This window comes from Enoplosus armatus, chromosome 9, assembly GCF_043641665.1.
Source record: "Enoplosus armatus isolate fEnoArm2 chromosome 9, fEnoArm2.hap1, whole genome shotgun sequence".
NCBI classification, from domain to species: domain Eukaryota; kingdom Metazoa; phylum Chordata; class Actinopteri; order Centrarchiformes; family Enoplosidae; genus Enoplosus; species Enoplosus armatus.
Window position 1 is genome coordinate 11,897,138 of NC_092188.1, and position 55,182 is coordinate 11,952,319.

Here is a 55,182-nt window from a genome sequence, read left to right on the forward strand (position 1 = left end):
CTTTTCAACACTGTAAAGTGGTAATTCTTACATCAACCATCAATTTTAATTTATTTCCAAGAAAGGAAAAAAAAAACATCCTCCAAAGATTAAAAAAAAACAAAGGCATTTAAACACATCGATGAAGTTACAGCTGGAGATTCTCTATAAAGAGTCAGAGGTTGTTTCAGCTGAGTGATACATTAATAAGACATTATTCTGTCAGATGGAGCTGCACACAATTCAAAGAACATGCTACACCAGATTCTCAACCTGACTTCCATCTGTTAAAGCTCTGAGCTCCACATACAGAACATAAACATCTACAAACAGCAAATCAATATCACCTACATTTAGAAAGTTCCTGGATTGTCTGGCCCTGTGGGTATCTGCTTGTTTAACTCTCCCTCCCCTACGAGGGAGTGTTGCCCGGGCTGCTGATCTCTGTTGCAGGACTGGCCAAACACTCGCTGGACTTGAGGCTGGCCAGAGACTTGTAGCTGGCGACTGAGGTCAGGGAGCCACACAGACCTCTCAGAGACGGGGTTTCCTCTTTACCTGAAAGACGTGGCACACATGATTAATGCCCATGTGCTTCCTGGACAACAGCGCTGCTTACATGCAGAAGGAGACGTACCTTGGTGGGGCCAGTGTGTGCTGGCCGACCTGGCCTCAAGACTCAGCGTGTGTGACGGCTCGAGAGAAGTCTGGGAGAGGCTCATGTCTGCAGACAGCTGCTCCAGACTCTGGAAACTCTTCCTGCAAAGGGAGGACAGAGGATCAGTCAAGATCACACACAGCTAGTGCTGAAACAAGTAGTCAATCAACAGAAAGCGAGTTAACAACCATTTCTATAACTGATTAATTGGTTTAAGAAATTAAGCAAGTACAAATATAAAATATTTACTGGTCCCAGATTCACAAAAAAAGATTTTTCTTGATTTAGACTGTGTCAGACAAAAGCAATTTCATCTTGGGTCTTGGAGCATTGTCCCCTATTTTTTGCAACATTTTATAAACTAAACAATTATTTGAATAATCTCTCATTTCTGTCTTTTTGTACCATTTTGTGGAGGTACGTCGTCTTTGTGGTTTAAAATTTCATTAAATGACAAAAAAAAAGATACACAGAGATAAATACACAGCAAATACAGCTTGGAATCTTGGAGTTGTTATGAAAGCCAATATTTTGCGAGTGCTCCCTCTCAGCTCATGTTTGAGTCCACTGATCTCAGCACAGATAATCCACTGTCAATATATCTACTGACTTCCATCTAGTTACTAACAACCTCTTTGCTGAGTGATGTTTAGGTTCAAGTTAGAATCATTACTTCATGACATTACTTGTGGGGAAGCCAATCACTTTAGAAATCAACTAAGAATTGTAGTGCAACTAATCATTAACTATATGAGTTAATGATTAGTTGCAGCCCTAGACAGAACCAAACTAAACCTGGAGGCTACATACTCCTCCCACTGTCCCGTGCTCTTCCTGTACAGCAGCGTGTCCAAGGCAACAGCGTTGGCATCCAAGGCGACAGGAGACGGCCACTGATTGGTCAGGTGGGCTGTCAGCTCTTGTCTGGACCGCAAATCATTGTTCTTCATCACTGTCCTAGAGACGGTAGACAGAGTTAGAGACAATTTATTGACTAAATAAACTCTGCAATGCAGTGAGAAATAGAATCTGCACAAATGCATAAAAAGCCTTCGACTGGCAGCTTCTTCAAACCTTTTTTTCTGTTTTTCTATTCATTCTTCTCAAATACAACATGTAAAAAGCTTATCACAGATATATCAGTGTCGGCACATATGTGTAACAATAAAATGTGTCACCATTGTATACAGTATATAGTTTGTCTATAAGAGCACTGACATGTTTATTTTATTTTGGTCACAATTATTTAATAACCAAATTTAAGGGATCGTTGGTATTTTGTAAAGTGTTGGGGGGGGGGGGGGGGGGGGATTATATCAGCCAATGTTTCGTTGTCACAAACATCGGTATCAGTATCAGCTACCTCAGATCTCTACTCCCTTACAAAATCCTAAACCTGCCTTATGTTGTTCAGACACAGAGACCTCCCACATCTGTCACTATTTCTTAAAAAAAATCAAATTAAATGCTTTGATTTGATATATTTTTCTTCATTCATCTCTGATTACACTTTAACCTGTATCTTTTACTCTCTGACACACACTGTCATTCTGACTGTAGTCATTGTCACAGCATCTCTCCCTCTCTGTCACTTTGCTTTTCACTCGATTTGCATTTCAAAACATCCGCTGACTCATCACAGCGGCTTGAGACTGCAGCTTCACTTCCAGAGATCGTGACACAAATCCTCTTGACAGACTTTGTACCCTACATTGAATTAGTGATCAAACAAAGAAAGGGTTTTCTCACTGATTGGAACTTTAACGGACTGACGCAGCTTCTCCTCTCAGCTAAAGGCAGCACCGACTGCGATTGATTCAACAACACACAAATAACAAACCACCTGCAAACCTCCAGGCGTCTTGCTGAGTCCTGAATGTCAAATTCACAGCTGGATCTGCTGCAAAGTCCTCTCCACCTTATCATCAGCAACCTCACATGCACTCGCTCACACACACAGTTGGTCCTGGACTCACAGTTGGTCTTGTAGTTCCAGTACGATGTACTCAAGCTGCTCTTTCTCCAGTGTGTGTGAGAGGTGTGTGTCTGCTAGGCTCTGCTGAAGAGCTTTGTTATGAGACACTGCCTCTGACAGCTGGGCTTCTCGTAGACGGACCAGCTCTTCCAGGTAACCCTGAGACAAAAACACAAGCACACACACTCTGATTTTCATTTGTTTGTTTACACATCTGTATTCTTTGTTTTGGCTCAAAGCAAATGGAATAACCGGAGAGCAGAGACTGTGGCAGCTTCATCATCTTGAGCAACAGCTGAGAGGGAAGAAACACTACAGATGATGTATATTCAAGAAATAACATCAAGCTGAATGTGTGTTTGTTTGTGTCAAAAGATATTTCTTCACAGAAGATTTTTGCTCCTGGCATTTCAGTTCGAGTCACTAATTATCATGCAGACATCAAGGAAAATGTCACATTGGCATATATTACCATCCGATTTGTTTATCCAAAAATAACGGTAACACACACACACACACACACACACACACACACAGGTGCTACCTTCTGCTCAAGCGCCATGCGATACTTCTGCTCAAAGCGTTTGCACTTGCTGACCAAGTTGCTCTGCTCAGTGAAGATGGAGGCGGCGGTGGCCATTTTGTCGGGGGTGCTGCTTTCACTGCCGCTGCTCCCCAGAGTCCTCATCTCCTCCTCATCACTGCTGATGCTGTCCGCACTGCACAGGGAACCAGCGCCGGCCTCATATTACTACACATCCTATACAGCAGTGGTAGGCAAACAGCAGCACGTGGGCCCAATCTGACCCTCCGACAAACATGTTTGAACTTTTACATTATATATTCATACACTTTTCACATCAATTACACCTCCAGTATCTTCGTAGTGCAACACAGAACATTTGTTCATGTTTACGAAATGAGGATTAACATAAAGTTAGTTAAAACAAATACATGTTATTAAATTAATAAAAAGAAATAAACAAACAAAACATATAGAAAACATAGTGGGAATGTCGTTCCAACCCAATTGCTGACTCTTGCCATACAGTACACTGATGATGAACTGTGTGATGGAAATATTTGACCTCATGTACCTCTGGGTGAACTTCAGGTAAGGCGTGTAGTCGATCACGGCGGGGCAGCTGCCGTCCACACCCTCTCCTTTCAGACAGAAGCTAGAGAGAAGACAGGAGGGGAAATAAAAGCAGCGTCCCTTCTACCAGATTTACAGCTGTGTCATACCCTTTCCTAACATTGAAAAGGCAAATGTTTCTTTTGCAAACTAAAGATCCCATCTACTAATCTCATCTAAGGCAGTATCAACACCCTGCAGTAAATACAGATTTGTACCAATATGGTGGGGATTGATTTGTTTTTGTAGAGACAGATTCTATTTGATGGTTATTTCTGAGGGCATTGTTTTTGTTCAGCAAACATCCCATTAAGTGTGTTTAATTTATCACTGAGGATCACAGTTCCTCTTTGCTAATGCAGTTTGCTTGTGTTAAGTATACAATTTATTATTTGAAGCTTTCTTTCTTGCCACATCACATAATTCAGCAACGTTTGCAAGTGATGCAGTTTGGGCAGCAACTATCTGGCCTCTTTATATCTCCGGTAGTTGACTTCTATTGCTCTAAAAACTCATGAAAATGGTGATCGCCAGCACGCTGTGCCGTAATTTAGAGGGCTATGTGCTTAATGTAGTGACAAACTAAATGTTGTTTGTCTAAATTCAAACATCTGAATGTCAGCTACTCTGAAAACCTCAAGAAAAGCTGAACATTGTGAAATTCACAAAAGCAGCTTTTGTATTGTATTGTATTTCTCGTACTTTGTCCAGGTCCTATCTATTATATAGTATTTAATCTATAATATATTTATATTTAAGTCACGAGGAGCAGTTTCTTATTCCACCCACATTCTCCTTTTTAACTCTATTAAGATGAAAGCCTCTTGGATCACGCTCAAAGCAGGTGAAGGGATTGTTACTCTTCCAATGACACTTTGCCAAAAGTGTATTTCATGCAGAGAAAGCTAAACACAGAGGGAGAGAAAGCAGGACGAAGAGTTACTGTAAGAAAAAGCAGAACATGATTCGTACCTGAAGTCGATGGTGTTGAGTCCGATGAGTGTGTCTGCTAACAGCCCCGCCTCCTCTCCCAGCATGATCGCTCCGTCCTCGTAAAACCTCCTACAGTGAACACGTGCACACATTATTGGCATTAATTCAACTCACGCTCCTCTACATCAAGTCAACTGACTGGGAATTAAAGAAAAAGCAGAGCAGACCGGTGCAGCTGTAAGATGTTAGATAATTGACTGCTTGAGGTCAAGAAGTGTAAGGAGATCTAAATGATCCTGCAGCACACTGATGTTGGAGAGCGACCCCCCCTAAATACACTTGATTTGATAAACCGTCTATAATTGGGTTGAAGCGGAAACTGAGCAGTATATGAGCTCCACATTAAGACCTGGTCGTTTTGAAGTCCCTCAGTGCAGATGAGATGTATTCTGATAATCTTTTCTCCATCAGGACCACTCTGATCCACGCCCTTCCCTGTAGAGAAAGACACAAGTAACATTGAGCTGTCAGTGGAAGCTTATATCACCTGTAATACTCTATACAGGATAACAAGAGTAAGAGTCTATAGCCATGCTAGCTGCTCTGTGAGGCTGTACTTAGGCACAGTGGTGCTTTGTGCTAAATGCTACCGCCAACATGCTAACATGCTCATAGTGACAAAGTTAAAATGTTAAAGTTTAGCAGGTTTATCATGTTAACCATCATAGTTTAGCGCATTAGCATGCTAACATTTGCTACTTAGCACAAAACACAGTGCAGCTGAGACTGATGGGAATGTCATTAGTTCTGCAGGTATTTGGACATAAACCAAAGAGGACAAGAATGTTTGTACTAGTTTCAATGGCAGTTGCTGAGACATTTCACTCAAAACCACAAATTTATCTAATCTAATCTAATGTGTAGGTGCATGAAAATGTATGTATGTAGATTTGTATGGGTATGTGTACATTTACTGTATGTATTTCTTTGGCATGCTGGTGGCACCAGAGGAAAACTCAAAGGATCACCCCCTGGTCACCATGAATAACTGGACCAAAGTTCATGACGATCCATTTAACAGTTGTTCAGATATTTCACTGAACCTCACTAGCATGGCTAAAAATGAGCTGCTGTGTGGTCATAAAGCAGATACAAGGCCTTGGTGAAATGGCTGTCATTTAGAAACCACGTAAATCCTTTCCTGTTATTTTTAATGCTTTACCTTAATTAAAAGTTCAGAAAGTCAATTGTACGCTCGGCAGGTCTCACGACAGAAAATGCTACAAAATGTGTTGAAAAGCCAGTGGCATGATTTCAAAATGTCCTGTTGGTGCTTTTCCTGCCTCTCTCTGAGAGAGAGTGTGTGCGTGTGTGTATATGTGTGTGTGTGTGTGTGTGTGTGTGTGAGTGCGTGCGTGTGTGTGTGTCTTGCTCTCACCTCCAGCCTGATACAATTTGCTCCAGTTGTTTGCTCTCTTACCCGCAGGGTAAGACTGAGTCACGTTTTAATGCGCATGTGTGTTCTTAACATTTTTTTTGTTTTTTGTTCCCTTTGTTCTTTTTCTAAGAGGATAATGCAACGTAAGCTAAAATGACAAAAGCCTGATTGTGCATTATGTGTGAGCTGTAGGTCAGGATACACTACTCAAGGTGTAGAGCTGTGTATACAAAACTGATATTGCTTGTATCTTATATACATGTATTTTGTTTTTTAATAAAATACTCTGTTTGCATTTGACTTTCTGATGTTTTGAAGATTCAAGTTATTTTCTTCCCTGCTGCCTCAGGTAATTACATCTGATCCCAAGACAGTTTAATCCTCACTTTAGCTCTCGATGATCGCACATTCTCCATGCTCTCGATGCTCCGGATGCAATTATGAGGGACTTTACTGCAGGCAGCTTTTATGTAATCCCAGAAGCTCCGAGGACTTTCATAGCCAAACCAAGTTGTCTGACCTGAGGGAAAAACAGGCAGAAACAGAGATTCCACACTGCTCTGAATTTTAAAGACGCACAAAGCTTCGCACTTGTTAAACAAATGGCAGTGGAGCACAGCTGAAGGGCTTTGTTACCCAGAAATTACATTACAAGTGGCATACATTGTGCACTAATTGGACTTGTATGTCTTTAAGTGGCTGTTAAGGGCGGGAAAATGTAAAGAAAAGAGTCCAACTTTCTGGAAGTGGAGACTTCAAATACAGGTCTGGTTTTCAGTTTATAGTTTAAGAATAATAAGAATATACTGTTTATGTTATTACGAATATTGCTTACGTTTTTACCTTTGAGTCGATGACTGAGGATGTGCTCCAGGATGGAGACAAAGTTAACGAACTCTGGAGACGAGTCATCTATTGTCTCAAAACAGGAGCGGTCCAGCAGAGTCTTCACTGAAAACCTGAACACAAAAGAAGGTGGTCCACACTGGTATTAAAATCAGTTACTGGACCTGCAGCTTAAAGGGCAACATCACCAACAGTAATGGAGGATGTCACCAGGGGCTATCTCAGCGTTGAGAATTTAAAACAAAAAGACTGCACGGAGCTTCACAGGCATTATGGGAATTATATGATCCAGCGTTTTTGGAGCTTCACACATAATAAGTCAGGATATCGCGGCTTCTGCTGCTTCGATTTTTACTATTCCAACTTTTGCATTCAACATGTGCATGCATACAGTGTGCAAACTGCTGTGAGGTGTACAAAATGAGTTGTATGCCTTTAAATGTTTCAGGGATCTATCCCCCATCTAAGTAAACACAATGAGAAACTACTTTTGATGATGTCAAAGACGAAGACACACTCAGCCTGGTCATGCACATTTTACCAAATGCACATGAGAACAAACAAACAAGAAGAAGAAGAGTCATAACACAAACACTGTGGAATTAATGTTCTTACTCTGAACTTAACGTTTCTGTCATTAATTACAAGGCACGAAACTAAACACATGTGGCCTCCACAGTTTTAATGATGCTTTGATTAATCTCCTGTGATGACACCAGTCATAATGTGCTGCCCACCATGACAGTCATGTGCACCGACCCACTCTGCCTAATATGGTTTCATTTAATTAGACAGGAAGGAGAGTTAATGGGCAAGGCTGCAATGTGTGTTGGTGTGTGTGTGTGTGTTCTGAAAGTTCTGCCAAATTGTGTGTAGCCCGCAACGGCAGCTAAATAATCTGACTTCAGATCACTCAATCTTGTTGCTTAGCAGCAGGGTGATCACACAGTGTGTGCTTCCTGTGAAAGACGGCGAATACTGATAGATTTCAGCTCATGTCCGCGGATAAGGGCAGAGTTTTTAATCACATATGATGTATGTTAACTTTCAGAAAAACAACCTGCTCTTCACAGCAATTTAGACAGACCTAATCTCTGTAGAGCATATTGCACTTATCCTCTCGGTTATCACTTCTTTCAGCATTCACACAGTAAAAATCTAGACACAGACTTCCAGTCAATGTGAGAAAACCTAAAATCCTGAAATAAACTGGGACAGAAAAAAAACACATGTAGAATATTCTGCTGTTAATAACCACTAATTACTAAAGCCAGTTCAAAGTGTAGGAGCACCTGCAGCAGACAACGTACTGCACATTGTATTTGTCTAAGAAATTATAATCACTGTGAAGATGGTTTTAACATATATAGTCAAGTCAAAGTAATTTATAAAGCAAGACAAAAGACAAAATAGAGCAATTTTACTGTTATATTAATCAGCTGTTTTAACCAGTCCTGCATTCAAGTGTAACTCCTGAGGTTGTTTTTTTCGACATGAGAGGTCGAGTACACAATATTGGCGTTGAAGTGGTTGAAGTCGTAAGAACCCTGTTGCTAGGCGACCGACAACAATAATCATCATCAGCTTTATTCCCTTTCTGTTTTCTGCATTTCGACGTCATGCTTACGAATGAGAGAAGTTACTAACATACTAACATGACAACTCGTGAACTTGGAGGCATCAGGAGGAAAATGTACATTTTAAACTCCACAATAAATGGTTATGAGACAGTAAACAGGACACCACTTGTAGGCACCGTCATTTTGGCTGATTAGATGTCTTCTCAGGACAGGCCTTTATCACAGAGGACATTTTGACATGTGGCAGCAGGAAAAGCACAGGTGTAAATAATAAAATAAAATGAATGATGGCTGAATTCCATTTAGGCTTACTGGGACAGCAAGAATTGAACGGAGAGGGAAGCTGGTGTCTTCAGCTGCTCGGTGTTTAATGTGGACAATAAAGTTACTTTTCTTAGTTCCTTTTAACTCATCGACACACAAACAGACAAACTATCTAACTCAAGTTGTCGAACAGAATGTTATTTATTACCACAGCCAAGACAGAAAAGAGCATCTAGAGAACATGAGATTAGATAACAACACCTTTTCAGTGGCAGGTGTGCAGTTGTTTGGAAGGCGACTGCTGCCGCTACAGCAGAGTCTCAGCTTTCCTCTCACACTCACTTCCAGCAGCAATCCACACTTTACTCAAAGCATAAAGCCCTTAACAAGCAGCAGCAGCATCCTGCTAGAGAGCCAGTCACTTCGAACTCACACTGTGCAGACAAGTTCTAGCGAACATCCTCAAGTTTCCACAGGTACCAAATAATGTAGACCAGGCTGAATTTGGGAGAAATGTGTGTGAAATGATGCACAAGACATACAGAATTTGCAGCCATAAAAAACATGGAAAATATCACATACACATCATGCATAGTTTAAATAAAGAGCTGCATGAAGCCAATACGGAATATATACGTCTCTAGGGCTGCAAACTAAGTATGAATTAGTCTGCTTGATTCATCATTTTGTCTATAAAACGTCAGAAAAATTTTATAAAATAACAATTAAAGTTAAGTTGCTTGTTCAAAAGATATTATATTTACTATTATATATCACAAAGAAAAGCATAAAATCTTATATATATATATATATATATAATATATTATCAAAGTAGCTGCTCACAGTGTGGAAGAAGATGATTTTGACAACCTTAAAGCTGCCTGAGAGGACACAAAAGGGGGAGAATGTATGTAAGAAGTTTATCTCCTCAGTCTTTCTTTAACTGCAGTAATATCTCATGTACTCCTCATTGTTTTTGCCAATTTGCCATCACTTTTCTCACTCTTCTGCCTCCTCCGCTTGTGCCAGTCAGCGAGTTGATGGCTGGTGCGGAGGCAGAGCAAGGCGGGAAAGGACCAGACTGGTCAGGAAGGAGGCACCTGCGTCTAATTACTCTCCCTTTACATCTGTTTCAAGCGGCGTTAATGGAGAAAGGCACACCGAGCTCAGTCACATCTGAACCATCCTGAAGCCTGGAAATTATATTTGTCCTTTTGTAAAAAAAAGAAATTGCTGAGCAGACACCAGCTGGAGCGGGTGGTGCATTATCAGTTTGTTGTCTGAACTGTTACACTCTCTCCAAAATAATTCCTTTTTCTCTGACTTCTTCTACTCTTCTGCCTCAAACGCACCACAGGGACTGTCAGTCGGGAACTGACATCTGCCAGCAGCACCGAGAGAACCACAGATCAATACTCAGAGCAGAGAGCTTTTCACTTCAGCTGACAAAGAAAGGAGGAGAAACAGGCAGGTGACACATGTGTGCACACCTCAGCGTCTACACATGCTGCTGCCACGCTCCATATTACTCAACTTATCATTTATAGATGCACTGAGGAATGAACTGAGGACAGCAACGTCATGTCCTCTGTATTGTTTTCAGGAATGTGCATCTATAAATGTGAGTTTGAGGCAAAAAAAAAAAAGAGAAGCGCTTAGTATTTATCTACTTGAATTACATTCCTGGCAATGTGGAGGGGGATCTGAAACTGTCATTAGACCAACACTGAGGGAAATTAAAGATTACATGAACACAATCATGTGAACAAATATAAAAACACAGATTATTGTTTTTGTTTTGGCTAATCCAAAATTTCTTGTGATGGAGGAATTTGGTATTTCTTAAATCCTGCCTTTAATCCTGCACTGAACTGATTATGGGGGTAATTAAAACTGAAATATAACTGCATGAATGTTTAATGGAGGCTGCTGTTGGTGGGCGTCAATGTATATTTGTGTGTGTTTGAGTCAATGAAAGAGATGATTATAATGTATAAAATACACATGATAGAGGCATTTATCTGAGGCCAGCCATCTGATATTCTCACATTTTTTCAATAATATTTTAACGCAACTCATCCAACAGACACAGAATGACTTTGTTCTGTGTGCACATGAAGTCTGCTCTCCAAGCTAACCCCAAACAAACGCGACATGACATCATTAATTAACAAATCTGCCGTCAGAGATTCGGCTGCAGACGCTGTTTCATCCTCCCTGTCATTAGAAGAAAGAGCAGTGTGAGGAATTCCCACCTGCACACCGTGAGCAGGTTCCTCCTCTCCACCGCGGCGCTCCTGCCTGCTCCCCGCTTGCGGATGAGATTCAGCCCCACGCCGAGCGACGCCATCCCCGGACCGTGTCCGTGGCTGCTGCCGGAGGCGGTGCCGTACTCCCCCGCTCCGCTCCCTCTGCTGCAGGGCGGGCAGGACCAGCTGGCTCCGTCACCCCGGAGAAACACTCGCCGCTCCGCTGAAGGAGAGGTTCAACAGAAACCTGTGTCAAGGCTAATGTTAGGGGACTTCCGGTTGGAACTTTCAGAATAAAAGCTCATGCAGCAGCCCGGCAGCCTAAACATAGTATTGTTTACTTATGCATTAAAGCCACTTCCAAAGTATTAGATTTACCTTTAATTTAAATAAGAGACTACAGTTGTTATGTAAGTAACCAGTTAGCAAACACTTTCTATTATATAACAATATAACTTAGCATAATATATGCTAATGCTATGCTATGTGGACCCCCCCCATTCAATAAAGTATTTCTGAATCTGATAGGAAAATGTAATATAACATGATACTAAGTCAGAATGGAGGCAACTTAAAAACGCTAGCATAACTGAAAACTGATATAAGTTTATATTACACTAGTTTTTCAGGAAGGTCTAACAATAAATGTGTGCCAACACACACTGATCCAATGCTGGTGGATGTCACAAGTATCCTGGTATGGTTTGGTGTTACATAAACAGGGCTGAGGACAAGATCACTGAGATCATGTCCTCTGGATTTTTTCTAATCTAACCCTAACCTGGGGGTGTATTTATTTATCAACAGTTTTTTTTTATTATTATTATTATTATTATTATTACTACTATTACTATTATTATTATTATTGTTATTATTATTATTGAATACTTCCCTACCAGAATTTCTTGCTGTGTGAAAAACACTTTGCAACAGCATTCAGATCTTTATGTAAAAAAAATAATAAGACTTATAAGACTCTCTATTTCAGGCCTGGTTATATTTTTCGCATTTAAATAGTACATATTAGTTGGCTTTATATGGAGTCTACCTGTCAATATCACATGTTTTTCAGGTTGTGTCCTGCGGCATGTTTCTTTCTCTCTATATTTCATGCTGTTTCATGCTCCACTAAATACTGACTTTGATTTAAATGTGAGCCTACTTTTATTTTGAAGGTAAATTTGTCCATCCAGTAGTATGATGCTGTAAATAAAGACAGTTGTTACTGACAGTGGAGAGTCCTGAAAGAAAAGCCAGACGATTTCAGCTCGTCATCAGTGTGAGGACTTAAATAAAGGTGGTAGAGGCTGCCCGACATCCATACACAGAAGATCTCATGTGTGAATGGCATGGCTGTTTTAGCCTGTTTTGCCTGCAGTCTGATTCATGCAACAAAATAAATGAAAATATTCTGTATCCTTTATTTTCCTCTTTGACCATCACATTCATGAACGTGTGTTAGCAGGCAGCTCAATCACTGGGCTATTTCTGACCATGTTAATTACGGGTACATTTAAACATATTAAATTTAATTTCTCAGTTAGTCATAATTTAAATACATGGAACTTTTTTACTCCTGTGTCAACAAAACTTAGGCCAAAAATTAGGCTATTGATGTAAACAAACCTTTCACAGCATCAGAAAACATTATGACTCACAATTTGCTGTGTTCAAGAGTTCATGTCAGTTTTAAAGGAGCTTTCAGTGAAAGTGTTACCATGTTCCAGTCCTGTGTTTTGATTTTGGTCTGGTTGGTCTGGTTTTGAACATGTTTGCATTTAGCTCACTGATTGCGTCTTCTTGAAGGAGGAGAGCGCCATCCAGTGGTCTCAAAGAAAACAACATATTGTGTCTGGCTTCCCTCCAATATTATATTTATGCTCCCTTGCCTCCTTCACTTGTATCTGGGAGGAAATGGGTCGTGAAGAGGAGGAGGAGAAGGAGGAGGAGGAGGAGTCGGCGCTTAATGTGTCCTTTGAGAAAGAATACATTCCACCGTACACTTACTTTGTTGTGAAACAATTATTAATTGTTGTTGACAATGTACTACAGGGGCATTGATTTAACTCATGGTCATTTTTGAGCAAGGCTGGATTACCAACTGGACAATCTGGGGCTCCCAGACCCCCAGGGGCCCCAAAAGATCTGGGGTTGGGGTGGATTGTCAGTCAGGGACCAACAGCTAATTATTTGCCCTGGGGGTCTCCTAACATGTTACTGCAGGTCTGTTTTTGAGGCTGTAGTTTCTAGTGTTGTTGTGTTTGATTACATTATATCCAGTGGTGCAAGAAGTACTCAGATCATTTACTTAAGTAACATTAAGTAAAATACTCTGTTACAAGTAAAAGTCCTGCATTTAAAGCATTATAAGTATCAAAAGTACTCATTATGCAGAAAATACAGTATGTGATGTATGTGTTTTGATGTATATAAATATGTTGCAATTAAATATTCCAAATATGTTGAATATTAGAAGCACAACACAAAAAACTCTAGGAGAAGTCAAACTGAAAGTTGTATGTATGGAAGTATTTATTGCAGTGTTCTTATATTGCATTACATTATATCATGAAGGCTTTTTTATATTAGATTTGAAAGAAACACAAAGATTTTGGTGAAACCCTTCAGACTTCCTCTCATGTTTTGACACATAAAAAGATCTCTGGACCGGCAGCGTCTTTGCGCCTTCAGGTGTTCTGACTAATCTGCTGTGTGTGGTTTTTGGTTTCAGACTCTTTTAACCTCCTGGCCGCCAAAATGTGCACTTTAGGAGACGTGAATCAAACAAACCACATGTTTCCCATGATGTTGGTGACCGTGTTAAAAACACGCTTTAAAGGAAACTCATGACACGGTTGTAAATATGATGACCTTTACTCAGTTCCTCATGACAGAGATAAGAAATGTGACTTGCCTCTGCTTTGCTTTGACTCAGTATAAGAACAAATATGAGGGAAGGATTTAAAACTAAACACCAGCACTACAGCAGCCCTTCATCTACAATATACTATAGTCTGCGTCCACATTTTGTACTTCTCATAATCACTTACTCTCAACAACATATGACAAGATATGATATGACGACAAAGGGTGAAGTCTGTCTTTATGGTACTTTATCTGTGCACAATGTCAGAGTTCAACAGGAGATTCAGTCATGGCTATTATATGACTATTAAACATTTTAAACCTTTTAAGTTAAGCCCTTGTAAGGGTTTACAAAAGGATGACTTTAATCACTCATTCACTAACGTCTGTGTTGCCTGTGTGGTTGGAGTCGTGCTGTCGATTGATGTCTGCATTGATGACTCGTCTTACTGTACCACACCGCAACATTATGACCTCGTATCATTTGACCATTTGACACCACACACACACGCACACACTAAAGATTCAGCAGTAATGTTAACTGTTAACAAGCACATGCTCTTCTGTTACCCCCTTTTTACTCTCTCTTCATTATTTCTCTTCCTTTCAGACAAAGCAAGTGGGGATTCTTGTGAGATTTCTGCAATTTACATACATTAAATAGATATTAAGAATCTGATTTTATAATATTATGATCCTAAAACCACATTACGATAGTGCTAATAATATACCGTAGGGGGATTACTGAAGAAGCAAGTATTATTTTCAATGTTTTTCACCGTCCCTGTCATCATACCTGGTATCATCATTAGCACTAAAACTACTAGAAAGAGAGAAATAAAATGAATTTCAAATGGATCAGAAGAAAAAGCAAAGAAAGCAACAAACACATTTAATTGTAAGGCAAATTGAGACTTCCCTGCCCGTGTGCCTAGTGCCTACTTGGCTGTCTTGGTCATTGGTGGAAGAAGTATTCCCATCCTTTACATTAATGTAAAAATACAAGTAAAAGTACAGTAAGTCACAATGTAAATATAAATCTGAGGGGCTGTGAGAGAATTAAAGGGGCAGGAAAGAAGAAAAAACAATGTTCTTCTATACAAATTTGTATTTATTTTTTTTAACTAAAGACAATCGGATGACAAAGTCAACTTCTCCTTCTTCAGCGGACATCCATCCTGCATCATGTCCTTTTTTCACCATTCAACACCTCCACAACATAGTCCTCACGCCAGCATTTTGCTGATTTCCATATCCTATTGTTTGTTTTGGAGGAGTTTAGTTTGAATTCATTTGTTTATTTTGTTTGTTACATATATCTCTTGTGGGGATTCTGTTCTTATCACGTTCCTGGAACCAGTTTGTGAAAATATACGGAGATGAAATGTATAAAAGGAAGAAAGTAAAGTAAATATTACTTTTATATCGTTAGTGATATTCATGGACCCAAACTGGCAATAAGTAAACTTTGCAGATTGTATTTCCTGTTCTTAATTTGCCTCAAGCAATGTAGCACCCATGCACTAAACGGGTCAAACCTGTAGATAACTACACCAGAAGAAACATTTACTCTATCAACAGGAAAGAAGAGACAGTGGGCATAACTAAAAATACAAAATAAAAATACATAAACTCTACTTGTTGATGACCTCTATGAAAGACTTGTTCAAGGTGAGGAGAGGGGGCAAGTGAGGCAGAACCAGCACTGTTGTATCACTATATCTGTAGTTGTCCTGTACAAGTATGTACAGTAAAGATATATAGTTTTGTATTTCATTACTGGAATTTTACTTTAGTTTCATTTTGTGCACTTGAATAACTCTTCGAAAATGGAAAAACTATTATTGTGGCCGAAATGAGTATTACAACAACAAACACTGTACATTTAGAAAAATGATGATGGAAAACTCCTTTAAATATTATATACATGCTACCAGTTGTGGGACTAGCCTGATATACCATACATGAGAGGCCTGTTCACTGCTCCTCACCTTTTAACATGCAAACAAACTTTGTATTTCTCTAAACTTACAACTAATACTAATAAATGCAGTTTTCAGTGGGTCCTCTGTGTTCATTTCCGCAACAGGATGAGATGTTGATGAGAACATGATACTCTGATCGGCGCCTGAACCCAGAGCAGCCTCAGCCACGCCCCTGTCTGCTGCTGATTGACAGTTATTGATTGTTTCCTATGAAGACTCGTTAGGCTGACATGATCCGGAGACAGCCCAGCTGACAACCCAGGGAAGGGGGAAAAAAGCCCCGGATGAGCCACCAATAAGTCAAATCTGCAGGTGATTTCCCTGAGGACGGAAGCGGACGAGAGTCAGCGCTCACGTTTTCCACCGAGGCTCATCCTGCGATTTATAACGACGCGTGAGGAAGAGGAGGAGGAGGAGGAGGCAGGACGGGGCAGCGTTCGGTCCTGACGTGCGTGTGATCACCACCTCTGTCATACATAGACCGGAGTGCTGAGAGGGGTCTGGGGCGACAACGGTGAAGAAATGGTGGGTCAATACATCTTCTAAGCTTTAAGTCTATTTTACTCTATATTCTGATAATACAGTTTACAGTCAATCTCACGCTGCTCTTTGGTGGTTTGATTCGTTTTAGTTTACAAAGGATGATATAAACTGTTTGGCTTGAGCTGTGAAATGTAAACAGGTTGTTCCTCTGACAGGACCCCGACATGGACGTGAAGGACGAGACGGAAATGTTGGCTACAGCCAAAAACCAACAAAATGGAGATTTAAGGTGTTAAATTCTCTCTTTCTCTAACCGAGTTCAGTACGGGTGTCAAGAGTGATGATTTTAAGTTCCTGTAAACCTTAACAGGTATCTGTGTTATTCTCTTCTTGATGCAATTAGACTTTATATTTGACATCATGCCTTTTCTATATGACTCCTCCAGTGAGAGCAAGACGAATGATAAAAGGAATGGAAAGAAGAAGAAAGAAAAACAGCCAAAGTTGCCCAGGGTCGGCCCCATTACTCTGGTAAGCTCAGTTATGATCTCTTCCAGTCGGAACCAAGAGTTTTTGAGCTGTAATTATGCGTTTGAAGCAGGTAAAATAACTTTATTTTTAACTTTCTACAATCTAATTCTGTCTGTTGTTTTTATATTGCTATGAAATGCAGTTGAAATGTTATGTGGGTGGGTGTGTGTGTGTGTTAGCAGTAAACAGGAAAAGCGGTATTGATTTTTTTAAAGTGTTTTTGAGATTAGCCTGAGGTTAAGGGGTAAAAAGACATTGTAAGACTGTATGTTCTGTCAAGCATAAGACCAAGGTGTGTGTGTGTGTGTGTGTGTGTGTGTGTGTGTCAAGGTTTGCGTTAGTGTGTGAGGTAAGAGGGGAAGTGGGGAGAGAGGATGGGAGTGTGGCACATCCTCCTGTTGTTTGGGTGGACCCCACCAGTCCCCTGCTGTTAGAATATAATAGCTCCATAGAGTTTAAAGGTTCCTGGCTGCGTAATTCAAAATTCTTACATCCAGCAAATTATCATAAGTATCCACAACACACAGATACTGATACTGCTGTCTCCTGTCTTTGGTCTTTCCACACTCTCTCTTTTATGTGAGCGTAGTTCAGGTTTGCAAATGGCTGGGACATTGTGCTTATCGTTATTGGGACAGTGATGGCCATCGTCAACGGGGTTGTGCTTCCTCTCATGTGTATTGTGTTTGGGGACATGACGGACAGCTTTATAGAGGACTCCATGGCGTCCCACATCAACATGACCGCCCCCAGTGAGTTTTCAGTTACAGGCATCCAAATAAATAAATAATTAAGCAACAATAGGCTATATACATGTAACACCGTTTAACAATGTCCTTTGTTATCTTGTGTCTTCAGATTTCACCAACACCATGAGAAACAACTCCTTAGAAGCGGACATGACGGTGTAAGATTTCATATGATAAAAGTTAACAGTTGTAATATCTCCAAAATGTTGAATTTAATGTTGATGGTTTTGTTTTTTATGTTTGTAAAGAGTTTCAGAAGTGACACTCAGGGAACAAAAAATCTGAGATGCAGAAGTTTTTCTAGACACAAAATTGCATCAATTATTAATTTCTTGTTACTTGAATTATCTATTGCCACCAACTTCCACTTTATTAAACACATTAGAGAATTTACAGTTCTCTTCTTAGCAGTCATATGTGTTTAAAGTCATATGTGTCACAATACTTCTCCTCTTCCAGCTATGCCAGCTACTACTCCATCATGGGGGCCGTCGTGCTGGTGGCAGCCTACGTGCAGGTGTCCTTCTGGACCCTGGCAGCCGGGCGGCAGGTGAAGCGCATCCGGAAGTTGTTTTTCCACAGCATCATGCAGCAGGAAATCGGCTGGTTCGATGTCAATGAGACAGGAGAGCTCAACACGCGTCTCACAGAGTGGGTAACAGAGAAATCTCACACACTCTTGTAATACTGACGTGTAGATGATGCTGTGCAATGATTATATGCCAGCAAAAAGTGAAAAATGCCCAGCATAATATAAGTTGACATATTTAAATTGCTTGTTTTGTCCAACCAACAGTTTAAAACCAAAAGATATTCAATTTACTATCATAGAAGACTATGAAAAACAGCAAATATTCACATTTGAGAGGCTGAAACAGTGAATTTTTGGCATTTTTGCCTTAAAAAATTAATTAAATGATTATCCTGATTATTGCTGAATAATTTTCTGTTGATCGACTAATCTCTTTTGTAAAGTAGCTTGCATCTCTGACATAGTAAAAGAAAAAAATATTTTATTTTATTGTCTAATAATGTAATCCTTCATCTGAAATTAAAAATCATATAAAATCAGGATTAATAAAGTTTTCGTCCCATAATACATAAATGTTGCAGTACTCTGAAGATCATTGGTGGACATGTTGTTTACATTTGCATGCGCAGTGATATCTATAAGATCCAAGAGGGGATAGGCGACAAGGCGGGGAGGCTGATCCAGGCCTACACCACCTTCATCACAGCCTTCGTCATCGGCTTCTCCAAAGGCTGGAAACTCACTCTTGTCATCCTGGCTGTGAGCCCTGCGCTCGGCATTTCAGCTGCAGTTTTCAGTCGGGTAAGCTCCTTTTAAAGTTTGCGTTCTCTTTGTCCATCTTCCTGCCTTTCCTCACAGCCCTCTGCAGGTATCCTTAATAACATTATGCCCTTCTCCTTGTCTGAATAGGTGCTGGCGACTTTCACTAGTAAAGAGCAGGCTGCATATGCCAAAGCTGGAGCTGTGGCAGAAGAGGTGCTCTCTGCTGTCAGGACAGTGTTTGCCTTCAGTGGTCAGGACAGAGAGATCAAGAGGTGTGTGTACAGTATGTTAAACATGTGTGCAGGTGTACATGCAGCTGCATCTGTAACATCACATATTCATGGGTGAAAACGGGTCTCACTTTATTTGGGTTGTCCCACTGATCCTCAACATATTATCAAGTGGATATAACATCTGTGGTCATTATTATAATGATAAAAAAACTTTATTTGTACAGCACATTTCATACAAAAAGATGGAATACATTGTGCTTCACAAAAGCTGAAAATACATATAAAAAGGCAGATGGTAAAAGTAGGTACATGAAAAACAAAGAGAAAATTATTTTAAAAGATAAATTGTAAATAAATAACAATTAATACTCTGGGTGGGGTAAAACGCTGTATCAGTAGTTTCTAGGCACTACACTATCAGGTAGTCACCTACCTGATAGGTGAATATCAGAGCTGGAATATCCAAATCCAAGGTGTTGCCCTAAAATTACACTATTGTACTAATCTTATGGAAAGTTATGAGAACAAATGGTTAGCCTCTATTCAACAAAGCAAAACACGTACAGGTCAAATAAATATTGTTCTATGAAGTGATCAAAGTCCAAGGAAAAAGCCCCCGTGAAGGCTGTAACTGGATAAAACCCATAAAAAAACCCATAGAATGGGATTAGTGTTTTCTACTGCCCTGTTGTCATTGCAATCACTCGTGTGTGTGTGTGTGTGTGTGTGTGTGTGTGTGTGTGTGTGTGTGTGTGTGTGTGTGTGTGTGTGTGTGTGTGTGTGTGTTTGTGTGTTGCACCACAGATATAATAAGAATTTGGAGGATGCTAAGAACATGGGAATAAAGAAGGCGATCTCTACTAACATTGCCATGGGCTTCACCTTCATGATGATCTACCTGTCCTATGCTCTGGCCTTCTGGTACGGTAGTACACTGATCCTGAGTAAGGAATACACCATTGGAACTGTACTCATCGTGAGTAGACCCATTGTGACAGAATTTGTAATTATAGTGATATATTTTTGATATTTTTTTCCCTTTAAACACAAGGGACTAAAAAAAACGAAGGTACAACACTGATGTGTGTGTGTGTGTGTGTGTGTGTGTGTGTGTGTGTGTGTGTGTGTGTGTTTAGGTGTTCTTCTCTGTGCTTATTGGAGCGTTCACCTTGGGACAAACCACTCCCAACATCCAGAGCTTTGCCAGCGCCCAGGGAGCTGCATATAAAGTCTACAGCATTATTGATCATGTAAGGAATGCAACATTTTTTCCCCCCCAAAGCACACATGTCAAAAGATTGTTATTAATCTCTTTGCGGCTGGACACCTGTCAGTTTGTGTTACTGAACATGCACTGCTGTACTCTGGCTCCCGGGGGGGAAGCCGCTTTGATGCAGCCGACAACTTGGAGTCAGTAATGAGATGTTGGATTTTACTCTAATTGGAGTGCCTGCTGTTTGAATGAAGATTGCAGGTCATTTGGTTGATATTGCACAGCTGTGGTTCTCCCTTTCCTGAACTCACTGTGAGTGTACTGTGAGGTTAAAAGAGGTATCAGTTTTGGAAATATTGCACCACTATCACACATGTACTTCCTTGTCATGGTGGAATGTGAAGAGGTCCTTATAGCTTCAGAAACATGCAGCATAACCAGTTTGTTTAACTGAATGTCTTATAGGGTGAGTCTTGTCTCTAGCTACTCTGGGATGTGCCTGTGTTTAGTTTACAGTTTATTGTTAGTCTTTCACTGGGACAACACACTCAAATTACAAGATGCAGGATGCTGCATTCTACAAACTACTGGTTGAGTGGTACATCTGTTTGTATAAATTAGCATACACACAGCCTCAAGCAAAACTGAAAAAGTATGAAATCTCCACTCAGAGCGTTTTAGTTATCCCAAGCTCTGTCCTCAAACCTGATGGAGACTGGCTTTGAAGTCATGGCTCCTAAATTATGTTCATTTATTTTTATCTGTATTTTATTACTTTTGTTTATCACTATTTTGTCTTTTACTGTGAAGCACTTTGTGATGTCTGATCTAGAAAGATACTTTATAGATAAACTTTATTGTGTAGTCTGAAATTCAGAAGGGTGAGGCCTCCAAGAGGGACATAAAACAGTCTCATATCCTCTGTCAACACAGAACCTTTGTCAGCAGCAAAGCAAGAGAGTAATAGCGATGTTTGTGTTCAACAGCACAGAGAGAGGCAGTGAAAACACAAAGAGCTGTGGAAATAAACATTGCCTTGTTAAATATGCTCTCCCTAACCTGGAGGGCTAACGGCCTTCCTCCCATTGTCTGTTTGAGAATCTGGGTCTTTATCCAACTGTGGCCAAACTACAAACCAGAGCGAAGCTGAGTTTTAGAAGTAGAAATATTGTTCACGCTTGTCCCAACAGAAACCGAGCATCGACAGCTTTTCAGAGGGTGGTTTCAAGCCTGACTCCATCAGGGGAGACATAGAGTTCAAGAACATCGACTTCAGCTACCCTTCGAGGCCGGAAATCAGAGTACGCTCCCCATCGACAGAAAACAATCTACAGACATTATATTACTTCAAACTGTATCTCATAACTGACATTCTTATTATTTGCAGATATTAAATAACTTGTCTCTGAGCGTGATGAGTGGACAGACCATTGCCTTGGTGGGTAGCAGCGGCTGTGGTAAAAGCACCACGATCCAGCTGCTGCAGAGGTTCTACGATCCTCAGGAAGGATCAGTAAGTGATATTTCTAAACCACTTCATTCAAAGGATTGATTGTCATCATATCCATATCTTTTAACAAGAGAAGAGATGATGTTTCAAATATCCATGGCTGTTTTTAGATTTAAATTAAGTGCTGTGTCTGTTTGGTTCTTGCTTTTTAGGTAACTATTGACGGTCACGACATCCGTTCTCTTAACATCCGCTACCTGAGAGAAATGATCGGAGTGGTGAGTCAGGAGCCCATCCTCTTTGCCACCACCATCTCTGAGAACATCAGATACGGCCGACCTGACGTGACGCAGTGGGAGATCGAACAAGCTACTAAGGAGGCTAACGCTTACGACTTCATTATGAACCTTCCCGATGTATGACTGTATTTATGACTCCCTGTCCTCTGTGCTTATCAAGGACTCTGTTCACCACTTGCTAATATTGAGACTTTTATGTTTGAGCAGAAGTTTGAGACACTGGTCGGAGACCGGGGAACTCAGATGAGTGGAGGACAGAAGCAGAGGATTGCGATTGCTCGAGCTCTAGTCCGCAACCCCAAAATCCTTCTGTTGGACGAAGCCACATCCGCTCTTGATGCTGAGAGTGAGACTATTGTGCAATCTGCACTCGACAAGGTACAAACACACCCAGACACATGCTCTGCCTCATTCAGAGCACAGCTTTAATGCTTACTTTGCACTTTGACATTGATGGACATTGTGCTGTCAGTTTAAAGAAATGCAATGAAAATACACTAATGCCGTGGCTCTGTGGGTGGCAATGTTGATCTGTCCATTGGTTGGTCCAGCACTTTGGTCCAAATATCTATAAATAAAATAAATTTTGTACAAACATTCATGGTCCCCAGAGGATGAATCCTATTGACTTTGGTCGCACCACTATGTCTCAACCATGGACATATAAAGAAAAACTAGATACAGAGTTTCAAGATGGTGGCCCAGTCATTCCTCCATTCTGTGGGCTTCTTCATGCTGTTGCATTTTTCGGCCCGTAGAACATGCGCGTCATAGACTTCCTCTGGCCGACACACATGAATGATATAAAATAATGCAATCATACAGCTCCTCTAGACTTTCCAAATTCTATTGGACCTTATGGACCAAAGTTTTTTGCCAGTGTGGGTCACGTGTTGCTGCAGTACGACTGTGTGTGGCAATTACAGCAAAACCGCCTCACTGCCCACAGCTGTTCCTGGAGGCTTGGTCCTACAGATATCCATGGTACCCAGAGGATGTTTGGACTTTTGTGATCCTCTGACCTTTTCACTAGCGCCACCAGCAAGTCAAATTTGACTTTGTCCAATATTTTGGTTTTTGACCAAATAACTAATGTCATTCCCATCAGCCTCAGCTGTACTTTGTATTTAGTGCTAATTAGCAAATCTGAGCATGCTAACTTGCTAAAATAAGATGGTGAACATGGTAAACATTATACTTATGTAAATGTAAGCAAAACCAAAAAAACTCTCACACATATCTTTGTGTGCAGGTCCGACTGGGTCGTACCACCATAATTGTGGCCCACCGCCTCTCAACCATCAGAAACGCTGACGTCATCGCTGGCTTCCAGAAAGGTGAAGTTGTAGAGCTGGGAACTCACAGCAAACTAATGGAAACACAGGGAGTCTACCATACGCTGGTCACCATGCAGGTAACAACAAACATTTTGACACACCATTGGGTTGGACTGGAACTCGAGGGGAAGTTTGTTGTTTCAGAATGTTCCATGCTTGATATTGTTTGTGTCTGTGGTTTCCTCCCGTCTCTTCCTCCCGCAGACATTTCAGAAAGCCGAGGAGGGGGAGGAGGCAGACTGTGAGTCTCTGGATGAGAAGAGCCCGTTAGTCAAGTCCTTCTCTCAGTCCTCTCTGCACAGGAGGAAGTCCAGAAGAGGCTCCTCCTTCGCTGCCTCAGAGGGAGAGAAAGAAGAGAAGGAAAAGTTTCACCAGGACAAGACAGAGGAGGTGAGCTGTGGTGCAATGGGATTTACAGAGGGGAAAGGGAGCACAAGTTCTCATTATATGGTGACGATATATTATTATATGTAAAAAATCCTGCCAAATCAATACCAAATATTATGTCTGTTCTGAGGGAGTATGGCAGGGTCTTTTTCCACTAAACAGTGGCGCGAAGGCTGTCTCATAGCTACTATGATAGGTGGTCTCGTCTCCCCATTTCTCTGATGGGTGGAATAAATGCAGTTAAAATTAATATCCTTCCAAAACTTTTGTTTTTCCCAAAGAAAAAACAGTAGAGAGACTGAGAGAAAGGAGACGTGACTCGTGTCTTTCTCCCTCTTTCTGCAGGATGAACATGTTCCCCCCGTGTCGTTCTTTAAAGTCATGCGTCTCAACCTTCCTGAGTGGCCGTACATATTGCTGGGGACCTTCTGTGCCATCATCAACGGAGCAATGCAGCCACTGTTCGCTGTCATCTTCTCCAAGATCATCACTGTAGGTTATTCTTAGTTTTTTTTAATGTTTCATGTTAATTGCAGCATTTGTCAGATGCTGTAGAAAGCTACAAATTTGTTTTGTTTTTTCCTCCTCTCAAGGTGTTTGCAGATCCCGATCAGGAGGCTATCAGGCGAAAATCCTTATTCTTTTCCCTGATGTTTGCTGCTATTGGAGTTATGTCCTTTGTCACCATGTTTCTACAGGTATGCATGTATATACACACACACACACACACACACACACACACACACACACACACACACACACACGTATGTTGACTTACATTAATTTCCCAGGTGTGTTCATTGCCTTCAAAGCAACAGTTTGACATCTTGGGAAATACAATTTCTTGCTGAGAGTTAGATGAGAGATTTGATACCACTTTAATGTCTGTACAATAAATTTGAAGCTATACAACCAGCAGTTGATTAGCTTAGCTGGGAACATGGGGCTCTGTCCAAAGGTAACAAAATCTGCCTACCAGCACCTCTAAATCTCCCTAATAAACAAGTTGTATCTCGTTTACTTCTAACCTTATACCTAAAACCAATGATGGTTCAAATGTGGAAACTTGATACCTATCACACAGGCCTACAGTGTGATATTACCTGCCTCTACAAGTGCTTTATCCAGGTGATAGTGTTGCAGTATAACATGTGCAGGTGACAAATTATATGCCAATGCCCAGGTTTATTTATTTATTTATTTGGATCCCCTTTAGCCACTACAAAGGTAACAACTACTCTTCCTGGGGTCCACACAAGTAAACATAAAACAATAACAAACCAGAAACAAATACGTAAACTACAAAACCAAAAAAAACCTACTAATGACAACGATAAATACCCACACTATATCTGAAGTCAGTAAAACATTTAATACAGCTCCATAATGATAGTAGTATCACTAAAAACAGTGTTTGTGCTCATGTGCTGATGTCTTCTATCTGTAAACTTTTAACAGGGTTTCTGTTTTGGTAAATCGGGAGAGATTCTGACCCTGAAACTGAGACTCGGGGCCTTTAAGTCCATGATGAGACAGGTGAGTGTAATGAAGTGAAAGAAGAGACCTACACAGGGTTCTATAAGAGAACTGATTCTGAATTAGTTATAAACCCGAGGATATCTAAGGTCGCTGCTTCAATCAGTACTTGAAGAAACCAGGGAGTGTTTCTATGTATGGTTTTGATGTTGCATGTACAGTCTTGCCTCTCTTTCTCTCTCTTCTCCACAACTTTGTTTAGTTCATATAAGGATTTCTGCCTATTTGTTTTTGTTTATTTAGCTTTTTTCACTGGTTTGAAATGGGTGGGTCTCAGTTGGAAAAGGGTGATGTCATGTATTTCTCCTCACCAATCAGATTTTAGCAACATTTCAAACTGTGATGACAGTTGTTGTGTTGTTTGCGTATGTTGCCAGCAGTGTCAGTAAAACCTGACCAGACCACACCCACACAGTTTTTTAAGTGTTACATTTTTAATAAACTAAGCATGTTTTTTTCCAAACTTTGACTTTGATTATTTAGTAATTGATATTTAATGTTATAGATAAATTAGGTTTTCAGGAGCTTTAAAGTTAAATGGTTTTAATACAACAGATGTTAGAACAATGTGGCACTCAAGCTCAAAATGTTAACATATTTCTGATTGCTTTTGTGTATTAAAAATCTATTTATTTTAATGGGCAATGGAAAATGTTTATCCCTGTTTTCTTGCAGGACCTCGGCTGGTTTGACGATCCCAAAAACAGTGTCGGAGCGCTTACTACGAGACTGGCCACAGACGCTGCTCAAGTACAAGGGGTAAGTCCCAACAGCGATCACACACACACAAAACAAACAAAGCAAAACAAAGACTACCACTATGAATCATCTCATGATGTAGTGATCTTTTCATCTGCTTTGTTCCCATCTGTCACACTTGCTCAGGCTACGGGAGTACGTTTGGCCACGCTGGCCCAGAACCTGGCCAACCTGGGCACCGGTGTGATCATCTCCTTTGTATATGGCTGGGAGCTGACCCTGCTCATCCTGGCTGTGGTGCCCATCATGGCGGTGGCTGGAGCTGTGGAGATGCAGGTGCTCACTGGACACGCTGGTGAAGACAAGAAGGAGCTGGAGAGGGCTGGAAAAGTAGGGATTCTGTGTTTTTTATGGATGAGCATTATTTGTTAAAACACTGACCTTGTGATGTATAGTAGATATAATGTTTGTATGGTTTGTCTCTACAGATTGCTACGGAGGCCATCGACAACATCCGTACTGTAGTCTCTCTCAACAGAGAACCCAAGTTTGAGTCTTTGTATCAGGAAAACCTCGAAGTGCCATTCAAGTATGAGAATTGACATTATTTAATTTGTTGGGATATATGAACACAAATGATAAAAGTATTTTAATCAAATTTAATTAATTTAAGGAGTGCTCTCTCTGATGCCACCTTTCTCTCACTCTCTGCACAGGAACTCCCAGAAGAAGGCCCACGTGCATGGTCTCACCTTCTCCTTCTCCCAGGCCATGATCTACTTCGCTTATGCCGGCTGTTTCCGCTTTGGAGCTTGGCTCATTAAGGCAGGAAGGATGGATGTTGAGGGGGTATTCCTGTGAGTAAACAGACAGCATGAATTTGTCTTAATCTCTTAGATTAACATCCAGGAGTTTTAGTTTATGATAGAGAATATGTCCAGTTACAGCAGGTAACATCAGATGAAAGCATTCCTGCTGAGAGGTTGTTTATATGGCTTTTAATCATTACCCCGGCCTGAAGCATGTGACGGGCCGTTGTGAATGGGTGAGCACACAGCCACACAAGACACCTCTACCTGTGGTGATCCAACAGACACACACACGCGTGTTTTAGGATGCTAACGTCACTAGGTGTGTCATTGTTGGGAGGAGCCATGGTCATTTTTAATTCGGCCTGTTACAAAGGAGAAGAAGGTGCAATGGCACCTTGAGCTTTGGAAGGGACATAAAACTATAAAACACAGAAATATTAACTCCTCAGCCCCATGGAGTGTTTTATGCAAACACATGCATTGTAAATTTTTATTGTTTTCCTACGATCCCAATGTTTCCAAAGACACCCAGTGTCAGGCTGAAGTATAGGAAGTGTATTTTACATGATGCACAAGACATCTAGAATTGTCTATTTGGTGTGCAATCATAAAAAAAATGCATTTGGATGTGAGATATTCACTCAATATCAGAATGCTAGAAATAGAGAAACACGTAGATACAGAATACATTATATGGTATGAAATGTTATCAGTGTGGAACAGTCTACAGCGATGTTACCGTCTGTGCCAGACTGTACTGAGGCACAGCGATGCTTTGAGCTAAATGCTAATGTCAGCGTGCTAACATGCTCACATTGATAGGTATAATGTCCGACACCCCTAGAGCCACAAACATGTAATATACAAAAAAGGGTTAGGATGTCATTGGTTCATGTTAGCTTTATATAATCCCATTCAACACTCCATTGACTCTTAAATGTGAAAGGTAAAACTAATGTGCATTTGACTTCCTCTCCCAGTGTGATTTCGGCTGTGCTGTACGGTGCCATGGCTCTTGGAGAGGCCAACGCCTTCGCTCCGAACTACGCTAAGGCCAAAATGTCAGCTTCCCACCTCATGATGCTGATAAACAGAGAGTCTGCCATTGATAATCTGTCACAGGAGGGAGAGTCACCGGTACATAACAACAAAGCCCCACACACCAAACACAATACTTATAATACAGCTCTTTACACACATGCTAACATATCACTCTTCTGTGTCATCTCTTCAAACTCCAGGACAAATTTGAGGGTAACGTGTACTTTGACGGTGTTAAGTTTAACTACCCTTCGCGCCCTGATGTGCCCATCCTCCAAGGGCTGAATCTGAAGGTGAGAAAGGGAGAGACTCTGGCCTTGGTGGGGAGCAGCGGCTGTGGAAAGAGCACCACCATCCAGCTGCTGGAGAGGTTCTATGACCCCAGAGAAGGGAGAGTGGTGAGTAGACAGATACACACCCGTGCTCTGTGTCCAGTGGGCTGACTCTTCACCTACTGTCAGTTCGCTAATAATTAGCTGGCCAGTGTGTTTATGGCTGCTTTACAGCACTGTACTGATGACACAGGGAACTGAAGACTGTGTAGCAGTGTGTGTTTATCTTTACTGCACTTACCATTGCATTTTATCTTGATCTAATGTTGCCAAAAAAAAAATGTTATCTCCAGGTCACTATTTTAAAGTCTCCCTTCAACTGCTCTTCTGGTAGCTTTTGAAATATTTGTTATAAAACTGTGATTTATTGACTTTTAAAATGGCTATGATCTAATATTTATGTGTTAACAATGGGTCTGTGGTGCTTTATACAGTATTTTAGCTCATTGTTTTGATTTTCCGGCCCACAACTGGACTGTTTTGGTTCACGTTCAGAGATCTCGAAACGACCCACTGCACGCAACCTGCTCAGCACTGAATAGTACCCGGACAAATTTAGCAGCTAGCTGTTGAACATAGTGGAGTATTTAGTCGCGAAAGAGCCTCAGGAGTTGGTGGAGACCAAACAATCAGTTTTTGCAGGTTTAATACATCGATCACACCTCCTTCTGCAATCATTTCTGCAACCATTTTCTCCTTCAGGCACTGGACGATATAAATGTAAAAAAGCTGAACATCCACTGGTTGAGATCCCAGATAGGCATCGTATCCCAGGAGCCCGTGCTGTTCGACTGCACTTTGGCAGAAAACATCGCCTACGGAGACAACAGCCGCACTGCAAGCATGGAGGAGATAGAAGCCGCTGCTAAAGTGGCCAACATTCACAGCTTCATAGAAGATCTGCCAAAGGTAACTTATCTGTATAATGCTCTATTCTCAGTCGTGACAAAGCTGAAAATAAAACGGCAGTGCGATTTCTTTATTTACTAATTTCTTTCTTATATCGTTATTATCTTTACATGTCAAGGCCCTCTAAGTAACAAAGGTAAAATGCCATAATTGGGATATGGTGTCTGTCAGCGTGCCAGTGATTATAACGGCAACAAATGCAACTCTACAGAGTCATGGTGTCTGTTACCTCTAGTGGTATCTAGTTCTGGCTATACTTGCCCAGGTTTAGAGATACCTGTCCGTCTATATCTGATTTCTTCCTCCTCCTCTTTATAAATGGCAGTGAATGGAATTTGGTTTGTGGTGCTCACATCATTGAAAAATTAAATTTGAAAATTATTATATTCACAGAACACGCCAAACATTGGTAACACTTTACGGGTCCGTAATTTCGTAAACTTCCTAGGACGTTTCCAGGAGTGAATATGTAGTTTGGTACTAATGATAGGTAAAATAATGTAGACACAGTCTTCACATTGGTAGATTTCTTATCAGTGAATTTAAATGAATTGCTTGTGTAACCCAGAGAGAGTATTTTTTTCATTTCAGGACACTTCTTAGGATATTAGCAGGAAATTACTGACGCGTAAAATAAAGTGTTACCAGACCATTTCTTCAGTAGAAAGTATTTACAATAATGATATGGATTCTATGATGCTTCTTTCATTGTTTTGGCTATATAACAGTATTATTATGTGCCCTCTCTCTCTCTCTCTGTGTGAGCAGAGGTACAACACTCAGGCAGGTGATAAGGGAACGCAGCTGTCAGGTGGTCAGAAGCAGCGTATCGCCATAGCTCGAGCCATCCTCCGCAACCCCAAATTGTTGCTCCTGGACGAGGCCACGTCCGCACTCGACACCGAGAGTGAGAAGGTGAGTGTCTTTTCATGCTGTTGACCTAAATGAATCCTTCGCACAAGTGAGATTATTTGAGTTATATTGTTATATTACTCTTCCCAGGTAGTGCAGGAGGCGTTGGACCAGGCCAGTATGGGCAGGACGTGTATCATCGTGGCCCACCGTTTGTCCACCATCCAAAACGCAGACCGCATAGCCGTCTTCCAGGGAGGAGTGGTGGTCGAACAGGGGACACATCAGCAGCTGCTGGCCACGAAGGGAGTCTACTACATGCTGGTCACCACACAGATGGGCCCCAAGACGGAATAAGAGGAGAGGGAGAGGACACAGGGAGGGATACTACACCAAATGTTTCTGATCTTGATGTTTCCAGAGGGCTGGGTGAAGCACTTGTGCCTGCTTCAGTGGAACAGTCAGGGTCTGAATGTGCCGACTGAGGCCTGGTCTGTTTGAAGATTTGTCTGTCTTGAGGTTGTAGCTCATTGGGTCACATAGTTGGGTCATGATCAAAAGAGTCTAACTTCTGTTCTACAGTTAATTAGTCGTCACTTTTATGGGCCTTTTTTTTATACAGAAGATATTTTGACATGTGACAGCAGGAAAAGCACAGGAGTAAATAATAAAATGAATGACTAAATGTCACTGAGCTGCTTTCAGTTTCAGGGTCCTGTTGTTGTGCATGCTGGTTCACTGTCACAGCTTACTTGGACACTTAAATCTTATTAGTAACACCTGTGCTTTTCCCACCATGACAAGTCAAAATATCTGCTGTGGAAAAGGCCTATTGTGTTGTACCCTCTCATGTTTTCTTTCTTCTTCTTGTTTGAAAAGATACATTTATGTTTGTACACCGGGAGACATTTATGGCCAGTCCTTTTTTTTTCTCTCTTAAGGTGGAGCTACTTCATGCAAACAAGCCTTAGCTGTTGTTGATTTCTGGTGCCACCTTCTGTTAACTGCAACATGCGTAGGACAAATGTACAGTGATTAAAGCTAACAATACACTGGATATATGTTTTATAGTGCATCAAGTATACCTCTGACACAGATAAGCTGAGTTCTACAGTATACGTATTTGGGCAAATTGTTTGATAATTACTTCATTGATTTTCATGATGCAGCTTCTCTTTTTCTACAGTCTGTGTTAATGATGTAGCAGAAGTGCCTGAACAGTTTGAACCAGGAAAATATTGTATACACACGGCTGTGCAGATTTGAATTTATATTCACGCATTAGGAGTCCTATTTAGTTTTTTACAAATACTGTAATTAACCTTTTTGGAGAGTGTGCTTGTATGTAACTATTAAAGTTTTATATTCAATTATTGAAAACATCACCTCATTTAATATGATTTACTCATTTAACTGGACAAAACTAAAAATCAAACAGATGGAAATCAGATCAACAGCTTTTTTATTAGGATATTTAAAAGGAAGTACAATCTTATTCACATTTTGCCATTTACCAAAGTTTAGTAAACAATCAGAGATTACAGATTAGTGTAAGGCTTTGAGTCACAGTTTTTAAGGTTCACTTGTGTTTTATAGCAGTCATTCATATATAAAATCATGTGAACATTCAGGCATCTTTAACTTGACAGACTTGATAACACAAATAAAAGGAAAGCTGCATAGCGTGCAGAAATCATAAGGTGCAGTGACCGAGTCAGTCAGGTTTTAGTTCAAAGAACCAACAGTTTCACTGATGTACTGAAGTAGTGCAAAACAATGTGCAGGACCTCAGTGGACTGGAAGGCAACCCTTTAGTTTTCAAAAAGCTTTTAGTCGAACTTAAATTTGAATTATTTTCACTTCTTCAGTAAGGAAAACACAATAAATACACTGTAGTTATTGTGCATACTGCTTTTTTTGGCTTTTGTTAGCCGTCTTTCTTTCATGGGTCTAGATATGGTTATAGGAAATGACCAGACTGTCAAAACTCACAGCAACAGGTATGTTTATCCTGTGACCTCAACACTACGTACGCTACCCTGTAATGTGAATAAATGAACATACAGAGTAACGTAGGGAGTGCTTACCAGCCGATTAAAGGATAGGGTCACACTTTTTCAACTGTGTCAGAATAATATAGGTGCCCATTTCAACACTGAAACATTTTGTGCTTACAGCATTCCTCCTGTTCATACTGGCCATTAAGAGATTCCTTCCTAATGCACTTCCAATCTAAGTGACAGACTAAATCTACGGTCCTTGTTCTGTGCAAGTTGTTATAAGACAGACTTGAAAATGTGAACCTGTCCTTTAATTGCATGTGTGGCTTTTGGAACTGAAGCTATATTAAACGATTTTTTCCTATTTTTAGTGCCCGCCCACACAAATAATGCACCAATCAAATCACACCCCTTGGAGAACACTAAACACCACTAGGGGGCACTGCAGAAAATCAAAATCAAATAAAAATTTCTTCTTTTTGTTGTGTACAATTTTGACTGTGTAAGTCCCAAGTCCCAAGAATAGATTTACTGATTTCTTAGAAGAAAATTAAATTGTAGATTTTCATTCAGAGACCGATCCAAAACAAGGCAGATCAGTTTTATCTAACTTATATCAGAGGGTTTTTTTTAAGGGTTTAATTGGAATGCCTTTTATTATCACAGTAAAATCTTTAAAATCTCTAAAAAGTTATTTTCTACAATTCTCCGCCTTTGAACAGTCAGTTTCCACTGAATCTGGAGACAAACATCATAAAAAAAAGGTCTTGAGCTTCAGCATCAACCTAACTTAAATGTGGATTAATACTGTCAGGATTCAAAATTTAACATTCTCAATAAAATGTATACTAGAATCAGGAAAATCATGAAAAATATATACACCAAAAGAACAATTTACATTACTGATTCTGTACCTTTGCATTGATCTGTGCTGAGAACAAACATGACTATCGCTAGCTGTCGGCTGTTGACTGAGAGTTTGTGAGCATTAATGTTCAAACATGTGCTAAGAGGTAAAAGGTAAATTAAACAGTGTTTAGCTTCTCTGTTGGTGTGGGCACTTATAGCTGAGATGTGGTGGCCAGGTGGAGCATCTCGTGCATGGAGCTGCAGAAGCTGTTAAATAGTGACGCAGCATCTGTCTGACGGCAAGATTTCCATGCTGAGATGGAGACCACAATCCTGGAGGGAAAAAAGACGGCGTGGTGTGGATATGATTGTAGTAAAGGTACACACAATTTCAAACTTTTAACTACTTAATGAATTTTAACTCTACTGTGGAATACAGCCTAAATACTACAAGTACAAATTGGTCAAATAAAAAATTAAATATTAAATTAACTTCCTGTATTGAAATTAACTTGTTGTTGACACTGATGAACATCATTACTATTTCTGAAAATCTTTTCATGAACTAAGAAAAGCAGCCTTGATCTTGGCTTGACTAGAGGACATTTTTAGATTCACTGCGTTTTTTAGGGGTTTGATGGGCCCAAATTGTAGAACTTTTACGTAATTATTCAACTTAAGTTTTAACATCTCACGCAGAAATCATGACAGTTGGAGCAAAAGATTTTCAGAAGAAGAACCAGCCTTATAAAAACATCCTTGTATCTTGTTTGCCCACCTGTCATCTCTGATGCGGTAGAAAAAGCCATAGCCATGGTGCACCATGGGAGCCACGGCCCCCAGAACTGTGGTGTAGCCCACCAGACTGGACGACAGCACGAAGTTACCACCGCCGCCACTGGAGACACAAACACAAGTCAGTTACAGGCAGACAGAAGACCTCCCTGGCACTTTTCAATCTAATGCAATGTCTGTGTAACATTGTGTAACATATTTGTGCAGTAGTTTATTTTAGCATACACGCCTCTACGGACATACTGTAGCTGTGATGAGGCAATATCAGTTGACAAGATGAACATTTAAATGTACGCTGCGAAAAAAGTTCTACTGCACATCTTGATGAAAATGGATTTTGGGTTATTTAAATCTGTAAGTCATTGGGACATCAGTTGTGGACAGGAACGCAGTTTTATAAAACATAGTATGTGATTATATTATTGGATAAACACCTAGAGTTACACAATGATATAACCAGTACAGACGCACTGTTTCACAGAAATAAATTCACTTTACAGACAGTACCTCTTTGCATAGAGGGGATCCATGAAGAGTTCTGGAGTGGGACGTCCCTCCTCTTTGGCAATAAGATACAGCCCAAGAAGATGCCTGTCAAAACCTGGAAACAATGTCACAAAATAATATTAATTAATATCACAGACACACCTCCATTAACATCTCAACAACATGTAACACTGTTTTATTCTTTAAATGTACATGTTTACTAAATATATGAATGTGTTGTACTTCCGATGGTGACTTGAACTTACCAACCAAACAAAAACCATGTCAACATTCAGTCTTTCTCACCAAAACCTGTTTTTATAGTGTTTATCATAGCTGTGCACCTGAACACATAGTGTGGGTAGAGGAAAAAGAATTTTCATTAATGGAATAATGAGAGCTGCTTAGAAAGGGTGGTCTAACTATTGAACAGCGATATGTAGAAATATCGATCACATGTACAGTACATAAAGCACACTAACCTTTTCCTTCCTGGGCTTCAGCCATCAGTTTGTTGTGTTTACTGAAGGCCAGCAGCATGGCTTTCCTCTTGGCATTAACCTGACAGAAAAATGTTTACATAGTGTGTCAAATGAGCAAAGACTGCCTCCACCACCTTCGTTTGTGTGATTTTGCCACAGTGCAGGGTTTCAGACATAGACACACTCACATCGCATGCGGGGTCCATCATGGCTTCACACCACTTCACAGCCTCCTGGGTGCAGGGTCGCATTGTCTCCGTCCTGCCGTGGTAGAACTTGCGAGTCATTGCTGTCTCATAGCAACTTCCTGGCCTGAGAGGGATAAGAAGAGACATTCAGGGTCATTCACTTCTTAGACTTCAAACATCAGTAAAGTACATTTTTAACCAGCGCGTACTTTTGGTGTATTCTGTAGTAGGCCAACTGCATTGCTAGTTGAATAAAGGTGTCTGGATGAAGCTTCTTCTGTTTGATGGCTGCTTTTCCAAACGCTGTGAAGGCGTAACACACAACCTGCAGGTCCTGTGTCTGTAAACGCAGCAACAGAGAAGGCAGTTACACAGCTGTGACTGTGGACAAGTCATTTAGCCTCAGGCTTTTTTTCTAGCATAGTTTGGTGTTTAATATTCGCTCACCGACTCCAGGTATTGCTGTTTGGCGTGATTGATGTCACTCCGGACTTTTTCGTCCACAGTAAACACCAGCTCCTCAGGAAGAGGTGTGGGTCTGACTGTGTCTGAGCCCTAAAAAGCATTAGACATCAATGTGTGAAAAATGGACGCATACATTTAAAGTGAACTACCAGTAACAAGAACTATTGATGTAGGGAGTCAATTAATAGTCAATGTTTACCTTCCATTTTCCTTCTGTGGCTTTAATTTGCTGGTCCAGATACCAACACATAGACACCAGTACCATGGCATCATATGGTGCATGCTGAAAAACAATTTCAGTGTTTTATTATATGGCAGATTGATTGCTTTCGGATGAGAACTATCCAAGACACCAAGATGAGCAGCATTAAAAACTAACACATACAAACTCACATCACAAGTGGATCCAAAAGTGCCATCGGAGAACACGATTGAATTGTACGATTTGTCACCCCAGCGGACGGTGGGGTTGCCTGTAAGGGCCTCCAGGGTCATCTGTGTTCAGAATTGCAAAATCACATAATCAGACACACAACTCTTTTCTTTTACAAACAGCCAGTGAAGCGTAAGTCATGAAATCATAAATAATTCAAGATTGTGCAGCCCCTACATTTGTGTAGTTCTCTGGAGTGGAGTAGGGTTTCGTTTCATCCAGAGATATGATGAACAGGCTGCTCTGGATGGTCTCCAGGATGGTCTTATTGTGTGGATCAATGCTTATTAGATGCTCCCTGGCCTGCAGAGACAGTGAGCAGTTAGATGCTGACAGCACTGATCCTCACGTATGCTTTTATAATATGAGAACTTTTTCACAAATGTAGTCCATAAATCCAAGCGTGGTCACCCCTACCTTTGCCCAGCGAGTCCTCTCCTCTGAGGTGAGAGCAGACACTCCGTCTCCCTCTGGCTCTCCGTCACAGCGCTCTTTCACATACCTCAGCTGCCTAAACAGGTTAGCACACACACAAAATAAAACAAGGTGCTTTCCATTCAGCTAATTATACGTCCTCGTCCTATCATTGCAGGGTTTCTGCAGGGTTCACCAACTTTTTAAGACCTTTATAACACCACATACAATGCAATTTAATACCTGCTTTACAGCCCCTGTCATGTATAACATTTACTCCCAATGATAAAATCAATTAAATTAACACAGCCCGCAATCACACACAAAAACATTTTACAACTAAAATGACTGCTTACAGAAAGAGGTTCTGTAAAGAGTGTAGAGTTCTGTAAATTAAATTAATTTAATACCTTCTAAAGCCTTTTTGAGGAAACTGATTTAGATGCTTTTTAAGACTTTTCAAGACCTGCAGTTTCAGACCATACATTATTGCAGAACTGTAAATTTGGCAAACTTCCTGTGGAAACATGAATAACAGCACTAATGTTAATAATATGTGTGTAATCCAAATCATGAATAAATCATAAAAACAAAACTTTGTCTACTTTGTCTTCAAAAGACAAACGTTTGGCTCATTCAGGAAAAATGAGGTCCAAATATTTGTCTTATACAGCTGCACAGTCACAGTTATTATCATTCCTATGAGTTTGGTTAGTTCAAGGCTCAGACCCCTCAACAGGATGTCTGTTCTCTTGGGTACTAGGTTTCATATTTGTGTTTTATTCTTGAGTGGTGTGTGCGTGTACTTGTAATCACTACCTGAGTAGTTCTGGAGGAGTGAGGATTTGTCCATCACAGAGTGCGTCAAATGTGAAGATCCTTCCACGACAACTCACCACCAAATGTGAAGGGCACGGACCCTCACGCTCTGTGACACAGCACAAAATGCACTTACACAACGGTGATATGTAAGCTGAGAAAGTGGGCAAAAGTGTATGCAGGTGTGTCTGAAGATATGAGATAAGAAGCAAGTTTATTCTACCTGTCTTGAAGTAGTTACGAATGGTGTCCTTCTTTATTCCAGGTACTTTGCAGGTGCAGAAGAGCATTCTGAACTGGTCCATATCTAATGCTGTTTTGCCTGCTTTCTGAGGAGCCAGCCTCTCACTAAAACATGCAAGAGGAAGAAGAAAAACAAATTACATATATAAGTGACTTAATGTAAAAAGGAGGGCAACTTAAGCTTAACGCACAACAAAAACACAGCTTGTTAAAATGTGGGTGATCATGTCTTACGTGCGGATCAGGTTCCAGTACTGTAGTGTGTGCCATGTGCTGATACTGGCCCTCTGCAGATGAGTTCCCTCTGCAGGAGGCCAGCAGTGCTCCAGGTAGGGTCCCGGTCCGCCAAAGTTCACATTCAGCTGAGAGGGGATACGGACCTCCAGATACGCAGCGTCTAACCACCATTCTTCCAGCTGGGGAATAAATAAAAAAAAACAAAAAACAGTTAGCCAAGTAAAACATACATGACTAAAGAGCATATCTGTAACATTTACAGCTCCATTACACACCCAGTTTTTCTTTGTCCTGGCTCTCTGCAGTAGTTTCAGGTGCAGCTCTTTGCCAACACCCTCTTGAAATTTCTTCACGATGTCCGCTGTAGCCTTAAACTCTTTCTTAGATGCAAATGGATGAACTGATGGAAAACATGGCAATGAAAAATTTGTCAGTCTGTCAAGCAAGAGCACTAGCTTCTGGTCATTGAATCTTCTGTTGTGCAAACTGTGGATTTAATTCAGCCGTGCAGGTATACAAAATACCTACATATACAATTACTGTTCTGCACACAATCACACATTCATACTTACACACAATACATATTGACACATTCATGTGTCCTGTTATAATATTAATTCATTTTCCAACACTTACAAGACCTTATTTTGCCCTAATCAACCAATTTTCAACAGTATTCAAGGTTAGTGGGAACAAGATTATTGTCTCCACTGGCTAAATAAACCAGTTCAAAACCAAAGATAAGGACTTTGCAGGTTAAAGGGCAAAATTACACTTCTCACACTGTTAAATATTTACATTAAGACAAACAGAAGTAGCAGATGTGAGCAGTTAAGGCCATGTCAAAGTTTCTTAATTATCTAAAGCATAAGTTTGTGTGAATATTTGACGTTTGCATGGTAAATATCTACAAAACCTGAAACAGAGTAACTTGTGACACAGCAGGTTGTACAAAGCTACTATCCTACCTGCATCCAGGTACTTGGCAAGGCTAATCTCTAGTAACGGGACAGGCAGGGGTGGCAGGCTGCTTTGGTACTGGAAGGTCCGCTCTGGCAGAGACTGTGACAAATGATTAGCCATTTCGTCCTCCTGTAATACAAACAAATTTTACTAAACTACATGAAGCTGAGGCTGACATTGCCTTGTATCACTCGTCTGCAGCTCGTAGCATCTGAAGAAAATATACATATATAAAACAAACAGTAATAAAACTGTAATAGTTCTAAATCAAATGTTTCAGATTTTGTCATAAATATACAGAAAATTCTAGGACCCCAAATCAGCCGATCCAGTTTGTATATAACAATGAGACTAACATCCCTTTGAATAAAATCTATTACTAATTACTGTATAAGAACAATATACCAATATTTGCTGTGTACATCAACAGACAGTCTTTGTGTATTTGGTTTTGCTTTATTATGACCATTTTCATACAGATTTCAGATATTTGTCCAATATCCATTTAGTATGTTTTAAACCCACATAATTTACATACATCGTATACAAAGCACAATAACTTTTGGTACTTTAAGTAGATTTTGATGTAGATATTTCTTCACTGTGGTATTACTTTACTTAAGTATAAGCTCTGAGTACTTCTTCCATCCCAGGGTACCATACATGATCCCCTAGTAAGTATACACAGTAGACAAAATAAATATGCCTTTTCCTGTCAGTTTTAATATCCCAGTTCTATTGTGGAATATTAAGTAGCACTAAAAAGTTCCTAAGCTGTGTTACTATCTGTATCAAAGCATTTATAAACTCGTCATAAAACACCTTTATGACCACAAGACTCGATAAATGTTCTTAGTGTAAGTTAACTTGGCTTTTGGTGCTCAACTCAAAAACCCTAGAGTACTAACCTGCCTATTGAAAGCACTCGTTTATTATTATTATTATTATTATTATTATTATTAATTCAAACGGACCTAGGTTAACGGTTTCCAGTCGCTAAGGTAGCTAACGTTACAACTCAGAAAAATAAGAGTTTTAACGCGTTTAACGTTATTATTAATTCAAACGGACCTAACGGTTTCTAATAATGTTAAGCTAGCTAACTAGCTAACGTTTGTAACATTAAGCTGCTACCGCATTAGCCCCTCTCGCCTGCGGTTATTGGCTAAGTTAACGCTGTATCAACAACATGTTTGACATGTTAGCGTTTGGTTAAACTTGATTTAAAAACTTCATTAGCTTAGCTTTCAAACACCTCTGTCAGCTCACCTTCTCCAGGATGTGTTGCGTCTAGCTTACAGCATCAACGCACAGCACAAATGTCTTTAATCAGCTGGGTGGTGAAGTGGTTCACTATGTTGTTGTCTGCAGCAGCAGCCTCGCTCCTCACCTTTACCCCACTGAGCAACTGTCCCAGTGCCAGTCCGGAAAGCCTTACTGCGCGTGCGCGGACGATTGCACTTGACCTACATTTTATCATTGAAATAATGAGGCATTGATAGCGGGTTTCTATGCTGCAAAGAGGCGAGAGGTGGGTTCATTTAGAGGCTGTGGTAACGACCAAACAACCAGAATAGAGACAGTGAAAGTCGGAACAAGACACACAATATTTAATCACTGCACACAGAGGGGATTTATGAAATACTAATGAAAATAATCAAGGTAGACAAACAGATCCACAGGTCAATGACACTGTAAACCTTTCTCAACAGCAAAGCCAAACAATTCATGCAAATACACAATATAGCCAAAAGTATGTGGACATCCCTGGTTATACACGTTTTTCATGGTTTGGATTACACCCATTAGTTCCAATCACAAGGAATCCTAAAGGATTGGTTCACATTTTTTTCAAGTCGGCTCTAAAACAATACTCATATGCACATATGTGCATTGAAACACGTTTTGCTCGCTGTAATCATTTCTCCTGTTCATACTGGCCACTCATATCTCCCTTAATGTGGCGGGGAACAAAACCTACTGTCATTGTTCTGAGCAAAAACACACTCAGTTGCCAGTTTAATAGGTACACAGTTTTTGTTTAAACTGTCACAGAAGAGCTGATTCAGCTGTATAGTCATTGTGGAGGTTACAGTTTGTGGTGCTGTTGAATTATATTGCCTTATACTGACAGGTGTTTCTCTTATTTTGTCCATCCCATTTATATCAATGAGGGTAGGCTAAATAACAACAAAACAAAACAAAACAAAAAGTTCAGAAAGAGGTTTTATTTTAAAAATGTGTGCAGTGTGTTCACATTTGACAGCATTTAGTTAGTCCTGTTTTCAAAGTGCACAGGTATGCAGTATATTGCTGTTCACATGTGGATTACAACAATTAACTACATAAATAAAATAAAATAGCACATAGAAAATTTTATATCTTTAACCTTAGATGCTGCATAGAAGTTGTTCGATTGTATAAATTAATGAGAAAAATCTATGTTAAAAAAGACAAATCATGAAAAGAAATCACAACAGATATTAAATCACACTTCATCCTGCATAATGATGGCATCTGAAAGCAGAAGGCTACTTGTTATATAGACAGCAGCATCGTTTTAGTAATCAATTTAGTAGTTGTCATTTTTTGCATTAATTCAGCCTCTTCAGTTTATTGCAAGCCTCACAGGCCATATTTGCTGATGACTTCCTTTGCAAGTGTAATGTAGGCCGACATGGCATCATCCTGGGACATTCCTGAAAGAGTGTGTAAATACAAAGTATTTGGATTCAAAATACAAAGTATCAATGTGTTGCTATTTTTAGCCATGCTAGCTAGGGGTGGCAAAGTCGGCTCTTAGACTCTTAGTATTGTTTAAACTCTTACCGATGCATATACGATCATTAGAATGACGCATTAAACTGCAGCTGATCCCAGCTAACAAGCCTTGTCTTTCAATTTTACACCTACAAGCATTTTTAACTTGTTACCTTTCCTGGAGTTCCAGGCGTCCCACTTGGCTTTTCCTTTTAAGTCCAGCATTCCCGGTCTATCTACAATTGTGATAACACACAGAGAAGAGGAAAATTTCAGAATTTAGGAAGCATTGCATGGAAGTGATTCTGTTTTATTGCAGCAAGTCATACCGGTGTTAATGTCTCCAACGACTGCCTGCTTATAAAGGCCATACAGGTCCAGCAGCTCCTGGTCCGTAGGCCTCGTCTTCACCTTTTTCACATCCTCTGCCATCTTGTCAAACTCTGCCTGCAGATCAGAAAAGAACCAGTCAAGCCACTCTTTCTATTTCTGATAAATCATTCAAAACTTAGCTATTATGTTTGCACAATGTAAGCAATGATTAGATGTAGTTTTTCTGCTGCAGCAGTTTTGGTGCAGCAGGGGGTGTAAGGTAATCACAGAATATGAGAATGTGCATAATAATCAGTTACAGACAACACTGAATAAGAAATCTGAGCATAGTATTCTAGTCATGGAGCAGAGCCTGGGAAACCTATTGTTTCACAAGATGGAGACAAACAATGGGCTTTTATTCAAGACTCCAGTGCTTCTGTGCCTACATGAATAGTCTACTTTACAAAAGATCTGGGACATTGCTGAACAGATAATTATAAACCAAAGGAAACCCTAAACTCTCAGTGTAGATTTAAAACGCTACAAAGATTAATCTCAATACCTCAATTATTAGTCAAAAGGGTTGTTAAAGGTCAGTCAAATATTTTCCACCTTCTCATTTCACTTACAGCCAGATCCTGTGTGTTATTCATAATCCTGCATAATAATATTTTCTTGTTTGTCTCCTTTCTTTAAAAGCAACCTGCTTGTAATATGTTAACTGTCGTTGCAGCATCAGAAGGATCACAAAGCAAAATGATAAATATGTTTAGACTCGCTTTTCTTACATTAACACATCTCACACTGTCAAAGATGGATGACGCCACATACAGTAAATGGTGTGAACACCCCACCGCTACAACCGTTATTCATTTCATAGCGGCAATCCATGCATCTCCTGTGTACTGCGGAATAACATGAAAACAAAAGCAGTAAACATTTTACCTGATGAGACATTTTCGCAGCTGCAGCCCGGTAGTTTAGATAAATGTATTCTCCTTGTCGGCTGGACGTCTTTGCGCAGCTGTAATTGCGGCACAGCTGATCGATGCACTATCGTCGGCCAAGGAGAGGCCTGCAGAGGAGGGAGCAGGGAGCTGCTGAGGAGCTGATTGGCTGCCAGTCACCCTCACAGACACACACACACACACACACACACACACACATCTGAGCTGTAGTTACTTTGCAGATCACTAGGTAATTATCCAACAATATAATGTATTCAATGAATACATTTTCTGCTTAATGAGTAGCCTACTTGTACTTTTGATACTATAAGTGAATTTTTCTATCAATAGTCAGACTATGTACTTTTACTTAAGTAAAATGAGGGACAAAGGGACTGACTTTTTGACAATGTGGTATTGCTACCGTACATTTATGTAGATACTTCCTCCACCACTGAATACAATCACTTTTATTAAACGATTTATTTCATATTATATTTTCATAGGGTATAAGAAATCGTATTAAACACTTTAGATGTTTTCGGTGACTCCGTTATAGTCACACCACGAACACAGTGTAGCAGCTGCATTGAGCCATGAATGTCGTTCTGTCCATTGAACGCTGGTCGGCGCTGTCAGCCTTTTTAAATAAAGTTATTTAAATTCAAACAAAATGGCGGCGCCCTATGACCCACCCGTGTTGTTACACTGAAAAATAGCGAGTTCGCTTCATTAGAAGTCAGGTAAAGTAAGTAAATGCCTCTCTGCTTGTCAAGTATGTTGCTGACTGTCATAATGTTGATGCGGGTACAAGAACAGTCGTGAAGGGTTTTCATCACAGTTGACGGCTAACAGTCATTTAATTTGACAGTGGATGCTTCTCTGGCCATCAAACACAACTTAAGTTTTTCTCCCCCTTCAGAGATTAATAAATATTGCATGATAATCAATAATCACACCCAAAAAAATCTCCTTTAGGATCCCCTAAACTTAGTAAAGTAAAGAAGTAAAGAGTTGTGACGAGGAAATTATGTATGTATTTTTTGATTTCAATGTTATTTATTTCCATTACTGTTTTATGATATGTAATAGTTTTTTTTTCTCTACTCTGTCTACCTATCAGCATCCCTGTACTCTGTTTGTTCAGCATTTTGCAAACCTCTGTTTTTGAAAAGTACTACAAATAAAAATGATTCCATGTTTAGAGTGGGAGACTTTACAGTTGAACAATAAACTTGTCACTGCTCTCTGGTGGACAAACTATGCCAAATATCTTTAACTTTAACATGTCTATACTGTAAATTCTTTTTACTGGATACTTTTTTGACTGATAACTATATATATATTTATTGGGCTCTACTTGTTATGTAAATGTATTTCTTGTTTTCTACAGGTTTCCTTAATTTCAGAGGAGATATGGCCACGGCAGGAAAGCCAGATAAAAAGGAAACCAAAAAGCAAACCAAAAAGTATATTCCAACCAAGACCTCCTTCACATCACCAATCACTCCAAAATGGAGCCCACTTCCCCAAGAAGACATGCATTTCATCCTGAAAACCCTGAAGGACAAGCTGGTTTCCACAGGTCTCGAGAAGAAAGAGGTGAAAGTGTTTCGCCCATGGAGGAAAAAGAGAGACCAGAAACCTGCTGCCACATCAGAACCTGTTCCCCAGGTGAGCCAGCATGCACAGGTGCAGGACTCTCCCAAAAACGGCTGGACAGATGTGGCAGCCAGAAGACAACTGGCCATTGGCATCAATGAGGTCACCAAAGCTCTGGAGAGGAATGAGCTCAAACTGTTGCTCGTGTGCAAGTCTGTCAAGCCGAAACACATGACGGATCACCTGATAGCGCTGAGTGCAACGAGAGGTGTGCCGGCCTGCCAGGTGCCTCGGCTCAGCCAGAGCGTCTCGGAGCCGCTGGGGCTGAAAAGTGTCCTCGCATTAGGATTCAGACAGTGTGCCTCCAAAGAGGACGAGGCGTTCACTGACACTGTTGATGCCATTACACCTAGAGTGCCTTCACTGGATGTTGCGTGGCTACAAGGTGCAGCACCCAGTGTAACACCTGAAGACCCTGTTGACATGGAAGAGGAGGAGGAAGCTGGGGAGATGAAGGGCCAGAAAAGGAAACTTGAGAGTGAATCTGAGGAGGTCACAGAGTCGGCCTCCTCCTGCACTCTGCAACCTCTCAAAGTGAAAAAAGTAGTTGCTAACCCTGAAAAGAAAAGAAAAATAAAGATTAAGTCATAGCCAGTCGGATGAAACAGAAACTCTGCCTCGATATTGAAAGGACCATTCTTGTGATTTTGCATGTTTTAGCTCTGTGGTTTCCAATGTGTTTTTTGGCTTTCGACCACTTGAAATGAGGCAGTCTACTTGTGACCCCCTTTTCACAGGTTATGGCCTTAATCTGGACATGAGTCATTTGAAAACTGAAACACCTCATGAAATCGTCCATTGACAGAAGATTCTGTGGTTTCAGCTTCTCCAATCTGAAGAATTGCTGCTTTTCTTTTGAAAGTTAATTGAGTTCCTTTGGATTTTGGACTGTCGTTCATACAAAACAAGCAGTTTGAAGATGTCACCATGGGCTCTGAGAAATATCGATTATTTTTTTCACAATTTCTTTCGTTTCTTAGATAAAACAACTGATCAAGACAACTAGTGATGAATTAATAGATAATGAATATAATTGTTAGTTGCAGTTCTACATTTAACACCATGTCAACTTTTATTTTTGTCAGTTATGTTAGTATTGAATGGCGTCAAAAATAGAATGCGCTGCCTTTCTAAAGCAAGCAAGTCTCTGTTGTCTCCACTGAGATAAATGGAAACTAGTGTTTGCATGGGGATATGGTATGAAAAACTGTAATAAGAATGGCCTGCAGCAGTTTACGTGATTTATAATAACTTGGTTAAAATGTGTTAGGACCCTGGTATGATCCTTTAAAGGCACAGCAAACAGGCACAACATAGGACATTTAAACTGATGCATTTGTTTTTGTGTTTCTGAATTAAACCTCACAACTGTGTATGAGATGTTTTTCATGGTCTTCGATAAATATGACTCCCTCCCCTTCATGTTACAAAGAAGTGCATTACTCATGTTCCTTTTTAAAGTGAGTTTATTCAATCAAATATCCATGCTGGTATAGCTGACGTGTTTGTTTGTGTGTGTGTGTGTGTGTGTGTGTGTTGAAACAGATTGTTATTTGCATGGGGTCATGTCTAAATGATGCTGGTACAAGTTCTTCAGCTTTTTCACAGCTTACAATGGATTTGAATAAAAATATTGTTCTTCAGTTAGAGAAAGCTGTATGTCGTCTCAAAAGTACATCCCCGCCCCCGAAATGTAATTTAAAAAAAAGAAAAAAACCCATCTTTTAAATAAGGCAGGTACTTCGGGTTGAGTTCTCACTAAAGGGTGTGGCTAGTAACATCAACGCTAAAATCATCACAGCAGCAGAACTGACATGCTCAAAGTTCATTCAAACAGCTGCAGGCAACACATCTGTGACACATCCATGAGGCACACCGTTGACTCAATTACGTCAAATTGTTTCAGTGTCAAATTAATGCCGGTAACGTTCATCTTTGTGAATGTAACTCATTCAACCATTCAATGGTTTAAAAAAAAACAAATCCCCTGAAGCACTGACTGTCCATTGGTTGTCTTTTTCTTGCTAATATATAAAGGGATGAGAAGAAAATTACGTCACATACAGAAAAATGACAAAAATGGCAGCAGCCTCTACGTCTTACGTTATGCAGAGCCACGTGAACAGGAACATCAAACAAAGTAACAAACTCAGAGCAAAAAGACAATTTAAAAACATTTTTAACCTTCGAGTTCACCAGCAGCTCCACCACAGAACAAGAAGTCTGACAACAGTTTTTCATCCAAGAGCCTCATCCGGCTCAGTTGAGAACAGAGAAATGCCCAATACTCCAAACCCTCACAAATCAGCTTTGAAGTTGCCTATTTCACTGGAAATTTTAGGGAAATACTGGAAAGAAAAAGAACAGGAATTATGCCTTAAGACATTTTGCAAAGTACAATTATAAATATCAGAACTGTTCAAAGAATTTCACGCATTTAGCTGCACAACACACTAAAAAAATGACCCACAGTATATTTTTCAGACACACAAATACAGTACCAATAAAAAACAAATCCAGAGAAGTCAATAAAAATGGACCTGGAAAAACAGGAAAAGCTCAAATTTCAAATTGATGCGGTTACTGTTACAGACTTTTCTTTAGTCTGCCACTGTACTCTGAATACATGCTGTTAAATGATTCCCCAGACACTTTGAATGTTGTGCTCAGTTCTCTTTGAGTTTGTTTAAGAACAGATTTAACATCCTACAGCATGAGAGGGAACCAATGGTTTCGTATGCGAGTCCAGTGTTGTACTGCTTCACAGGAGGCATCTTATTCACTGCTTTGCAACGGTCTGCTGAGAGTAAGTAAGTTTCTCTGAATGGCGATGACTAAATTAAGAAGAGAAAACTGACTGTGGCTGCTTTAAATGTGACTTAACTGAGAACATTACTCCTTCAAAGTAGGCAAGCTATTTTTATGCCGTAAAACTGTCTCTAGACAGACACCCAGACTAGAGAAAACAAAAAATCTAAATCAAATCCACCCTGGCTATAGTTTCATTGGTATTTTTGTGTTTTCCAGCTTTGGTGCTGTAATTCTCACTGCCCTGCTTGTGCACTGAGCATATCATCCTTCCTTTTTTCAGCTACTGTTACCTCTAATTTAATAGCCTTGCTAACTGGACAACACACCATTCACATGCGGATAACTGTGTTTGTTACTACAAAGATCTGCACAAGCGCATCAGTGAAAATAAACATGTGGTTTAAATGTTCTGCTAAAAATACCAACTCTAGAAACAGGTTTATAACGTAAAAACAGCTCACATCCTTTGTAAAAAAAAACAAAAAAAAACAAGGTTGTACAGTATGTACCGCAATCCATCTGTTTTGAAATCTGACGCTTTAAAGATTGTGCTTCATTGATGCGATACATTCTTCATCAAAAACCACTTAAACCCACATAGTCTGAACAAACTCAGTGACATCTACACTACTTATGAGGAACATACTTTGGATCAGCCTCCCGAACCCCAAACTCACACTACAGGAATAAATATGATCTGGCTTTAAATGTACAGGTAACTATATATTTTTAACAAAAAAACAAACATGTGTATCAATGCACCAGTTGGATGAGTCCTTCCATGAAGATATCCTTTTTGTGTATGTGTGTTATTTGACAGTGTTTGTGTGTGTGTGTGTGTGTGTGTGTGTGTGTGTGTGTGTGAATATATTTGTCATTTAAAAGTTCAGATGATATTTTTGTCCAGAATGCTTGAGGAAAGCTTCTTTCTTTATACGTCAGCTATCACAGAAACATGTTCTTAGCATCTCTAATTCTACTGAGGCCTAAAATAGCCAACAGAGAAACTGCCCACAATGATATGAGACGGGACAGGAATAATAACTCTTCAACTGCCTTTAAGACCCACTTATACTGCAAGTGTGCAGTTGCAGTGAGATCACAATAACTAATCGTTTTGTATTGCGGTCATTTTTACTTGTTGATCATCATTTACATAGTTCAATGTCAGCAAAATTAAATGACATGCCAGTCCCTTGTAACGAGGTGTCTGCTGAGGACGAAGAACTAAACAAAATTCACAATGTCAAGGCATCCTCTTTTATGTCAAACTGGTATGTTTTAAATGTGAGTGTGCATGTCAGGAGCGTTGTACTGTATGAGTATCTCAGGCATAGCATGACTTCACATTCAGGATGTTGATGATTTAAGAGTTTTCACCTCCAGGTGAACTGAGAATGTTCTTGATGACGGGTGAACCGCCTCCCAGTCTCCAGGTTGGTTTTTACTGTTGTAGTTCTCATTGTCTAGCTTGGGCTACCTGTATGTCCAGGTAAGGAATAGCCAGAGGTCGCTGAAGACCTCTTGATCAGTGTTTGTGTAGCAGCCGGGAAGAGACCTGCTACTGAAGGACGAGGCCAACCTAAAAAAATAGAGCGGGTAACCAGTTGTTAGGAGTTCGGACCAAAAGAATACAAACATTTTGTAAATACGACGCTGAAGCTTAGTGGTAACTCAAGTGTTTACCAAGTGGAGATTTACACAAATTAAAATGGACCGCACCACTCAAACCTATAGATTAGCTGCTAATAAATATTTACACAAACTATCTGCCAGCTGTTGCATTCTGTTAGCTAACTGAACTAGGGAACTGACAAAACTAGCATTAGCTTGCTAGTATATGACTGCTTCAGACTGAGGAGTAAAATACATATTATTGTTGACAAATCTGACCTGACACTTGATCAAAATGCTGTTTGATTGTGCAACTTGCAGAGGCCATGGCATAACAAGCACAGGCTTCATATAAAACAGAAAAGTTAAATACAGACAACTTCCTCTACCAATAACGTCTACAAAATAAATCTAAGACCTCCTTCATCTCACATTATTGAGTCTAAACATCAGACTTTGTAAGATGCGGATTAATAGTTAATCGTTAGCTCAGACAAATCATGCTGCTGACCTTATCAGGGTCCATAGGGGGACATTTCCAGTTGTAGAGGTAATACTGCAGATTTCCATCTCCTATGCCAAACTTGAGCTTCTCCAGGAACACCTTATTCTCCATTAGATCCAAGGCATTGAACACATCAAAACCTTTCTGTTAAAACACAGAACAAGAAGTCACAAATTAAATCTGTAATGTTGAATTACACAGTAGCAAGAAAATCTATGAAGAGTTTGGTTTGAGTTAAAAAAAAATGTTCAAGAATGATTTATTTATTTAAAGTGAACTACTGCTAGGACCATAGAACCATTTATTTATTTTGTAGCAGTTTTACAACAATTCTACATAGAGAGTAACATTACCAGTTTGGCCAGGATCAGTGCATCATTCATTAAGTCCAGTAGTGGGGTTTGTGTATGAACGTTGTAAAAAGAGTAAGCAGCCTTCAGGCTCCTATGGAGAGGGTGATGCATCACGGTCGAGGGCAGAGTGTAGAAACTAGCGAAATCTGTCAGTACACCACCAGCACCCTGAGAAGAGAGAGGCACAGCAACTGTTTAAACAGATAAAAGACCCAACAGACAAGCTATCAGTATCTTGAGGGTAGAAACTGATTCCAGGTACCTCTACTACATATGTGTCAATTATGTTGTCCTGTGGCAAAAACCAGTGAGCCACCTCCTCTTCTCCCATAGAAGGTGCAAGTTGGAAACGTCTCAGGTACTTCTGTAGCAGCTCGGTGACCTGGCGGAGGTCACGCCTCTCCATCGGCCGCAGACCCGGAGTCTTGGTGCTCTATATATGGGGTGTCGAGAACAAGAAAAAAAAGTCGATATAACTTCCTGCCATTAATAACAATTGTAACGAGAGATCCAGGACTGACTGGTGTAAGTGTTTACATCTGGTAGTCTGTAGAGTTTCATGGTTCTTTGTAGGGTCATGTTTCTGCTCAGGTGGGAGAATTTAACTTCCACAAGCTTTCTGGGGTTCAGAGAACGATGCCAGTACCTGACACAGACAGAGAAAAGGCGTAAAGAAGTATTTGGTTTAGATGACTTTCTCACACAATGTCCTATGTGTTACATGTTTGAATATTGAACAGCATACCTGCATGTGGACACAGGTTTGGGCAGTACCACTCCTGCCGTGTATACTGCCTGAAATATTCCTTCTAAGTTCACCCTCCGTGTGATCTCCCTGATAAGCACAGGAGCAACGCGCTTTGAACGCAGCTTCTTATGGACACACAGGAAGTTGATTTCAACCATCCTCTTGAGTCTGGAGCAGCAGAAGGAAAGAAGGTGACATGTACATTACAGGAAAAAGGTTTCATATCACTGCTCTACTCCAAATGTATATGATTGTTATGAGTGCTCACGTGTCATAGATGCGTATATCTGCAGGGATGGCACTGATGAAGCCAACAAGCTTCTTATTTGAGGACACTCTCACTCCACAATGCCACTGTGGTAACCAGCCAGGTGGACGCAGAGCCCTGAGAGGGGAGGAAATGCTTAGTGGGAGAGCAGACAGTTGAATACTGTATATACACACATGTGGTGAGCAGTTGATTAAACATCAGCAAAGTAATAAACAAGAACAACATCAGACCTGAAAGCTTACCATTTGAGAAAGTTTGGTGAATAATCAAATCTGAACATGTTGTCGTCATCCTCCACATAGTTCTCATTTAACAATGTGTACAACTCCTTCAGCTGAAAAAGACACGGCAAACAATTTCTTTGGTGTCCCACTTATACAAAATGTATTTTAGAGCTGCAATGGTCAATAATCAATTAGACGATTGAAAGAAAATAAATCTGCAACTATCAATTGTTTAAGTCATTGTTCAAGCAAAAATGGCAACCATTTGCTGGGCCAGTGTTCTCCGATGTGAGGATTCCCCACTTGGTCTAACATTAAATCAAATTGAGTATTTTTGAGTTTGAGACTCTTGGTCAGACAAAACAAGACATTTGATGATGTCACCTTAACCCTTTTTACTGTTTTCTGATCTTTTATAGACCAAACAACTAACCAAGAAAACAACCAGCAGATTAACTGATTCTGAAAATCATTAGCTGCAGCCTTAATGAATTTATTGTCTGAGACAAACACTGTACTTACTACATCTGCGTTGCTGAGATCCAGAGTATCCCACATAAAGCCTTGAGGTAAGGAATACGGCTCCTGTCTAATGTTTTCTTTGTCTGCTTCTATCGGCCCATGACTCGTCACCACCTCATCTGCAAAAATAGCACAGTTCTTGTCAAAGATATAAAACTATTTTCCAGTGGACCTGTAAATATCATGTTCTTGCATTTTGCTAAGGTGAAACAGATCCTGAGCCAACACCAAACCTAAATGTCTTTTTAAAATTGATAAAAACACAAAACTGCTCAAAGTTACACTTTGCTTTTGTTAGACCCGTGTTGATCAGGCAAGCCTGTGGCACTAGCCCTCCTGCACAGCCCTGATCTTTGGCCAATAGTTGTCATGGAAACAGCTTAATCTGATTCCACCAAGCATGCCCAGTGAGTATGCCTGGACCCCCACTGAACTTCACAGCTGACATGTTTTGGGACACTGGCACAGGCTGTGACGAAATAAAACCAGTAGATGGCACTGGTGCACAGATACAGTATTCAAGAAATACTATGATGAAGCTGACAGCTGAAGTAATATTGTTTGATTTTGGGATGCAAATTTTAAGCAATTTCCGTAATCATCCATCGGCCAAGCTAATGATTAATAAGCACTCAATCATTAAGCGGTTATGGAGGTACCAAATGCATGCCTTTCCTCAATAAAAGCTTTATTTAAACATGACATGAGCTATTTTTGCAGCACAATTCAAACAAAGGAGATACAATTTAAATAAACAATGCTCTTGCTCGCTCTAAGTTAAGTAGGTACTTACTTAGCTTCGGCACGGGCTGGGTATCCCAGAACTGATACTTGTGCTTGGCTGCCTCATCGATGCTCTTTGCTGGACCCTGGCAGGACAGCAGCTCCATGGCTCTTTGGATGTCCTGCAGCTTCTGAATGGGCAAGCCAGGGTTCTACATATAGATAAGGAGCATGTACACAAATAAGGACAAAGATGTTTAAATGGAACATGAGAAACCTGGTTATTCATATCCGAGTAAATATGATTTTAACATGGAGGCTCGTGTGATCAAAGACCTGGATAAGGTTGTTAATATGCGTCAGTATCCTAGTTTTGTATCAGAGTGCTCCAGGTAGCATACTGCAATCATTTTTCTAAAACCGGTATATATTGTGTGTATGAATAGTAATGTCCTTTGTAATGTGCTCAGTGTGCTCAGGTTGCTTTGAACAGAAGCCACTACCATTAGGAGTAACTCTAGGGTTATTATAGGCTATGAGTCTAGGCCAAGGTTTTATAACTCCTAATGACCTATTCACACAAATGGGAAACAAACAGGTTTTTAAGGGGTTGCTCAGGTGCAAAGGGGCAATTCTGTGTTTGCCCTCACCTACTCCCAGCAGTCTGCCTGGCAAGTGGCTCCACTAGGTTAGTGGGTTATGGTTTTGGATTTTAGCCCCTGCCATGAAAGGGTGTGTGCTCATTTCAATGGGTCATCACCACACCTTGATCTCCTGAGAGTCAGAGGCAGAGTCAGACTTGGCTCCTCCAGAGCTTGGCTTCTCTTTCTTCCTCTTCTGCTTCTTCTTCTTCCTCTTGGCCCCCAAATCTCCACCTGGACTTCTACAGATGTGAACACAATCGCACAGAACATCATTGAACAGGGGCTGACTTTGATTGACTCACCCCCACCCCCCCACCACCCCCCCCCGACACACACACACACACACACACACCCAAAGCAGCAGAGAGCTAACGTTAGCTACCATAGCAACGAGTGACAGCTGAGCTAACCTAACGTTAGCTAGCTAACGGTTTGTCTGAGAGGTTGCCTGCCATCAAGTCATTCAGTCAGGACGCTTACTGAGAGTATCAATTGGTACCTAAAGGCACACGCGGTTAAAACCACAAAAATGACAATGCCATAAAGGTTTAAAATCAGCACTTCTCCTGTGGTTACTAGCTTGAAATGACGGCCTTGTAGCAAACAGCCTGGCTGTGTTTGTGTCGGCTAACGTTAGCTAACTGCGCTAGCTATTCCCGACCGACTACACACATAAACAGGCAGCGCACAAACAGGCTGCCTGAAATAACGTTACTGCGTTTCTCAACCGGACTGGACAGGCCATCCTCACCCTTGCATATGCTCATTCTCCTCTTCGTTGTCTCCGTCTATCCCGCAGGTGTCCTGGTCGTCTAGCTCCAGGCTCTGCTGACTGGCCGCGGATTCACTGTCCTCCGCCATCATAAAAAATGTTTTAAAAATTTGCCAGCCACCGTATGATAGAGATCACGGGCAACGGGCGAGAGATGGAAAAACAAAGAAAATGCCGAAGGAAACCGCACCGCCTAGAGGCCAATGGAGGGAAAACAGAGCTAAACTCCTACCTTGTAACGTGAAATACTGTTCAGTAGTACCCAAATTAAACTGTTATCCAAGTTTAAGATAATCAGAACTCCCACCAATAACAGTATCCCAGTTCTCCATTCAGTTTGTTGTAATTCAATCAAGTGCTGTACTTGAGTACAATTTTGAGGCCACTTGAGTATTTTCTTGTCACTTTTTACTACATTTCACTACATATTATACTTTTTCACTTCACTACAATTATTTGACAGCTGTAGTTACTAGTTACTTTACGAATTAAGATTTTTGCATATAAAACATATGTTTTCTTACAAATTAAACTACCCAACAGTTTATACAAACACAACTGAAACAATTAGTTGATTAGTTAATTAGCTGGTTGACAGAAAATGAATTGGCAACTATAATTATACATTTTAATGCAAAAACATTTCATGGTTGCAGCTTCACAAATGTGATGATGTGCTGCTTTTTTTGGCATTTGTTAAAAATATTGCGATATTGTCAGCATTCAATCCTGACAATCCTCCTACAGAGGAAACAATCATAACAAAAGGAACTTATTGTAACATGACAAAGAAATAAAATAGGAAATAAAAACTCTCAGGCTGCAAATTACTTATTTCATATTTGTTCAAATTATACAAACACAGACACACACACAAACACAAATCATTCCAGTTTGGCTGTTTATTCAGAATAATAGGCTTCAAATATAATGCAAGCAACCAAGTTACACACTCAGGATGGTGTATTGCAACTCCACCCTAAAACTGGAGGTTGCTGTGGGATACTAAAAGAGAAGTGGCCATTCACAACACCAACTCACACATCATTTTGACCAGGTAGAGGAAAGGAAAGAACTATACACACTCTGTAATATGATTGCTATGACTATATGAACCTTGAGTGGATGCATGTTGCTTATTTCTCAGCGCTCTCACACAGACACAGTCTGACAACACAAACTCATGGCCAGCAGCATCACAGATGAACACCACCACCACGCAGGTGCGCATAAACACATTCGAGACAAACATTCACCCTCCAAAAACATAAACATAAGAAAAAATGCACTGAAGTGACCTGCAGTTTAGCTTCACATACAATCGCACTTAGCTTTATATATCCCGTGCTACACTGAAAACTTCTGTAAATCCTTAACTGCTTACTCTAAAAGAGATTGGTGCCTTGCTGATTACTGTAGAGGATTTCACAATTGCAGCAGCTGGTAGACATTTTCTGAGATGTCTGCAGTGTAGCTTGTAACACGCTAGTGCTGAGGAAAGTTTACTGCATGCTTTATTTCACAAGTGGGAGAGAAAGGGAGGGCTGAGGTAGAGAGGAGAAAAGCTGAAGGCAAAAAAAGGCGAGAAATAAATAAGGTAATCTGTTCCACAAATTCGTTGTAGAGTCAGGTTGTTCAAAGGCACTTGGAACATGAGGAAATGGGAAAGAAATGAAGGTGAAACACAGCATGCAAAAATAGTTTGGTTTCAGGTAAAACTGCAGTATGTTTTTGTAACTCTAACAATAAGGCGGGTGAAAAAGAAAAGCCCTTAACATATTGGATGAAATAAAAATAGCCTATTTTCAGGTAAAATACTTCATGTTGGCAATTAAAATCATAGTGATTAAAATTACAAAAAAAGGCATCTCAA

General features: G+C 40.3%; 6 protein-coding genes across 7 annotated transcripts; 2 read left to right on the forward strand and 4 right to left on the reverse strand.

The window, feature by feature from the left end:
* Positions 1–391: 391 nt before the first annotated feature.
* rundc3b (RUN domain containing 3b) lies at positions 392–6,534 on the reverse strand. Its single transcript, XM_070911657.1, is given in 9 exon segments — positions 392–590; positions 673–738; positions 1,448–1,594; positions 2,614–2,771; positions 3,157–3,331; positions 3,710–3,790; positions 4,720–4,809; positions 5,090–5,175; positions 6,505–6,534. Coding segments are annotated over 9 exon segments (1,032 nt in total).
* Positions 6,535–16,408: 9,874 nt separating this feature from the next.
* abcb4 (ATP-binding cassette, sub-family B (MDR/TAP), member 4) lies at positions 16,409–30,423 on the forward strand. The gene is made up of 28 exons (XM_070912246.1): positions 16,409–16,432; positions 16,606–16,679; positions 16,837–16,921; positions 17,511–17,673; positions 17,780–17,828; positions 18,130–18,321; positions 18,832–19,003; positions 19,112–19,236; positions 20,002–20,173; positions 20,334–20,447; positions 21,601–21,711; positions 21,798–21,923; positions 22,073–22,276; positions 22,367–22,537; positions 23,412–23,573; positions 23,701–23,886; positions 24,229–24,375; positions 24,477–24,581; positions 25,342–25,419; positions 26,095–26,178; positions 26,305–26,508; positions 26,607–26,707; positions 26,835–26,975; positions 27,911–28,067; positions 28,172–28,369; positions 29,006–29,212; positions 29,981–30,127; positions 30,215–30,423. The coding sequence occupies exons 1-28, from the start codon at positions 16,430–16,432 to the stop codon at positions 30,419–30,421; spliced, it is 3,885 nt and encodes a 1,294-aa protein (XP_070768347.1). The 5' UTR covers positions 16,409–16,429; the 3' UTR covers positions 30,422–30,423.
* A 2,702-nt stretch (positions 30,424–33,125) lies between these two features.
* crot (carnitine O-octanoyltransferase) lies at positions 33,126–38,558 on the reverse strand. Of its 2 annotated transcripts, none has more exons than XM_070911460.1 (16): positions 38,444–38,558; positions 37,751–37,875; positions 37,473–37,654; positions 37,219–37,343; positions 36,996–37,104; positions 36,180–36,273; positions 35,940–36,065; positions 35,723–35,824; positions 35,529–35,612; positions 35,312–35,419; positions 35,074–35,204; positions 34,865–34,988; positions 34,677–34,755; positions 34,216–34,309; positions 33,692–33,811; positions 33,126–33,246 (listed from the first exon to the last, which is right to left on the reverse strand). In XM_070911460.1, exons 1-16 carry the CDS (start codon positions 38,556–38,558, stop codon positions 33,126–33,128), a joined length of 1,839 nt encoding a protein of 612 aa, XP_070767561.1. The 2 variants fall into 2 exon arrangements, with proteins under 2 accessions (XP_070767561.1, XP_070767560.1); XM_070911459.1 differs by having other exon boundaries at positions 34,859–34,988.
* Positions 38,559–40,932: 2,374 nt separating this feature from the next.
* Positions 40,933–42,540, reverse strand: acbd7 (acyl-CoA binding domain containing 7). Its single transcript, XM_070911461.1, has 4 exons — positions 42,459–42,540; positions 41,528–41,645; positions 41,372–41,434; positions 40,933–41,137 (listed from the first exon to the last, which is right to left on the reverse strand). Exons 1-4 carry the CDS (start codon positions 42,468–42,470, stop codon positions 41,064–41,066), a joined length of 267 nt encoding a protein of 88 aa, XP_070767562.1. The 5' UTR covers positions 42,471–42,540; the 3' UTR covers positions 40,933–41,063.
* Positions 42,541–43,137: 597 nt separating this feature from the next.
* On the forward strand, positions 43,138–44,824 carry rpp38 (ribonuclease P/MRP 38 subunit). Its single transcript, XM_070912628.1, has 2 exons — positions 43,138–43,203; positions 43,854–44,824. Exon 2 carries the CDS (start codon positions 43,877–43,879, stop codon positions 44,711–44,713), a length of 837 nt encoding a protein of 278 aa, XP_070768729.1. The 5' UTR covers positions 43,138–43,203; positions 43,854–43,876; the 3' UTR covers positions 44,714–44,824.
* Positions 44,825–48,494: 3,670 nt separating this feature from the next.
* Positions 48,495–53,401, reverse strand: nmt2 (N-myristoyltransferase 2). Its single transcript, XM_070912067.1, has 12 exons — positions 53,289–53,401; positions 52,659–52,776; positions 51,964–52,105; positions 51,171–51,289; positions 50,667–50,758; positions 50,422–50,538; positions 50,151–50,321; positions 49,943–50,051; positions 49,668–49,838; positions 49,406–49,573; positions 49,059–49,196; positions 48,495–48,515 (listed from the first exon to the last, which is right to left on the reverse strand). Exons 1-12 carry the CDS (start codon positions 53,399–53,401, stop codon positions 48,495–48,497), a joined length of 1,479 nt encoding a protein of 492 aa, XP_070768168.1.
* Positions 53,402–55,182: the final 1,781 nt, after the last annotated feature.

Coding starts and splice junctions, on each gene's coding strand:
- abcb4 (XM_070912246.1), top strand. Junction 19,237..20,001: donor CAGGACAGAGAGATCAAGAG/GTGTGTGTACAG, acceptor GTTGCACCACAG/ATATAATAAGAATTTGGAGG. Junction 28,370..29,005: donor ACCCCAGAGAAGGGAGAGTG/GTGAGTAGACAG, acceptor TTTCTCCTTCAG/GCACTGGACGATATAAATGT.
- crot (XM_070911459.1), bottom strand. CDS start 38,558: ATGGCTAATCATTTGTCACAGTCTCTGCCAGAGCGGACCTTCCAGTAC. Junction 36,066..36,179: donor AGAGGACTCGCTGGGCAAAG/GTAGGGGTGACC, acceptor CTGTCTCTGCAG/GCCAGGGAGCATCTAATAAG. Junction 35,825..35,939: donor CTCCAGAGAACTACACAAAT/GTAGGGGCTGCA, acceptor TTCTGAACACAG/ATGACCCTGGAGGCCCTTAC.
- acbd7 (XM_070911461.1), bottom strand. Junction 41,435..41,527: donor CGTTGGAGACATTAACACCG/GTATGACTTGCT, acceptor TCACAATTGTAG/ATAGACCGGGAATGCTGGAC. Junction 41,138..41,371: donor CGCCTGGAACTCCAGGAAAG/GTAACAAGTTAA, acceptor ACACTCTTTCAG/GAATGTCCCAGGATGATGCC.
- rpp38 (XM_070912628.1), top strand. CDS start 43,877: ATGGCCACGGCAGGAAAGCCAGATAAAAAGGAAACCAAAAAGCAAACC.
- nmt2 (XM_070912067.1), bottom strand. CDS start 53,401: ATGATGGCGGAGGACAGTGAATCCGCGGCCAGTCAGCAGAGCCTGGAG. Junction 50,322..50,421: donor GATATACGCATCTATGACAC/GTGAGCACTCAT, acceptor CTGCTGCTCCAG/ACTCAAGAGGATGGTTGAAA. Junction 48,516..49,058: donor CCCCTATGGACCCTGATAAG/GTCAGCAGCATG, acceptor CTATTTTTTTAG/GTTGGCCTCGTCCTTCAGTA.